We start from the raw sequence: 72089 nt of genomic DNA on the forward strand, positions 1-72089 counted from the left end.
TCTGCTGGGCTGTGCAAGCTCTACTTCATTTTGTTGCTCAGACCCCACTTGGAAAAACACCAATGACAAGCAGATTCCCCCAGGAACTCTCCTCAGCTGCTCCTTCTCCTGTCAGGGAACAGAGTGGTGATGGACAGGCTTTACCTTATGGATGGGTGTAAATGTGTGTGTGTGATACTATTACCTTTGGTACATCTGGAGCTTCATGTTTTCTCTGTTGTTAGTCTCCATTGTGGAATACACTCGACACGGAAGGGATTCTCCACATACCTTCATTTCCAGAAGTGTTCAGGGAGTGATGTGAGCACGTGTCCCCCATGTCTCACTTTCTACACCTTCCCAAGAACTTCCCTCCTACCCAAAACAAAGAGGTTTGGTGGCCTTTGGTGGCCAGTAGAGTAACCCAGGTCAGAGAGCCCTGGTTTCAATGGCAGGGAGGGACATTATTTTTTACCCTGTTTTGTGTGGGTGTATTTTTTTTCCTCCTACATGAAAAGTTAGGAAATAATGTTTTTCTTTTAAGGTGAAACCTGGCACAGTTTATAATGCACATTCTCCTGAAGACAAGCCTCCTCCCATCCTCCCTCATCCCCAGGCTAAGTGCTGACTCTCACTGGCAGCCTCACACCCTCCAAGGCTGAGTTGCTGAGTGTTTGTAGGGCACCTTCTGCTCTGTTTCAGGGTGGGTTCCCATGCCACTCAGGAGTTAGTACTCAGGGTTTCCAGTGACCAACTGCCAATGAACTGGGGTTGTTTCTCTCTGGCTGATGGAGATGGAAGCTGCCAGGTGAGCAGCTTGTGGCTGGGCAGGATGGTGGTGGGCCCATTGCAATTGGTCCAGATGGCCGATATGGAGACTTCCATCAGGTATTTTTGAGTGTGAAGGTTTCTTAAACATGCATGCAGTGTAAGTCAGGAACAAGTTCTTGCTGCAGGTTCAAGACTTTCAACGAATCTTTTCAACAGGACAAAAGCCAAAAAGCAGTTTGAACATGATTCCTAGCAAGGGGTTTTTACAAGTGGCTGGGACAGTGACAAATGAGCTGTTACTTCACTTACTCAGGTGGTTTGGTCCATTGCAAAGACAGAGCAGGGAAGAGGAATTTCTATAAACTGTGGATGTGTAGTATTTTATTCTGTTATAGCAGCAAAATTGTATTATATCTAGAGATAATGCCAGACATAATAATATGGAAAATAGTATTAAGGAATATATATTAGTTTAGCAATACACCAGCTGCCATAGAAAATGTTCATGTCATAACCATTAGTACTTGATTAGTAATGCTGGCAGAGGCAGGATATTTTACCTCCCTTATTTTCCCCCCTGTGACTTCAGCATTGGTAGTCCTGACGACTGGAGGGTTCACTCCATCCAGAAATAGTGCAAGCTTTTCCTTGTACCTCAGTCCTCGGGAGGACAGGACGTCTTTAAGTTACTTTTGTGCTCTTGGTTCTTTTCCAGTCTGTGAATAAAAGAGTCAAACATCAAGGGAAAAATGGATCAGTCACCACCAACTAGACTGATACCCTCAAATTATTTCAAATAGAGAAATAAATAATGGTGAATTCATATTTGTGATTGATAGTTCTATTTTTTTATTTGTACTAAACACAGGTTATCTATGATTCTAAGGTGGAGGAGCAGGGTATGTTCTGCCAGGTACCCTGCAGACACAAGGTTCTGCTTTAACTCTTTCAGTTGATATGGCCCTGCAGACTTGACATCTGCCTACAACTTGGGCTGGAGCTGAGTGACTGTGAGTTGTTTGGTTTCACAAAGAACATGCTTTTAATGGTACTGGAAATTTTTCCCACTGCGAATACAAATGCTAATGCTGCCTCGTGCTGTAACTCTGATCTTTCTGCTGTTCTGGTTTATCTGTTGAGTAGACTGACACACAAGTGTTAACTTTTTCTTTTAAATACTGTTTCTGCCTCTGATCTGACATAAACCCTCTGTGGGTGAATGAAGACCTTGGTGTAATTTTAATTAATTTTATTTCCAATGCTCATGTCCCAAGGCAGATCTTTTTATAATGTTTGAAATTTTAAAGTGTGTTACCTTCTGTGAGCACCCAGTGTTATGAATAATGGGGAAAATACTTAAAATTCTGAAGGACATAGTGTAAAAAGTGAAAAAAATGGCTAGGGGCCCTATTCTTTCTCTGCCCTTCCACTTTGGTAGACACCAAAGCTGTTTGTTACTGTTCAAGGCAGCAGATACCAAGAGGCAGAGAAGGAAGATCCAATGTGTAACCTGTGGAGGTTGTCAATACCTCTGCTGTGACCACGGTCGTGGATTCCTATTGTTTAACACCAGAAATGTCCACTAGATCTTTAAGCCAGACCACCAGTATTTCATAGCCTCTTTTAATTTGTCAGGCATTTATTCTTCTACTAAATCCAGTAGTTTCTGATTGCCTCAAGCCATCCCAGCAGCTGATCTACATGTCAGGAGATAGGGATCCCCCATTTCCTAGAGAGTGTCTTCCAAGGCTTGATCTCTATCTTCCTCCTTGTTAGGAACTAAAAATAAGACAAAGAAAAATAGGTACAAATTGAATGAAGGGAAATTTAGGTTAGATATTAGGGAGAAATTTTTCACTGTGAGGGTGGTGAGACACTGGAACAGGTTGCCCAGAGAAGCTGTGGATGCCCCAACCCTGGCAGGGTTCAAGGCCAGGCTGAATATGGCCTTGAGTGACCTGGTCTGGTGGGAGGTGTCCCTGCCCATGGCAGGCGCGTTGAGACTGGTGATCTTTAAGGTCCATTCCAACCCCTTAATATTCTATGATTCTATGATAATGCTCTGTCAAGGTCTAAGCCTTCCAGATCATGGTACGGACACCCAAAGGTGTGTCTCATTCTCCATGAGGACCACAGGATAGTTCAGGTTGGCAGCGACCCCAGCAGGTCTCTGGTCCAACCTCTGTCTCAAAGCAGGGTCAGACCAGGTTGCTCAGGGTTTTGAAAACCTCCAAGAGAGATTGTACAACCTCTCTGGCCAACCTGTGCCCTTACATGGCTGTCCTGATGGGGAAATAGTTTCTTCTTATATCCAGTCTCCTCCTCACTGTTTCCCTTGGGCCTGTAGTCTCTCAGCATGCACCACGAAGATCTTGTATCCGTTGTCTTGAAAACACCCCCACAAGCTTTGCTGGGTCCTTGTGAAGCCAGATCTTCTCCAGGCTGAATGAGCCAAACTCCTCCAAACTCCCCAGGCTGTTGTGCAACCTCTGACTTACCTGTAGGGGTGTGTGTTTATAAATAAACAAACCCCTCAACATCCAAATGCAGCACAAGATGATGGCAATTTGTTGAGCAGTCTGACCTCTGTTATCTTGATGACAATTTAGGTATTATAAAGCCTTTGTAGGTAAAAGGATGGATGTCTGTATGTTTTATATAAATGTCAGAGCTTCCAAACAGTTCCTATCTAGCCATTTCATCTGCTAAATTTGATTTTATATCGAAACTCATGCATCAAGGTTGAAATCCCTTCCTCCATGCAGGTCCAAGCTGAGTCTCTCTCAGCTGCCCTGCTGGCTTCCAAACTTTTTTTGTCTCACAGTGATCTGAAATACCATCTCCATACCTCACCAGCTACCCAGACCTCTCTTTCTCCTGATGGTGAACCAGACGAAAAGCTGAGCTATCAAAAAGTTTCCGCATTGCTTCCTGAATTCTTTTACAATGTTCACTGTAGACAAGATGAGCTCTCACATAACACAGGCACCAACTCATCACCCCACTTATTTCTGGAACACTGTATCCCAGCCATGATGCTGTGCACTCAAAAGCAACATCCTGCTCTTCCATTTACACATTTGCTCTGGTTTTACCATCAGTAACAAAGCCATAATCTCTCCTGGGCAGGATTTTGTTTCGAGTTCTGGTTCTCACAGTCAGATGCTACAGCACAGGGGCAATTATAGCGCTTGACAACTGCTGCCAGGTGGTTTTTAAATGGAGTTTTAAGGATTGCTTTTGACTCGGAAAGCTGCAAATGGCCTGTGACCTTTCTGCAGGAAATTGTACCTCTGCTGCAGTTGAACCAATGGATGCTCGTTGCAAAATACCTCTTGTGCTCCAGCTTCACCAGGAAAGAAAAGCATCTGGTAAAACCCTCTTGGAAGTGAGGCTTTTAGTAACTTTTAATGGGTCAAATAAACCTTAGGCCTCATAGGTTTTAACCTGATGCACTGCCCAGAAATTCTCAGTTGCTGTCTCTCCCGTTGTGTTTTCCCTGGCTCAGACTGGAGACATGTCTGCAGTGTGCAAGGGGAGGTGGTGCACAGTGGCCAAAGCTTCACAGAATCTGTGAAGTATCCCTATCTTTCCCTTACCCTATTACTGGAAGCCTTTCAAATTGCCAGCTCTTTTTTACACTGCTATTTGCTCCTTCAGCAGCAGAAGGCTGATGCCAGCCTGTTTTACACTCTAAGCCTGACAACAAGGCAATATTATGTTAAATTTTACAACTGCAATGTGGTGGTGCACTCTTCCAGATGATATGAGCTATTGGCAGGGGGAAATACAGGTGATGTGATGTGATGTAGCCTAGTTCAGGAGTGGAAATTGTTCAGAACTTTTAAGTAAGTGTTAAACTCACTGTAATAATTTGTTTTAGACATTAATCCCACAAATGCACAATGACAGAGAGCACTAGTCTTATCTGCCACATTCTCACAGCAAACACTTAGGGAAGCAAGAAGGAAGAGCAGCAGATATTTGTGTTTGCCACATGCTTGATATGACCTCTTTGTGCTCACGTTGCCATCTGTTGTGGAGCACTTTACATGTGTTTGTCAAGGCTTCTGTATCTTTCAAAACAAAATTGCTACTTTATCATAAATGGTCTGAACTATTCTATACATGGGCCCACCTCTCCACATATACTGACATCTTTACAGGTACTTAGCTGCTGCTTGGGATTTTTGCTGCTCATTTCCACCACGGGGGTTGGAGCCCTGCTGGCTTTTGTCTCAGAACAGCTTTCCAACAGGAAGCACTCTCCACAGTGATATAGTATCACGCAAGCTATTCACAGGGGAAACTTCACCTACGGCTGCAACACAGCTGCGACTGATGTTAAATATGGAATCCACTGATATTTTGACACAAGGGGAAGACCTGTGCTTGGGGAAGTCCTTTAATCATATGATTAAGCTGTCATCTAAATGGTGTAAAAAATAACTTCTAAGCAGAGGAAAAAGGAACAGTCTTTTTGCAAATGACTGCTGAAGGTGAGGAGATTGAAAGGGACACAGAGCAGCATTTTGTTCTGTTTTTAACTTGTCTTTAATGAAACACTGTATCATTTTGTGAAGCAGCGGAAATTATGGAGATTCTGCTGTTTAGATCTCTGGAGACAGACGTGTGTGATCAATGACTGCTCATTAAAAAAGCCTCTAATAGAATCACACAGAAGCAGAAAAACACTGAAGAGAATAAGGGAAACTACTGAGCTCTGATGAATGCTTTATCTCATCTCTGAAGAAGAATGCAACGTTCCTTGGCAAGGCAAATTAAGGGTAAATGCGATGGAAAGACATTGAATTGATACGAGCTGGAAGCTAACAAGCTGCTGTGGGTCTGCTACGTACACACTCCTACAGCACAGCCCTGCTGCATGTCCACACACCCAGATAGCCAGGTGAATCTTAGAGGGAAGATGCACCATGGATGGCTGAGCAGCAAACATATCCTGGACAGGTAAATGTCTGTTCCTACACCTGCTCGCAACCTGGGATCACAGGGGAAGGAAAATCAGCCTCCCTGACCAGTGCCTGTTGCTGTCTGTCCCTCACTCTCCCCAGGCCCCAGGGATGTGGTGACCACAGCAGCAGCAAACAGCACCCCAAGGAACAGTCTCTTGGCCTCCCCTTCTGCCAGCAGAAACATCCAATTTTAGCAAAGGCAGGTTGCTGCTGCCATCCGAGCAGGGCTGCCGCTGCTCCTGGGGAAGAGGCGGCTTCTGAGTGCGATTCCACAGCTGACACGCAGCTGCTGAATTGGAGCCAGCCTGAACGACCCTGTGATGGCAGACACGGGGGTTTGCAGATCTAACACCAGACACATCTATTGGCAAGGCTGACTGTGTTTTTGTGAAGGCTGTGCACAAGCTGTGGCTGGATGGAAGGCAAACAAACACTTTCCAGAAAAAGCATGATGAATGAAATGGACTGAACATCAAGAAACCACACCATTTTTCTGTGACATCTTCCTAGAAGAGGGTAAAAACCCAAACCAAAACCAACCTCAGCACAGAGAGCTCCAGGGACACTAATATAGGCTGTTTAATTAAACAACAAAAACCAGATCTGTTCTATTAGTTCCCACAAAAAGCTGTAAAGGGATTGGGAATCCAGCATTGACAATAAATCCTGGAGCCCATTTGAGCAAGAAACAAGGCTGCAGAAGGATCCAAAGCATCAAGGGAGAGATGAGCTGATGCTGTGTGGCCCTGGCTCAGAGTAACACATGCTATACCTTGCCAGGCAGTGAACTCAACCATACCTCCAGAGTAGTGGAGTAAGGGAGTGTCTGCAGGCTGTGCAGGGACCAGCCCCTCCACTCCAACAGTCCCCTGCCTTTAGGCCAGGGCCAGGGGAGCGGCAGCTTGCCCTTGCTTCCCTCTGAAAGCAGTGGGGCTATCTGATCTGCTTAGATGTCAGGGAGTGGTTCTTTGTTGGGCTAGACTGGCAAATAGCAAGTGCTTCCTTCTCCAGCCTGATGCCCTTGCAGATGTATGGTTTGCCATGTTGACAGTAATTTCCATGTACGTCCTTGCACTGTGTCACCAGTGGCACCACTGAGGAAAAAGCAGAAGGGGAGCTGGAGGCTGCAGCAACAGATGCCATGTGAGAGATAAGGGGGGAACAAGAACCAGCCCCCTCACGCAAAGGTGAAAGACTAGGAAGAGCCAGGGGAGTGAAGGAAATCCTGAAGTTAGTTTGAGATTCTGGAATCTTCTGGCCCCACTTAGACCTGTCTAATGCCTGAAATGGGAGTTGTGAGGGCTCTTTTCCACTTCAGTTTGCCATATCCTCTGTATTCCCCTTGTAAGCAGAATGATTTGGAATGTGTTGATCCTTGTTCTGGAAACTGTGTGTTTTTGAGCTTGACAGCTCAAAATGATGATGATGGCAAACTCAATGTATCTTAGAAAATGTGTTTATATAGGCTTTCTGTCAAGCACCGTTTAAATGCCATACATCATGATAAAAATGAAGGTGAAAGCAACTCTGCTAGGCCACTGCTGAGAAGACAGTGTCCTGGTTACATTAAAATATCTTTTGCTGTCAGATAAAGAATGCCTGCATTGAAAGGCCACCAGCTTTACAGTTAGTGCAAAATACGGGGATGAAAGGCTTTGGCAGATATGAAAGAAAATCCCAATAAAATTTGCAAGCAGAATATGCTCAAGTAAGAGCCGATCTGCATGTACTACCCAAGTGCTGGTTGTAACGTGCTGTACTGCAGTGGGGTTGCTCAGCTCACATCCACATTAGAGGAATGCAAAGCAGTAACAACCCCATGGAGCACTTTTGTTATGAGGATGACATTTCGATTAGAAAAAAACTAAAAAGAAAAATTAGATTTGAGCTGCTAATTTTAGAAGCAATATTAGAGAAATGAAATACTTGGATGTGCATGATTATAGATAATTTCAAAATAACTTTAAAATGAAGGATTTCTAAAATATCTGCAAATGGCGTTGTCTTTGTCATACATGCCACATTGATGGTCTCTCCTATAACATTTTCAGCAGTGAATGTAAAATCTCCATTAACTGCACAGGCCTCACACTTTCCATAGACATCAAAGATTCACGGTATAGGACAGTGGTGAGGTAGCAGACACTCTCTGACATTCTGCTATGCCTAAGAGGACTCATAAGAATTTAGTAAGAAGGTAAAATATGCTGCTCTGTGTCCAAAAGTCTGTCCAACTCAGCAGCTCATCTCTGATGTGACTTACAGATGCTTAAATGAACCTAAGAACAGGCAGGCACACCTGGAGCGATGCAGTCAAGCATCCTTGAACTAAAGAACACTGAAACTACACTTTTTAATTTCCACTTGTGGGCCTCATATAAAGAACCTTTGTTTTGTTTACTGTAGCATGGAAATTATTTCATCTCCTGGGCAGCTTTCAACTTTTTTATCCTTTTAAGCACCGTGACCATTTATTATCGGCCACATCAGTTTTCTGTTGCATACCCATTATTAACAATTCTGTTACCCTCTGCTTAGCTCCAGACTCAGCTGGCATACCTGATATCCAACCATAGTGCATAAAGCACTCTGCCATTGGCAGGAGGCACAAAGTAGTTTTCACTGCTTGGTCTAAGCATTGCCAATGCCTAAGGTTCCCAGTTAACTGTTTCCTGAGCTTCTGATACTGTGGATTGCTTCGTAAGCAGGATGTTACCTGCTCTAAACTAAAATGCAGCCAGGATATCTACCAGTTCTGTAACATCATTAATACTTCCACCATTTTAACAGGAACTCCTTTGCAATTCTGGCTGATTACCATTAAGTTTTGGCAGGTTTTTACTATTCTATTTATTGTTTTGGTCAGCCGTTTTGCCCTCTTAATGGTAATTCCTTCTGTTAGGCTGATGCTGACACTGGGATATATGGAAGAGGCACCAACACAGAAATGTCAAGATGCTTGAACCATCCAACTCTGCTGTTCCTGGCTCATTCCTGGTCCTCCTGACTGCAGTAGCAAGTTAAACATGCACTGTATGGTCAGAACAGGTTCAGTTCATTGTCCTACTTTAGGCTCCATCAATCAAGCCCTAACTGATCCCCAAACAGCCAGGGCCAGATGATTTCAATATTGGCTTCTCCATTAGGTGAAGCATTTATCTCCCCTCCCTCTCTATTGGTATTTTTCCAATTAATTCTTATTTCTTTTCCAGTCTAGTAAAGTGGATGGCTGAAAGTTCCTAAGGGTCTATATTGTGTAGTTGTAGTTAATGTTTGTTGTAAGCAAAAAACATTTATCAAATACATTCTGGTCACCACTGTGCTGCAGTCCTTTTGCCTACAGTTTAACTGCAGAGAAACCAACTGGGTCTCTACTCCTGCACCATGATATCAATTTCTTCTTTAGACAAAACAGGTGGTGCCTACTGTCTGATGTGAGAGGTGGAGAGGACAGCTGTGTCTGGTAGAAGGAAACATCCCTAAGATCTCCTTCAGGATCCATCTGACACGCAGGACTGCAGTCCTGCATAGTATAAAGGAAGTAGCCTCACTCTTAGTCATTTACCTGGATATCAGTCACTGGCCCATTTCTTTTAGAAGCCACACTTGAATGGCTATGGTACATGATAGCCAGTCCTATGGTTAGAGATGTAACTCATTCCATCAATTTGTATGCCTGGAAAATAAGCTGGGTGTTCAAGAAAACCATTCAGACAAATTAAGATAGACATTTTACAAAAAAATTTAATTTGGAAAATGAGACAGTCGACCATTTTCTTTTAGCCTGTCTGAAACAGTCAAACTGGAAATACAGAACTGTGATTGTGCATCTGATTTTTCAGTTACTTAATTCAAGGATTAGGACCAAGCTTCTAAAAAAAAATCTAGGTTAACATAGCTTCTTACTTTCATAGTAACTTTTACCTCTCCCAGTTAATGATTGCTAACTCAAATATTAAGTATTTACATCCATTTAGCAAGATGAAATGTAGAACCTCTTATAATCCATACTGCATTTTGTTCCCCAAAACTGAGTGTGTACTACGATAATAAAAGGCAGTGTGTCAGAAGAGAGTGCAGTATAGATAAATTAACTTGAAGGTCACTCTGGCTTTCACATTCAAGAATTCCTGTTAGCTCTTCTTTCAGAGTTTTTGTCTGTAGTGCCTGGTATTTCCTTCTGCAGTGTTAGTAGATGCAGAGGATCCACAGAAGTTCACCTTAAGTTTGCACAGGTTTAGTCAGTGTCATCTGTCATCTCTTTGCACTGGAACATACTGAAATCTTATATTTGTAGAAAGGATATAGCTTTGTTATTTGAAACAGAATGGGGAATTCAATGAAATGAAACAACCAACCATTCTTTTTTTAAAAAGGAAAATTTATTTATGGCTACATACACCACATATAAAATTAACATTTAACTGAAACATGTAATTGTTTCAATCATTTATGACTAAACACTTACAATGTTGACTACAAAACTGTACAGTTTATATTTAGTAACCAATTCTTACAGCATAGTGCAATTGTAACATTTTATAAAGAAAATAATTTGTGCCTTTTTTAAATAAAGTGCATTAAATTACTATCTTGTTTACAACAAGAAGCTCTGTAGTTGCAATTCAAAGCTTTAAGCTTAAGGGAAACTGAGGCAAAGATGTTTCACTTCCTTTTAAAATCACTTCATACACTGGCAAGCTATGGTTCAAACTTCAATCACAGTTAAATAAACAGAAACCAAACCAAAAACCTAAATTAGTATAAGAAATAACCACAGGCCCTTATGTATGAAACCAGTAATTGGTTCTCATGAAAAGCACAACATGCAGGATTTCAATCCACCTGGCTCCTAGTGGGACGTGTAGCATGAGAACTATCCTCCATGCAGATGCTTTTGCTAAAGCTTTTAGAATTCAGCACGGAACTACACTGCAGTCAGTAGTATCGAGTGTCTGCCTGAAATGTACAATGTTTCCTAGGAAAAGTTCCCTCTGAGGATTTCATGAGATGAACGTGATAAACTACAGGTTATCTTTAATTGCATTTGGCAACAAAAAATGTGGGGGTCTAGTTAGTAAGTCTAGAAAATGACAAGTGGTTCTACTAGCCCGGGGTATTCCAAATTTCATGGCCTGAAGCTAAAGACAGTTTACAGTGTTATTTCAGAGGCACACTTACAGCACTTATCCTATGAAATTCCATTTGTAAACGCATTTACAATCAACTTTTGTAGATTTTGGCTGTGACAGTAAAGCTCAGACCAAACAAAGGAGGACTTTAGCCCCAAAGAGGAAAAACCTATAGACATCAAAATGGATAGAGGTGTAATTTGTCTCTCTCTAGAAACAATGACAAAACCAAGAATGCCCATTTCCTTTGGTTGGCCCTGACTGAGGCCCAAGAGGAAAGTCTGTACTCTTCTCCTCTTCCATACATATATGAGACTGCTATCAGCTTCAACCATAAAATGTATTTGAGCACATGCAAATAACCCTAAAGACTGCCTATTTTGCTGTATGTGTATCACAGGCAATTTACCTGCCGCTTCAGCTGCAATCCTCATTCCACACTTTTGGCACAAATCACACACACTGCTCCTGCATTCTGGAAAAGTGCATTTTCTTCCTAGCGGGACCAGCCTGACTTCAGAAGCAGATTGCTGTACCTTCAGCTGCTCGGCTCTGGGATAGCTGCCGTGTAAAAAGCTGTGTGCTGGAGCGTGCTAACTCCCAGCAACCACTTACCCTCCTCCTCCTAGACTAAGGAAAGTCTCTCTGCTTACACTGAGAGGGTGATACAAAAGAAAAGAGCTCCAGTTTGCCTGGAATGTGGTTGAAGAAGGCTCCCTACTTTCTGTCACACCTTCAGAAAGCTCTGTGCTGAGAGCAGAGCTCCCTTCCAAACCCACCATGCTGTGACCTGTGACCAACACTGCAGAAACACCTCACCTCTCTGCTCTTTTCTCGTGAGCCCTCTGGGGCAGAGGCACCATGAGGTGGACTGAGTGTTGCTCATATATTGAGGGACTACACTGTCAGAGGGCAACCAAAGAGTGGCAACACAAAAACCTATGGATGTGGCACAACTGCTCACACTCCACGGGGACACAACCTTTTGTCGTTTTCTGGATGTATTTCAATTTTTGAAGGGCCAGGTCATGCTGCTTTCATTTGCGTACTATAAAATATCTCTTCCCTGAAAGCAGGGGAAGCCAAATTCCTGATTATTTTGATGGGTTTAATCTTAGTGAACACTGAAGTAAGAGGAAAATTCTATGGGACCATAAGTAATCAATGCATTAGAGCTCTATACCTTGGCCCTAGATCTTAGAGGTCCTAGACCTTTTTCCCAGAAAACCCCTGAAGCATATATGTATTTTGTGTGCCCTTTAAAAATGAATGCGTAAATTTTTTTAGAAACTCTAATATTCCCCAGGTGAGCATCAGGCAGTGAGAAATGTCCACCTGTGTCCCATGACTGTGTGGAATCATGATCTGGGCAGTCCTGTTAAAGGACTGTTTAAGTTAAAGACAGAGTTTACAGCGTTATTTCAGAGGCACATTTATAGCACCTATGCACCAAAGCACCTATGAAAGACAGAAAAAGAGTGAGAGACAAAAGGGAACAATGTGTGGATAAAGATGTAACTGCTCTGTAGGCCCATGCTTGTGACAAATATCTTTCCTGAGTTCTATACCACCTGCGGTCATAGAACACATTCCTGTAATCTCAAAGCTGGCAGTGGGATTTGTCCAAATTAAAGCCATGATAATTTGCTTCCCCTCCCAAACCTCTAGCCTGTCTTTGTTTGTTGAAATATCAATTACTGCTGGATCTTTCAGTGTTTGTAAGACTCATGCAAGTTGGGCAATATTTTTCTTTGATCATAAGAAACTGCCTCAGCAAAGAGGTTACACTTTAACCACATCCACAACGAAGGTACAGAGTATGATATATGGCGTGTCATACATATAAAAAGTAACTTAATTAATTGTAATAATTATGTATGTGTATATATATATATAATATTTAAGTATGTAATTATGCTATTTAAAAGTGATAGCTCATCATACTTAATCAAGTTAATGGCATACTAAAATATTCTAAGAAACTGTTTCTCTACTCAGCACGTAATAAAACTAGTATGTTAAACCTGGACATAGGTATTTCCTTTTAAGAATGAGTTTATACTTGAAAGAAAAAATAAAACCTCTATTTTGCTGGCTTCTATTTCTTCAAAGTGGAAGCCCCCTCCATATTCTAAGGTAAATCATTGCAGGATGCAGTCTTCAGCATGTGCAGTTAGTACTGGCTTGCTTTTTCCTACAGAAACCAGGAGTAGGCCTGTGGACATCGTGGTAGACCATATGGTTGGGATCAAATGGTTAGAGGAAAAAGAATACCACCAGCGTAAAAAAACCAGTAGCAGTACACTTGCTTTCCCTCCCCACAGGTGAATCAGGTATTTCCTGTACAAGGCAAATGCTCACTTAAGTTGTTCAATGAAAAAGGACTGCTGATATATTTGAAAGGGTTATAACAAACTATTAAAAACTTTGTATATCAGCTTTTTCCTAGGAATGCACCACTGTACTTACGAGGCTGGAAAAAACCTTTACGATCATTGAGTCTGCAAACCAATGCCTGCCTTGAAACAAAAAGGACTGCACCAGACATCTTACTGCCGGGGGCTGCAATGGTGGGGACGTGAAGGAGAAAAAAAAATAACCCAACCTCTAATCCTATGGCCACCAGTTAAAATAGTAATACTCCACACTTGTAATTCAAGGAAGCCCCCAAATGTGCAATGAATGTCCGTAAGTACTCCATGCTTTTTAGAAAGGTCTGGGCTACTTAGAGATATCAGATAACTAAATCAGTTCATCAGTTCTGGGACATAACACACTTTCCCCTACCTGGGAGGGGGAAACATGTAATACTATCTTGTCCAATTGAACATCTGTCATGTCAGCAAGTGTGTAAAAATTGCCTTGGCATATGTAAAGTGCAAAACAAAGGCTTGGGGAGGTGAGGACAATTTCTTTAAAAGCTAATTCAAGGAGTTTGTGACAGCAACTGTAACTGATCATTGTTTTAAAATGAGTTTTACTCTTGCAACCTATTTACAAAGAATCTCCACTGGAAAAGTCTCCCCCCGTCCTTTCCATGGGGCACTGAATTAGTTGGCATCACAGCAGTGACACACTAATTAATTGCAATATGGTTTCATCTAACCTACATTCAGGTTTGGTTTTTTCCCTTCTCTTTTGTAAGAAGTTAACAGTGAAATGTGCAACTCTTTCTTCTTGGGGGGCTTACAAGATCACAACAATTTTGTGAATAAACTGCAGCATGGACTTTTTTAGTGCAAAGGCATATTGTTTTCAAAGAAACATTTACTACAAAGGTACAGGCTTAGCTGCTCCCCAAAAGAAACAGAAATACATAATGACTTACTGTAAAACAATCTTCTGGTGGTCCCACTTTGAATTTTCAGTATTTTTCCACAAAAACCCTCTTCTGATTTCAAGTGGAGCCATGCAAGACTGTGCTAACAAGAAAAGTAATAATCTGAATAAAATATGGAAAATATTTTCAAGGAAGGTGGGCCTCACTTCTGATCATATCTCCTCTCTGCTCTCTGAACATCCCTCAAGAGGGGCAGCTGTACTGCCAGCCTCAAGGACACAGGACTGCTGCACCACACCCCAGAACAGGCACAGCCCCAGGGCCCTCCCGGGTGCTCTGTGTACCTCGGGTAAGGTTCCAAATGGACAGTTCAAAATAACCTTCTCACAGGGGATGCATTTATTCAAGCATCCTTCCTGGCCAAGCTCAAGCACCGAGTGACTGAACCTGGCTGCCATAAAGGCTTCCATCTCTCATCTTTCCTCATCCACTTAATATGAAAGCAGATATCCGTGCAGTTCATCCAGATTTCTGATCCATTAAAAGGAACTGCACATTCTTGATCTGAAGAAGAGAGAAGCACCCAGTTTTAAGGGGTAATTTCCTCTTGTACCAAAAAACTATTTCCAGAGAGGAGCCTTTTCAAGTTTATTGGGAGTACCATCATTCTTTTACTGACAGATGAGGGAGATACACATGCCTAATTTATCTTTCCTGACCTATTGCTTATTCATGAGATATAAATTATACCACTCCCTTTTAGTTCCCTATAAGCAGTGATTGAGGGATCTTACTTTTTCTCCATTGAACATCTCTGGACAACCGCTAAGCCAATCTAGAACTGTTCAGTATCTCCGATAAAATTACAGGATAGCTGGTGGGTTTTTAAATAGCAACTACTCTGTCCAATTCTTATTTTTATTTATTTATTGTACACAGAAAAACCAGACCAAATATATAGTTTCTCTTCATAAAAGTCAGGGTCAACATTCTGAAAACATTGTTCTGAATGTTACAGAACCGCCTTTTTTTTTAAAGTAATGAGTGTGTAGTTATGCTTCAGGGGCTTGATTTGTAGCAATGCTATTTTATCCCAACTTCCAGTCACACAGCAGGTTGCTTATCACCTTGGGGAAATGAAGTCACATGTATTTTATTTTTAAAAGCTAAAAAATCCCTAAGAAAATGAGGCAAGAGAATAATAGCTCTTTGGGGACAGCATGAGCCCTGGTATAAGCCAAAGTTCACTGCTGTCCATGGAGGAGTTTTAGTGACTCCAAGATGCCTCAAGGCTGGTCCCTGAACACTAAAGGATGGATGCAACTGCTGAGTGTCCATGGCAGGAAGATACAGCAGCAGTATCAGGCCTTTCAGCTTGCTTCCAAAGAGCCTGGGTATTGGTAGGGGTTTTCTCCACTGGTATCATAAACAAGCTGTCTTCAGAATGGGCTAGCACCATTTATCATAGCCATCTTGATGAGCATGACAAATTCGGGTATTCCTGGGATTAAGTTACAACTGGAAATCCTGAACACTATTAATTTATCCACAGAATGCTGTACAACTAAATGCCAAACAATGAAAAGAATAAAACTCCCCACTGCAGTATATAATTCTTTCAGCAAATAGCACAAATTCAGGATCCAAGAACTAAGGTAAAATGTTATTGCTGTGTAATTCTATTCAGGAATTCAATGATTACAAAACAAATCAACCAGAAATAATGTCCCACATCGGTCTGATAGCATCTGCTTAACAAAGGAAGACTTACGCTTACTGAAAGTTCTTATGCAAGTTACTTTTTTTTTGTCTAAAATATATATTGCTTCCTCTCTATTGCTCTGAGTTTATTCAGCAATTTATAGTATCCACATCATGGAGGATTTTATTGCTCTTGTGCTAAAAACATATTTCTCCTTATTGCTGAAATACTACTATTGGGGGAAACGGTTTAAAAAAAAAAAAAGAAAAAAAAAGAAGACAATTTTAAAAAATCCTCTCCCAAGCTTTGAGGATAAATGTATACCTAAATAAAGTTTTCCCATCAGGATACAACATGTTATTAACTTTGGGTCAAGTGTGTTAATAAATAAACACAAACTTCTATTCTTTAAACCAAATTACGTGTTAAAAAACCCCCAATCTTTTGTCATTACAAAGGAGATATGAAAGCGACTTCACTGTACACAGAATGGTGACTCTAATCCCCCTGGTTTTATGCACTGTTGTCCTTTGATGGGACAACAAAATATCAGAAACTGCAAATTGGCTGGATTTCTGCCAGTTTCAGGAGGGCCTTGGATGGATCTGGCATCTCACCACACAGAACGGGGGCCTCCCCTGTCATTCTGAGGGGACAGCAGAGAGTTGCTTAATTCTGCAGGGTCTGAAAGGTCGCTGGCTGTCAAGCACTTCTTCTGTGCAAGTGAGGTAGGCAGCTTTGTACCCACAGCTCTGCCCCTATTTCCCAGAGCTCAGTCAGAGGTGTGTTATGTAGCACCCATCCCAGTGCTGCAGACCATGGTAAAGTTTGGCCAGACTGCAAAGTTTTGAGCTGCAGGCAAACCTATGTCATTGACTTTCAGTAGGATTTTCTGGCCTATACTGCACAGTCTCAATTTAAGAACATATTTCTGGAAGAGGCAAAATCCTCACTGGAGGTCACAGCAGTAGCTTGGGAGGCAGAATCATGTTTCTCATCTGTTTGTGGTGGAAGGTAACCATGCACAACTCCTCAAACAAGGGCAAATCACATCCCTATGAGCTAGCTTTGTGGGATTGCTATAATTAATCCTTCTTTCCTCCGTTTGACTTGCTCTGCTCCTCAGGAGAGAAGCTTCCAATTACAAATCTCTCTGCTCTGGCACAAGGAAGAGGTCGGCTCCCCCGGCACACTGGAGAGCCTCTGCAGAATTGAGCAGCCTGTAGAGTGAGGAAGATGACAAGGACACGAGGTGAAACAGCATGAGAAGAGGAGACAACATTATCTCCCTCTGTGCTGTTTTTCTCTGGCTTCCCTACCACACAGGTGTTGCCTAGAGAAAAACACTAATGCCTGTGAGGTTATCCAAGAGGATGAGAACAGGTCTGCATAAGGAAAACAACAGTTGCCCTCAGGACTGAATTTTCGTCACAGTTGTAGCTGCTCATCTTCATCATACTTTTAGCAATTTGATACAGAAGAACAAACAAGGGAAAAAGCAGGGGGAGCAAAGTTTGCATGACTTTAACTTATTTTTTCTTTTAAAAGTACCATCCTACATTACTTAGCCTCTCTACATTATTCATCTCATGACTTTTACTGCCATTATTTCCCAATAGTTTGCATACTTGCAAAACTGCACACATTTGTAGCATGGATATTTATGAAGTATTTCTTATACAAAAAATTGAAACAAAATTCAATGACTAGAGTTTCAGTATCATTCATAAGTAGATGAAGAACACCAATACCCTACACTGAGCAGAGGTTATAGTCTAACTTTGCTGAGCATCTGTAAATCACAGGGAAGCCAGGGGAGCTTCAAATTCACAGCTCTACTGGGTCATGCCATGCAATTATTAAGCTAATCAGATAACCAAGTAAAAACCAAATATCATGAAGGTTGAACCAAATAAATAATGGAATTTAAACGCAGCATTGCAACTAAAATTAATTATTGCTCATAAAAATCTCTACAGAGCCTTGTTTACAGACAACTCACATTTGAGATTCAGCTTTGTGTATAGCATATGATTCTTAACGTCACAGAAACTTTGCCACAAAAAGCTACAGTCATCCAGATGTCCACATGAAAAGGACAGATTCCATTTGGAAAAATCCAGACCAGCAGCACAGTTGTCTCTACTATCTCTACTACACAGGTATATTTTTTCATTGAACTGTAAATATTGCTATTTTTACATTTGAGTTTTGGATTTTTTTTTTTTTTTAATGGAAGGTACTGAAGCAACAATACAATATGCAGACTTTGACATTCAAGGGAGTATAACCTCCTACTGATGCCAGGGCATGAACACACTGAGCTCCCATCAACACTAATGGAAGCGGTACTCTAAACTCCCATGCACTGACATGAGGGTACACCGTAAGTTTCACGAAGACAAGTGCCAGGAAGATTTTCTCTCTGACAATCAAGTCTTCAAGAAATCAGAAAACAATGCTTTATTTCTAGTGCATTCTAATGTGGCTTCAGTGGAAGGTTAGAAGCAGTTTGAAATTTAACCATTCACGAGAGGAAGCTCTGCTTTCTAGACCAGCACTATAATGAAGTCCTATAATTAAGTGAACTGACGTGTGTACAGTGCAAAGAATGAAACTTCCAGAAAAGGAGAAAACGCTGTTTCATCTTGCAGTTCTGGTTGCATATAACTTTGAACCAGATATGCTTTGAGAATTTATAAATGTTGGTATTTAAAATTACATAGGAGAACAGTGAAAACAAATGGTAATAGTTTTGACTTGATAACAAATGCAGGGGAACCATTTCATGTAGTGCTAAAAACGTGCTGCACACAATTTGTAGGTTGTTTTATGAAACATTTCTTATACTCTTCTGAAAAGATAAACTTGTCTGAGAAACCTAGTTTTCAATCTATTACAAATGCATAGCCGAAAGAGGCCATATTATTTCATCAATTTCAAAGATACCCCCGTCAGTTTTAAAATCAACAGCATAGCTCCAATGTCCAACATGCAAGTGAAAACATACGTCTGACTTTTGAAAAGGAAAGCAACGCATATCTCTTGCTTTAACACCCAGCCACATGAGAGAACAGGTAACTCTTGAAAACAATTGTCAACCTAATTCATGCTGAGATGTAAAATAAAAAGCTGCACAAATACTTTCTCACTTAAAGCAAATTTGTTGCACTGAGATTATTACAATAAATACCATATAAATCAGTACAATTGGCCATTATTTTGAAGAGTATTCTCATGATATACAGATGGGGTAACAGGACTTGGTTTGGGTTTTTTTCCATTTTAAAAAAAATTAAAGAGGAAAAAATATCCTAACAACAGATTGTAACATGCAGTATGACTAAACTCAATCACCTAAATGATTTTAAAGAAGTATGCTATTTCAATCTAATTTTAATTAGAAAACTTAATGTAAAATCATGGCAAACATGGCAAAGTCTGGGTAATATGACAAAAAGGACCCTGAGCAACATCATAAGTCTGTAAGAACACTGATTATTTTGATTTTGGAAATCTTCCTTAAACCACTTGATTGATTTCGGTCGCTGGGGTTTTCTGTTTACAAAAAGGTCCGTCCATCCTGTGGTTTTTATGTGAACCCATCACACACCATTTAATGAATGCATCTAAACCAAAGACAGAATGTCTGGAAAGTAACATGTTAAGGAGCGTCCTCCTGGCTGCCAATCAGACATCACTGGGTGATCTTGCCCTCTGAGACAGGTTAGAAGGAATACAACCACAACAGACGAGCCAAAGTGCTTTCTGTATCTCCTGGTTTCTAAAAGCATATATTACAGGATTGATGATGGAATTGTAGGTAGCTGGCAGGAGGGTGGCATAGGTGTATATAGAAGGATAGGTGTAATCTGCTATTAAAGAATAGAGCGTAAAAGGCATCCAGCAAGCAGCAAAAGTCCCCAAAATAATGGCCAAAGTAGACACTCCTTTTCGGGTGGTCACATAGTGGGAAGTGGCCAGGAAATGGTGTTGCAAGGCAATCTGATGGGCATGGCGCATCACAATTTTACAGATCTGAATGTAGAGCTGCAGCATGAGGGCAAACATAAGCAAGAAAGAGACCGAAAGGACAGCTGCATTATTTTTAGTGAGTGGTCTGATAACACTGCAGGTAGATTCATCTCTGAGGCAGTTCCAGCCCATTACAGGCAGCAGTCCAATACAGATAGATGCTCCCCAGAGCAATATAAGCATGACATAGGTAAAAGTGACAGTCCTCTCTGAATTGTAAGTCAGAGCATAATACAGGGAGAGGTAACGATCAACAGTGATAGCCAGCAAGCTGCCAACAGATGCTGAGAAAGAGGCAACAATCAGTCCAATCGTAACCAGTTTCATAGCTTCTGACTGCAGAAGGTAGGCAAAAACAAAATTGATGATCAATCCAATGCCTGCTAAGAGATCTGCCAGCGCCAGGCTGCCTATCAGGAGGAACATGGGGGCGCGAAGACTGGGATTATGGAAAATGATCAGAACCACAACGGCATTTTCGCAGGAGATAAGGGTCCCTGAAGTACACAAGACAATGTCCCAGGGGTTTACCAAAAGCTCTGGCTTAGGGTCTACGGCAGGAACGAGGGAGGAGCCTGCAGCTGAGGCATTCTCTGTAGAGCTGGCTTCTATATGATCCTGAGGCAGCCAGCTCAAATTAACCTTCAGATCTTCATTCATTTTAACCCCTGTCTTCTTCAACAGAAAGACATTATTTTTAATGTTCAGCCACAGCACTGGATACATCACCCCCCGGAGCATGCAACGCCCTAGACAGGAACACCAGCCTGATGTGCAGGCAGGCACTTGTTACATAAATGTGACAATAGAAAATAAAAACAAAAACGGGGGATGGGGGAGGATATTTTAAACTGCCCGAGATTATCCTCCAAGGGACCGATGCACGAAGGCTGAGTGATCCTTAGGGTAACCTGCACAGGGAAGGAGGCACGGGCACGGGAGGCAACCCATAAAGCAGCTAAAGCTCCCTTTAAGCGCCGCAATTTGGGGTGGGGGCCGGCTGCGGGGCGGCGTAAACCCCGCTCTCCTGCAGCCGCGATTTGAACGCGGGATTATTTCTGGTCACGGAGGGAGCGGACAGGATGAGGAAGGAGGAGGGGAAGGGGAATATCTTTCACCGACCCCCAGTGAGGAAACCCCGCCCGGGCTCGGGGGAGAGTGGGGCGATATCCTCTGAGAACTTACAAACTCGACGCGGACACCACACACACACACCCCCCCCCCCCACCCCGACCCCACGCACGCCCAGCGGCGGTTCACCTGGGCTGTCCGCCGGCGGGTCGGAGGAAGGATGGATGAAGGAAGGAGGAGGAGGAGGACGAGGCACGGAGGGGTCGCCGCGGTCCCTTCCAGGCGCCAGCGGGGCCGGCGCGGCGCGGGGGGGGGCGGGGGGGGGGCCCGAAGGCGCAGCGCAGGTGCGCGCCCCCCGCGCGCGCGCGCGCAGGGCGTGTGCGTGTCCCTGTGTGCGAGGGAGGGAGTGTGAGGGAGGGGGCGGGGGCGCGCCTCGTGCGCGCGCGCCTGCGCAGGTGCGCGCGGGGGAGGCGGTGAGGGGGGAAAAGGGGGCGGACGCCCCCGGCCCGGTCCCCCGCCCCCGAGGGACCGCCGAGCCCAGCCCTGCGGCCGGGGCGTCCCGCCGGCCACCGGAGAGCTGCCCCTCGCTGCTCTGCAGGGACCAGCCGGCTTCTCCCTTGCAGCAAGAGCCTCCCGGAATTATTTAAATGAAAATTGTACTGTGGGGGTAGCCAAGTGCTGGCGGCACGGGTTTGCCCAAAGAGGTTGTGGTGTCTCTGCCCCTGGAGGTAACTCAAAAGCTGATGACATCGCCGTCCCTGGTAGTGTTTGAGGCCAGGTTGAATCGGGTCCTGAGCGACCTGATCTAGTGGGTGGCATCTCTGCCCATGGCAGGGCATTTGAAACTAGATGGTCTTTAAAGTTCCTTCCATCCCCAACCATTCTACACTTCTATGATTCTGTGGTCCTGTTCTTATTGACCATGTTTTGGGAAGTGGGGCTGGACCAGATCATCACCAGAGGCACCTGAACATTCTGTGATCCTGTGGTCTACAACCATATGAAAATGAATCACAGAATCATAGAATGCCAGAATCAATTAGGTTGGAAAAGACCTCTGAAATCATTGAGTCCAACCCATGACTGAACACCATCACATCAGCTAGACCATGACACTGAGTGCCACATCCAGTCTTTCCTTAAACACCTCCGAGGGATGGTGACTCCACCGTCTCCCTGAGCAGCCCATTCCAGTGTATAATCACCCCGTCTGTGAAGAAATTTCTCCTTATGTCCAACCTAAACCCCTCCTGGAGTAGCTTAAGACTATGTCCTCTCATCCTGTCATCTGTTACTTGGGGAAGACATCATCCCCCACATGGCTACGAACTCCTTTCCCAGTAGGTCCTGAATGACCTCTTCTAACTGACCCTACTTTGAGAAGTGGGGCTGGACCAGACCCCCACCAGAGGCACCCTGGTGCCTCAACCATTCTGTGATTCTGTGGTCTGCAACCACGTGAAAATGAAAATACAGTATAAAAAATTTAAAGGAGTGATGCCCAGTGTCAGGTCTAGAGCAGGTAGCTCCTGGCTGTGCAGGGAACTTGCTGGGGTAGCGTGGGCATGGGGATGCCTGCCGTCTTTGGATGGTGACATTATGGACACATGGCCAAATTTACAAAGGTGTTACATATTGAGTAGTGCAGGCAGGCCAGTGGCACTTGGAGTGAGTTGGAACTAAACTTGGATATAGGCCACTGGGTCAGAGGAGCCACATAAAACATCTTTAGACACCAGATACAGGTGGTTTTTGAAAAGAGGATAGTCTCTCAAGATCCTCTGTAGAGTCAGTGGAGAGAAGCGTGTCCTCCAGAGCATGTCAAAACAGTGGGATGAGTTGGTCTGTAGAGGAGCCTGGGAAATTTTGGGAAAGCATGCTTCATCCTCGTTTACACCCATACAGCTAAAACTCTCTGGAAAATCAGGCCCTGCGGGATGACTGGAATCTGGAGGGAAGATTTCCTTCTCCCTTGTTGAGTTATGGATGCCGGAAACATGCATGGTGCCATCCTTCATTCGGCTCAACCTCAGTCACTGTGCTAAGCCTTGTGAAACTTTGCTAGGTGATTCAAGATGATTCATTCATATTTCAGGTGCCCCTCCTGCTTTATAACAAGGATTAAAAATGGATATCACCTTGCTGCTGATCATTGTCTTCCAGTTTTATCCAGTGATTTCTTATGTGACAGTGTGACAAATACTTTCCTGTGATCTGGACTGAATATGTTTGGTGTGTTTCATCATCTGTCACTCTTCCATTTAGAACAGTTGCAATAAAAATGCGAAAGCTTTTCTTCAAATGTTTTGCCGTTTTTTTCACAAATGGTGAAGACAGGCGTTTCAATTGAATATTTTAATTTAGGACTTTGGAGAGCTGTGTTTATTCACTTAGTTAATTTGTGAATGATTTCCATTCCAATTATAACACATTATAAACAAGCTAATGTTTGTATCCTATATTGCCAGCTTGTCACTTTTTACTGAGGTAGTGGACTATCATCATTAGTGCAAACAGCATTGGCATGGATTTCACCCAGTGAAACAGAACACTCGTAATTTAGAGGAAAATCTCTTTTTAGGCATTGTGAAGATTACCAGATGCAAAAATTAGTGATAGGTCATAGCTAAAGATCTTATGTACCACTGCCTTGCTATTTATTTCTGTTTCTCACAAACCTGCTGATAGAGATGTTTGCTGACCCTCAAGCGAGCACAGAACAGCCTAGTGCTGGAACAGGAAGCAGAGGTCAGGCTGTGCTGGCTTTGGACCCAGGATCTTAGGATCTCTGTCTGATGCTGTGACTGCCATGATGATGTACAAAGATACTCTGGCCCAGCTCAGGTAACACAACATGACTTTGCACAATAATGGCATATCCTGAGGAATAATATACTTGTGAAGTCTAGTGCTGTTATTTGTCTTGGTCATAGTCTGGAAGTTTCTCACTCTTCAGGCAGTCTGTAACCTGCTGTGTCCAGGAGGTTTGGGTGAATTCAGGGACGTGCACTTCTTTCCTTCAGGTATCTGCGACTGGAATATACAGCAATGTCCTCTCTGGGGTCATGCCCCAGCCGTGTCCTGAGGGCAAGTCTGCTTCCAAGACCCTGTGTGCCATGGATGGGGAGCCTCTTCATACAGATGAGGGATGAAAACCATCATCTGCTCCATTGCCTTCCTGTTCTGAACAGTAGGAGCATCAGGCTTTGGGATACATCCTGAGCTACGAGCCAGTAAATTATAGAGCTATCACAGAAACTAAATGGTCCCATTTAAACAGAAAAACAAATTATCCTGAAATAACACATAGACATATTTTTCATCTGGGTCCCTACCATCTAGCAGGCCTCCCTCCAGGAAATCCAATAGGGTCCCATGCCTCTCTTATTCCTTCCTAAGAACCCTCTCTCTATTCTTAATCTCTTTGTTTTGACTCCTAGCCATTAATCCATATAATCAAAACCACCCTGAAGAAGCACCTAATCAAGTGAGAGTCATCCTTACCTGAAGTAATTTTTCCTTTGGATTTTATTTTTCCCCATATGTAGTCTTATAGTAATTTAAATCAAATTAAGGAAGTTCATATTCTGGTAACAACTCTTACAGATAGTAATGGTTTGCTGTACAAAGGAAGTGTGAAAACCACAATTATATGACAGCACCTTGTGTGCATTTTAGAAATGGCTTTTGTTAGAATTTCCTTTCAGGAGATTTCATCTTCACATTGATTTAATCTTCAGTGTTACATGAATGTCATTTAGACACTCAGACCATGTAATGAACCAAATTCCTCCCATGCACAAAACTGCACAGTTATTACTGATCTTTCAGAATCTTTGAACCAGCATACCCTGGGCACTGCACAGCCCATTTAACCTTTGTTTTTTAATTTAACTTTCTCCTTTTTTCCTTCCCATTGGTGAATCAAGTATTGGAATCTTCACTTATTTTTTCTGAATTGCTAGGCAACCTGGAAACAATTAGGAGCATAACTAAAGTAGGGGTTATATAGAGAATATTTTGGGTTTATTCTAAATCAGTCTTTGTCCATTTCCAAAGGAAAGAAAGAGAATGGAGCATAAAAGAATACTTGCCAATTTATATCAATTTAATAGAAAATAAGTCTTGTCACACAGACATTATTACAATGGGAAGATATATTTTGTTCCTCCACAGATGCAACTGATTTTTGAAAGGCACTTGTCTTATCATATGCCATTATAACAGAAGTGCCAATTTTCATTAAAATACTTTTGAAGGGGATTAATACCTGTTTTCTTACAACCTCTTAAAACATTAGCTTCCAATAGAGCCTGTGGCAGACTTGCAGTTATTCCATAACCCACGGAACTGTTGGCAAAGAATGGACATGTTATAGAGACAGGTGGATGTAATGGTAAACAAAGAAGACAGAAGAGCATTTGGGGCGGGGGCTGGGCTTTTGTCACACAGCTTGTTCAGGCACTTTATTTTTTAATACATGCAGCTATAAACATAACTGTATTTCTAAGCAAAGGTGATTTAGTCATACCTGCATTATAGGGGACCAATAATGGGACAGCACTGACTGTGCACGGGAAGGAGCTGGTTGTATACGAGTTCCCTGTGCAGAGCTGTGACAGAGGGCTGCTGTGATAAAAGGAGAATCATGAACAGAAGCAGGGAAGGAATTATTACTTCTGGACAGGGAACTGATGAGATCAACATTTGAAAGCTTTATACAGTTTGGGCCAGTGTGTTTTCAAAAGTGCTGAGAAATGAGACAGAATGCAGGAAGGAATCACAAAAAATATTCTGAAGAACAGAGAAAATTTCTCCTGGTGAAGGATTTATAGAAGTCATTCTGTTCAGTTAGGCTAAAAGAAGATCAAGAAATGCATGGATTAAATCATACTTTCACCACTATTTTGGAATGGCTCTTGAATTTAACAGAAAATGGTGTAATGTCTAGAAGCTGAAGTTAGAGAAGTTCAGATTCAAAATTAAGCTCAAAAATTTAATAACAAGATAATTATGCTCTGGATCAACACACCCAGGGCAAGCAATGGTTCAATTTCCTCTTGATACTTTTTTTGGAAGACACCCTTATCAAAAAGAAGTTCTATACAGGCACATGCCACAATAAAAACCTTACCCAAAATGAGTAGTAATTTAATTTTTTCCTTTTTGTAGGCCATTAGAGCAAGGAGAAGTTTCTTATAACTCACTGTTTGTCCTTTTCAGGTGAAAGAACATGATACTCTGATGGGCTGAGATGTTGGAAAACAAACCCTTTTCCCTTGCGTTCTCAGTAGTCTGGGCTTCTCTGAGGAGTTGTCCTGTCCTGATGGGCTCCTTGCCCGTGTCTGACAAATGGCTGAGTATTCACAGTCTTCAAAGTTGTCTGTCTTGGGGGCATGTTTCCCTACAAATATATCTCATGTTTTTCTTGGTAGCTGCTGTGTCTCTTTCCTGCTCCCTTTAAGATGACATACTGTTTTTCTTTTACTTCTTCTCATAGGTACTTTAAATAACATTCTTTTCTTCCTTTTTTTTCTTGGAGGGTGATTTGTCATGGGTGGATTATTCTGAAACTGAAGGCAGCGTACTTTGCTTTGACTTTTATAAGCAACTTTTGGGTAGTTTTTTATTACATCGACAACAAGTGTTTTCATTACAGTCTTCATTTACTAATTGGGAATGAAGCATGAGGTGAATGAGTGAGAAGCACTTAGCTTCTTTATGGCCCCACAAAGTACTTGAAGTTCTTCAACAGACCACAGAGGACATCAGTGGTCTGCTCACGTCTCAAGGACCAGAGAACAAGGCAAGTGTATTAAAGATATTAAAAGGTGTATGTTGTCCTGGGAAAAGTTTGTGCTATAAACCCCTATATTGACTATACTTAAGTAGAAAGGCTGGCTTGCAGCTATATTTGAATGCTCTGCTGGCCAGCAAAGTAGTATCTCAAAGTGGAAAATGATTTGACGCATGTTGATTATTCTGCTTCTTTTATAAGGAGATAATGGGCATCATGGCTCTTAAAAGCATGGGGAATATTTCTCAGAGTATTCTGAAAAGCATGTTCAGTTGTAATAGATAGTTCTCTGAAGGGTAGGTGACCATATTGTTGAGACATATAAATGTTGCTTTAAATGTTCATGCTTTCACCTTGGTGGAAATTGTGGTAATAATGCTTAAAGATATGTTATCAAGCTCATCATAAAGATATGCTATCAAGCATTTAATGTCATTTAATTTCAATGTCATTAAAAAAATATTGAAGTCAGGTGTGTCACAGTGCATGACATGGGAAATGCTAGCTGTGTGAGGAGGCTGGAAGGAGGGGTTGTCCAGCAACATGCATTCCTCCTGCAGAAACCTTAGCTTTGTTGTCTCATGACTGCTTTGTATTACATGGGATGTTTAGTGAGAGGGGTTTAGCTGTGAGCTTGGTTGGTGGCAAAATCCACTGAATGGAAGAGTTTGACTTCCTCTTTTGTGTCAAAGAGGAAAATGTCAGAAATTCTTTGTGGGTCCAACATGTCTTTCACAGAATTATCACCTGCATAGAAGTGATGCTCCACTTCAATCCATGTAATCAAATGAAAGTTAGGGTTCTTTTTCCCAGAACAAGTCCACTGAAGGAAAAAACTTGCAATTCCACTCTGAAAGACAGCACCTTTCTGAATTGCTTATTTGTAAGCACCAGAGATCTGTGGAATCCAAGTGTGTAATAACACAAGTGCAATTTAGGACAGGTCAGATGGAAGCTTAATTATCTATGATCATAGTTAATGATGTGGAAATGTGGGGAGCTGGAAACCATCATTAGTTTTTACTTGAAAGGAATATTCTTTTAGTTACTATGAACTTCTTACCCAGACCTTTCAAATCTTGAATATTAACAATGGGTACCATATATGACCATGTTTATAGAGCAGCAGTAGCAGAACTGCTTTTAAGTTCTCTGTCAAGACAACAAAGACAAGTTAAAAATTGCTTTTTTTGCATCCAGTCATCTTCAAAAGAAGGAAATACATATGTGTGTGTGTATGTATTCCTTAGGGAAGGCATGAGTGAAAGAAAGAATTCTGGACAGGAGCAGGAGCTATCCACCCCACTTTATTAAAAGGGAACATTCAGTAATGTTATAAAACTTCCCTAGACTGGCATGGCTAGTCTCACCTCTTTACCTGACTTTCCCAGTTATTTCCTGCCTTGGTCAGTGGTCACCACCCTACTTATTTTTCAGAGATTTTTTCCAACTCAGCCCTGTCTCTTTGCATTCAGACTCTACCTGTGTCCTTTAGATTATGATACTGCCTTTCTTGACCCCCTGCACGGTGATAGGTCTTGCCCAGTTCCTCATCACTGAAGCACAATTCTATCCAAGCTCAACAAATGGAGCCTTCTCCAGCTGATACCCATCCAAAATGCTGCTTGAAGAGGTCACTTACCTAGAGCAGTGCTTTGAAAGATTTAATCCTCTCTTAACAACCTTCCATTGACTCTTGCGTCTCAAACTTCAGAAATGAGAGGCTCATTTTCTCTTCCAATACCCTTCAGGAAACATTACATTTAGTACTGAGATGTCTTCACCACCTGTAAAAGCCTCTGGAGCCATCCTCTGCTACCTGTTGATCACTTCCTTTGACACTTGGCATGTGTGTCCTGTAAAACATCTTTGCCACCACCTCATTATCCCCTTTTAAATGATTGTTCAAGCTGTTGACTGATTAATTCAAATGTAAGGATTAGTAGATGAAGTCTAACAGACTTGTTGATCCAAAGATACACTTTGGTCCTAAATGTTAGTAATCTCAATGATTTCTGAGTTTTGTTTGATCTTTGTGCATGTGATCACATGCTCTGTGCCATGTATGTAGCTGGGTATACTTGCTAGGTTTTACTGCTGTGTATCATGTTTCTAAAAGTGTTCTTATTATCTGTAAAACAGAGGTATTTACTGAGCCTTTTCTATATTTTTCAGTTAATTTATGTGATATCTAATGAAATAGCCTCTTCAGAATCCTTCTGCTCCTCATCACATCATCACATGAGCTTCTAACTTTTTGTTTGCTTCCAGAATTCCCTTTCAAAGGCAAAGGTGTGGTAACAATTAGAACCTGTGTTTCCTGTTGCCTCATCTTACAATCACTCCCACTCTTCTGTTAAACAAATAGTGATAGAATAAAGTTACTATTGTACTTTTTGGACAATACAACAATACTGAAATTTTAAGACATAGGTTTGTTTTCTTTTAGGATGCCCATCACAAGTACTACTAAAAATTTCTTTAAAAGTTTTGTAATTTATAGACATATATTAACAAAATCATTTGACTTGGTGTTTAAGCTCTATGAGCTGCAGAGGTCTCTAGAGCAATTTCTGTTTCAGGAGAAGAAAGGGGTTTTTATATCTGTAGGGCTAACTATAGCCTATCATGAATTATAAACTGGATCACAGGCTTCTAATATTTTACTATCTGGACAGTGACCCAGAACAACCTCTTTCTGTGGCCACAAAAGTGATTGATTTTCATGGCTCATTCATCTGTAGAAGTATTTTCATCTAAGATGACCAGTTTCTGTAATGAGAATGATTTTGAGTTACAGATTTCTGAAGTTCACAGAGAACATATCTATTCATAAATCAATTATTTGAAACCAGTATCAGTTCTTACTATGGCATTTATATGATGGCATGCTAATTATAACTCACTTGTATTTTTGGTTCAGTGATCATGCTTATAATTAAATTTTTTTTATACTAGCAATTGTTCTCACTTAAATTTTAAAATTGGACACTTAAAAATATGTATACTAGGGCTGAAATTAAATATTGAAAATTACATGTACTGTCTGAAAATTAGTGTATTGTCATATTTGTTATAATGCTGGTATTTCCCTAAATGTCAAATACTTCATACATCTGACATTTAGAAACTGTAAAGGAAACAAGAATGGTAAAATACGTGACCATAGAGCTGATAATTGAAATGTGACCTTATAAATCCAGGTCTATAGGGCTGCTACCCTGGTCAGAGATGCAGGAGGTGTGTGATTAAGTATCTGAACCTGTGAAGATTTATAAGAGCCATCATTATTCACAGCAGCCATATGAAATAAAAAATGGTACTTGAAAGACAGATTGAGGATGAGGAGGAAAAGTGTGATGAGCAGAGCTGGTGGTTCATCATGATTTCATTTACGTGTCTGTAAATCTGTAACTGCTTGACATCACCCGTACATATTCGGGTTCAGTGCCTGACTGGTATTTAATGATCCCACAGTCCTGGTAGAGAACCCAGGGCTGGTACAGCAATGGTGTAAGCAGTGCAACTGTGCAGCTGCTGTACACATGTAACTGGGAACACTGGGCTACCTTGGCTTACCCTACTGGAACAGCAAATACAGGCCCAGTAAATATAGCTGTATTTCTATTGCAATAAAGTGTAGAAGGAACTCCTGAGTACGGCATCTATTCAGAGACCTCTGTCCCCTTGCCTTTAAGAGGGATGAATATGCAAGGAATTCCTGAGATGAAACAGTTGCAAGAATGATGCCTGATTATTATGAAGATTCTATCCTTCAGTCTGATGCTTTGCAGTGTAATTTTATCTGCTCATTCTGCTAAAAATTGCTCACTGGGGAAATTACAACCACTAAAAGCATTTGGGGATTTCAAGCCTGGTAGAATGATTTTTCTCTCATTTTTCTCTCTCTGGCAGGGGTGGAAATACAGCACTTCTTCACAGGGTTGAGAGGAAAGGGGGGTGGGACAAAAACCATTGGAAGTGGTTCTCCTGGGAGCCTTCCCTGGGGAAAGCACCACTTCTGAATCTAAAGTAAAGCTGTTCCAGTGCCTTCATGTAAAATTAGTCCATACTCATAGCTTAACAGTGTAGCAAGCTCTTTCACAGAACTGAAGAATCTAGCCTTGCTTTTTGTATCTTTATCGTGTTGTTTAGGTCTGTTTTTAACCTTTGTGCCACAAAGGCTGCTATAATCCTCCAGGTTTCAGCTGTTTCTGGGAAAATGGTTTTCCAGGAAAATTGCCAATAACTACTGCAGAAATGGCCTGCCAGAAGCTATAACAATACTCTGTCCTCATTTGTGGGTGCAGTGAGTGGTACATTTCTTCTTTCCGTCTTTCTTCCTGAAGCCCTGTGGCACAGGGATGGTTTATAGCGCACGGAACAGGACAGCAGGTAGCTAAGTGGCAACATGAAGGAGTACAATGCTGACCAACTGTAACATGAGAAGTTTCTGAATTCCTGTGTGGTGGCTATTGTATGGAAAAGGTAAATATACCTGTGCTTGCATCCTTGCAACTGTAAAGTTCCTGTAGCAGAAACGCTCCAAGCCATGCACTGTAAGCATTCTAGCTTAAATATTTCTTCTTCTTAGATGCTTTTGGTTAATTCTATGGCTGTTCATTGTCAGCTTGAGATTAGCCTGTTTTTACATTATTACCTTGTGTGCTGAGCAGGACAAGCTGTGGGTACAAAAGCTGTGAAACTCTGAGCTGCAAATGTGTTAGATCGTGAGTGGTGAAGCCAGTGCAGAACCTTGAAGTTGTTATTGCCCTTCATTGTCACAGCACTCTTAGAATTCAGATAGGCAAATTACAGGAGATGACACCTTTTGGGGATTAGAATCTTTGTAATATTTTGTCTGAAGTCTTTTAATATCAGAGCAGCTCTTGGGGAAATTCAGTATGAAACATGCTGAGCAGAACTAACTTCTATTGATGTAGGTAGGCCAAGTCAGTTCTCAGTGACATACTGATGCAACATTGATTTACAACAGATTTCAAAAAAGTTGGGCTGTGGTTTTATCTGTTTGCTGTGTACACACAAGACAGGGAGATCTGGATCCACCATCTGGCAAACATGAGGGATGCATGCTGGTCTGAAAGTGCCCCAAATATGACTGTAATTAGCTGCTTGAAATGGGTGCTTGGAAATGTGACAAGTGTAGCAAGTGAGACAAGAAGATATAGCAAGTGCATTATTAAGCAAAGCAGTGAGTTAAAGAGCACATAGTCACCCCTGATAGTAGGTGGCTGATAAAGAATAGGAAAATGTGTAGTATGGTGTAAAGAAAAAAGAAATACATATACAATGGAAGCTGGAATGCGCAGTTCTTGGTCTCAGACTGCTGGAGGGTTTCACCTCTCTGTCTGCATTTTGATTCCTAATTTGCCATGCTTTTGTGTACCCTTCTATAAATGATTAATTTATGGTCTTAGTTTTAGTCTTTATTTCAGAATTCAGATCTGTGGGGAATGAAAGAGGAAAATTCTGGACTACTCAATAGCTAGACAAGAGTAGGAAGGAGCCCTATTTGTGAGAGAAAGAGATCTAGCAACAGTAACTGACCCAGTATATTTTCATTTATGCCTGGAATGTGTTTCCTTGACTTCTACTTTCCTGTTTGGGTTTTTTTTGTTGTTGTTGTTTTTGTTTGGTTTTTGGGGTTTTGTTTGTTTGTTTTTGTTTTGTTTTCTGGTTTTGGGGTTTTTTTTGTTTGGTTCGGGGTGTTTTTTGTTTTGTTTTTTTTTTTTGTTTTGCTTTGCTAAGTGCTCCCTTCTGGATATGGATATGAAAAAAAAAAAGGAGCATTATATAAATCATCAGTACTCTTGTGTTGTTGTTTAACCCCAGCTGGCAACTAAGCACCACACAGCTAGTCCCTCACTCCCCACCCTTGCCAGCACGATGGTGGGGAAGAGAATTGGAAGGGTGAAAATGAAAAAACTTGTGGACTGAGATAAGAATGATTTAATAATTGAAATAAAATAAAATAATAATATTAATATTGGAAACTTATTGGAAAAAAAGAGATGAATAAAACCCTGGAAAGACAAGTGATGCACATAAAAAACAAGGACCAGTGCCCAGCCAGTCCCTGAGCAGCAGCCTGCAGCCAACTTTCCCCCTTGTTTATATGCTGAGTATGACACCACATGGTTTGGGATATCCCTTTGGTCAGCTGGGGTCAGCTGTCCCAGCTCTGTCCCCTCCCAACTCCATGTGCATCCCCAGTCCACCACTGGCAGGGTGGGGTGAGAGGTGGAAAAGGCCTTGACCCTGTGTAAGCGCTGCTCAGCAGTAACCAAAACATCCCCATGTTGTTACTGTCTCCAGCACAAATCCAAAACACAGCCCCGCACCAGCTACTGTGAAGAAAATTAACTCTACCCCAGCCCAAACCAGCACATCTTGATACAAATGGTTAAAACACACTTGTCTCTAAGACACAAATATTTGTCCACTAAAGTGAAACCTCCAAGGTCACGCCCACTGGTTTGTACTATTTATGAGATATATATTATTTATTTGACCTAAATATTCATGTATGCCTTTCCATCACGTAAAAAAAGCACAAGAGATTGTACAGCCAGTGTATTGACAAGCTGCCTGGAACTACTCATCTAAACCATAGGAACAGTCTGCTGTGCTCTTTTTTTTTGGTTCTGTAGCTGCTGTGGTGTAGTTGTGTACTGATTCTACAGACTGACTTCTTTGGTCTTTTATTTCAGTGCTTTGACATTTCCTTGCCTGTGCAGTAGGTAAACTCTGGTTAGCAGAGTAACCAAAATTTGGAATACATTTATTTTAAAGCATTTTGGTTCCTCTTTAAAATAGTAGACTTAGGAGTGGGCTCATTAGAAGTGAGTCAATCTGAATTGATTTCAGAGTAAATACAAATGTTGAAAACCAGCCAGGTTTGGTAAAGAAAAAGAAGGAATACTCCTCATACGTTTCTCAGCTGTACCACAGCATGCAAAATCAAGCCCAGCAGAAATCAGAACTTTGCCTGAAATTCATAACTGATGACCTTGGTTATTGTCAAATCATTGTAAAAGTGAAATAAATAAAATCACTCACTATGTAAAACCCCAAACACTTTGGCTGTGACTCAGCTTCCAAAATGTGGAATGCATTTAATACTAGTTTGAATAGACCTATGGTTTGGCCATGCCTTTTCTGTCTGTTCTAAACACCTGTTTTCATTTAGCTGTACAAGATGGACCACAGGTCTGCACTTAGCTTTATACTCCAAACAGCTCTACTGAAATCAGCAATAGCAGTTGATTTTGAACACAATCTGAAGTATCACACTTCATTTCTTCTGGAAACGAAATAGTGGGGAAAAACTGCAGTGTAACTAGCCAAACTGATGGGAATTTTATAAGATGACTGTAGCACATTTAAAACTCAACTATGCTCTTGTGGCTTCATTCTCTCCTTTCTCTTTGGATGCTAGCTCATTTCTCCTGCCCTTGTGTTACTTGAAAGCTGACACATTTCATGCCAAAGCTCCAGGAAAGAATTGTGACAGGGGAGTATTTCAAGTAAATAGAAACAAAGTAAAAGAAAACAAAATTATATTCAACAAATGAACAAGATGGTTCCTTAAATCTGCATTATTAGTTGATTAGTTTAATCCAGAAATCCAGGCTGGTTTTTGACCTTCTTCACTTTCTGTTCTAGTGGATTCAAAAGAATAAACAACTGCATGATCCACCTATGTGTTTGATGACTTGCTGCATGCAATTTTCAGTTGTTTGTAGTATTCAACTGTGTCACTAGATTTACCATTCTCATATGTCAATTTTTTCATACATCATTGTACCTATCAAGCATTTTCAAACAAGCTACTTGGGTCTGCATCTGTAATAGCTGTGTTATAGAATTATTGATAGATTAAACTAATCCTGTAATTTCCTTATTGCATCAAATCCATCAAAGAATATTTTTAGCAAATGCTTATTTTACTGTCTTGCCCACTGTCTTATGTTACTCAACTGTTAAGATGTGGGCTTGAGTTTTGAGAAATATGAGGTCAAAATCATGTTTTTCTGCATACTTTCTTTGTAAACTAAATCCCTGTGCATGGGAACAAAGTTAGTGTCTTGCACCCTCTAGCCCTCCAGTTTCTCTATGTGTCTAGTTTAAGGTTAGATAATGTCTGAGTGTAATTTCAAGTGTCTTCATTTCGGAAGGACCAGTCACTCTGGAAGTGATGGCTTCTCTTTTGCTTCATGATGAAGGGAACCCAGGTTCATAATTCAGATTGAGAAACTAAAAGTTCAGTGAGGTGAACCTCAGTCTTTCAGTGTTTCAGCTTGTCCTCTCTGAAGCAGACATGGCAGCATTACCATGCCTCAGGAAGCTGCCACGAGGATGCTAAAAATTCTGAGATATTTATGAATCATAATAGAAGCTTATATGAATATTAATATTTATCTCATGCAAAAAGGAGAGCTTCTACCTCCATCTAGTTGAGACTTCCTTGTACTTTTGCATTTACCAAATATATTTTTGCCAGCATTTGGTATTAGAGAGATTTTGCATATAAAATGTGTGAAATCTGAATTTTTACATATTTTTACAGGCTTATTTAGAAGCAAAAATATAATGGTATGTATAGTACCAAGACTTCTAAAGAAAGGACAGACTCTTAAACTGTCTTACTGCACCTTAAAAAATAAGCAGCAATCCATCCTACAGCCATCCCTGGGAGAAGTTCCTGTATGAAGGGCCACAGCAAAGAGGGATTTGAGACTTTCTAAATATGGTGTGGAATTTTTTCCTTTGACTGTGGAATTTGAAGGGAATCTGTGTTCTGGAGTGCCATTTCCAGCAGTGAATGTAGTGAAACATGGACAGCCTGAATGAATCATGATGACCTCACGTCACCTCACAACAAAGATAGGAAGCTGCATAACCAAAAAGTGTCTTAAGCTGGAGAGAGAGGCACTTCAGAAAACTTTCCTAAGTTTATCTGACCTTTTTTTTTTTTAACAGGCTGCATGGAAGGTGACTCAATGAAATGTCCCAGTATGAGTCATTATAGCCAAAGAAAGAAAATAAGGCATGAAGTGGCAAATCTGATGGTGACCTCCCAAGTCTCTCTGATGGGCTTTGTTGCTGATACCCATGTAACTTTCTCTCTGTGTATGTAGGAGTGGACCTCTGGTGAAGCTGGGCTGTTTGAAGCTGGTTCCTCCTCCAAGTGGATAGTACAGGCTGTGTTTAGGGGGTGAATATTGGTGTGGTGTGCTTCATGGGTGAGTGCACTCCTGCATTTGCTGCAGCATTCCAGGTGCCGTGTCACTTAGCGTTATGTCACTCGTCGCTCTTTTTTTTTGGTCTTATTGCAGCTCAACAACTGGTAAGTTCAGAATTAATGTGCAGCAGTAACTCCCCATGGAGCAGATATTTAAGGCCAGTATTTCAATATCAGAATCCCCTAGTCATGATTTAAAACCAGTCTCTCCTTGCAAGACTTGCAGCTCTCTTTCTGATTAGCAAGAGCCGGAAATGTCAGTTTTGCTGCAGCTCAGTGATGGATGTGACACTGATTAAAGAAAGCAGAGGAGACAAAAGCATTGCTGTTGTAACTCTGGCAAAGCTGCAGGCAGATATGTATTTGACTCTAGCGTTGCATTTTGGATACTTGCACAGAGTAATACTTGTATCTGTGCCAGTAGTTTGTAGAGCAGGTTACTTCTCTTCTGCATATTCTCTTTTGTATTAGGTGCCTATTGGCAATGCAGAGGCATTTAGCTTCTTTCTCCGTGGAGCAGGCTGTGTGGTTCAGGGAAAGCACATTTTATTTCATGTGCATTTTATTACAGAGCAATCTGCTCTTCTGTCTGTACAATGAGAATGAAAGAAGTCTGAAGAACTTCAGTGAGAGCCATGCAAAAAGTAACGGAAATCTCTGATACAAATGGGATGGAATACATGAGAAAGAAAATATCACAAGGCTATATGTCCTCACTAATTAAAAGGAAATGGTCTGTGCTGCAGTACTTCACGAAGGCAGCATTGCATTTCTGTATAACTGGCTACAGACTTTTTGAAACAAGCAGAACTTTGAGAGAAGGCCCTGACCCTCTTAGCTTCTCTTGGTCTGCAGCACTGACCTGACAGCTGGAGCCGTCAAGATGTAAACTGAACTTCAAAAAGTGCCAGTAGCTCTGTATGAAAAATGTAAACAAAGATCACAAACTTGCTATAAGGGAGAATTCAGCCAGTTCTTGGAGTTTGGAGGTCCTTTTTTTATTCCCACTGTTTATATTATTTTGATCAGGCCTCTGATGAAGTGCTGCCTTAGACATCAAACCCAGAAATCAATAAGTATTTTTTAACTTTAAGGTTGCTGGGATTCAATGCCTTGGATGGGTATGTACAGAGTGCATGGATGGAGAGATTAAATGTAGCAGTTGGTTATTTTCCTGATTATGCATCTTTTGTAGGATACATTCTTGAGCTGGTAAGGGAGTAGGTAATTGGGATTTACTTGGCTGTGACAACAGCCAATGCTGAATGAAATGCTTGGATGGACAGAGGTTCTAGAAAGCTGCTGTGTTTTCCTCATTAGCCTTTTTCAACCCCTGTTCAAACAGTCAGATTGCTTTAGAATTAAGGTCAAATTTAAGAGAAATGGTTAGTTCCTCCATAAATCAAAGATTTCCAGACACAGTGAAGGAGAAATTCCTCCCTGCAAATGTAGTATGGAAGTATAAAAGAAAGAAAATATGTATATCTTAAGCTCTTTTAGGTAAAAAGGGAGGGTTACAAATACTCCACTTGTTTACTTGGCACCTTGGCTATGTGATGTACATGCACTGTACATCTCTTGACTGGGAGAAATGGAGAAAGGCAGGTGGTTCCCCAATTAGTTTATGCAGATATATTTTAATACCTATCTGTGCAAACACACATCATGTGTAGCATGCAAGGGACACTCTTCTGCTTTCTAGAGAAGGAACCTAAACCTCCAGTCTTTACACACAATTCTTTGCACACCGAAGTGGGCACTTTCCCGGCCCAGCCCTGTGTGGCTGCGCAGGGTCCTGCTTTCAGCAAGCAGCCGATGAATATTCAATGCCAGGTTCTCTGTAAAGAAATTGCAGAGTTAAATATTTTGTTCATTTCAACATTACTGCAGTGTTTTTCGGATTACCTTCTGGCTGGTGCCATTACTGGTTGTCACAGCGTGCTCATTACAGCATTGCAGGGAGCTGTCGCCACTACAGAGCAAAAGCAAGCCTGTCTGCTGTTACCTGCCAAGAGGTCAGGGCTTTACTGGTCAGTGCAGGAAAGACAGACTGCTGTTCAAATAAAACTGTCCAGCACTGTCTGTAATGGTAGATATGGTTAATTGTGCCATGAATAAAAATCCTGAATACATAAAATGCTGGAATAGCAGTCTTTGTTTCCTTTAGGTAAATGTGTTCAGCTGGTTCAGGTGAAAATTGTACTGAGCCATGGTCCTCTTATTATCCCACTACTGCTAACTTGATTAACAGCTCAGTGCTGACAGGTATAATTTTGTGCTACTTGCTATACAGCAATGTAACACAGAGCTTACCAGTGAAGACAGTGGAAAATGTAACAGATGAATGGGAGAAAAAACACCCCAAACCAGATGAGCTGGAGAACAGGTGGTATGTGTGAGAAGGGAGATGACAGGGCAGCAGGTTTTTATACACCTGATCAGTAGTTTGGCTCATGTATCTGTTTACTAGGTATGCTCAGCTACAGTACATAATAGAGCTCAGTCTGGAGGAATTTAAGGCCACAGTGGCTTGGTGAGGGAGGACCCAGTTCACATATGAAAGGCAGAATCTGAGAAAGTTCTGAAGGAGGGAGAATTACGCTTTTGGGCATGTATTAGGGTAGCAGTGAAAGTAATCTCTGGTTTAACTGATATGGGAAGTTGCCCTCACTCAGTGAGTTGGTGAGTTGGCCTATTGGATGTTTTTTTATTGTTTTATTGGTTTTTTATTGTTACTTGATGACCCAGCTGGCAGCTTTTAGTCTTCTCTTTTAATATTTAATTAATTACATATATGTCTCCTGTGGAGATTCATTACAGAGCTTGACTCTGAGTTGCTTTTTTTCAGTCCTTTCTTCCGCACAGTTAGTGTTTATGTGGCTTTTCCTCATAGTGATGTGTTCTGGAGCAAAGTACATCTATCTTCTCTTAACTAAACAGCAGCCCATAAGACACAGTGTTGCATAGCAAAGGGGAAAAGAGAAAGTGACGAAAAAAGGGGTTTATGAAGTATAAGATCCTTTTCCTATATGCAAGTCCTTAAATGAAGAATTGTTCATCCTTGTTTAACCAACCAAGTGAAACTTCCTGAGGGGTAAGAAACAAACAATTCCCACCATGAATGAACTGTGAATTATTTTTGCAAATAACTTTTTTACCTATACCATATCTGATCCTCCTGCTGCTGGGAGCAAAATGCAAGAGCCTGTAAACCAGAAACCAACCAGCTCCATGTTCATTGAGTGTTTATTGCCTGTTTTCTCAGATTACAGTGGTAGTTTGTTTAGCCGTTCTCTGACAGGAGAAGAAAAAGTTGAGAATTTTGCTGATTCATACTTTCAGACCAACAGATTTTAAGGATGCAGGTCTTGACATATTGCAGAATAACATAAAGAAGTGTGTCGATGAGACTGCTGCTCTACTCAGAGGCAGCAGTGAAGAATACAGGGGCAAAGCCTGCAACCTCAAATATTTGAAACCATGACTTGCACATCAAAAGTTTGTGATAATTGCCTTCATAATATGAGGTGCTTTTTTGTTTATTTAGTAATGAATTGTGGTTGTCTTATTTTCCCTCTGTCTTTCAGCCATTAGGATTCCCAGGAACATGCATCCCACATTTGTAGCTAATATGCTGTGTTTTCCACACACAACAGTGAAGCTAGAAGTGCTGAAATTATGTCTCTGTTGAAGTCTCTAAAAGTCTCTACCTAAAAAGTTTTACTATCACTTTTTTCCATGGTAGATACATGTCCAAGAATTCTGAGCACAAATACCATTCTTTTAAAGGTGATGAACTGAGGCAGAGAGATGGAGACCATCCTGCTCTTCCTTTTTCTTATTAGATACAGTTATGACTGTAAGCTGTGTGATGCAGAGGGCTGTCTTCATCTATATTGCACTGTGTATAATACAATGCCACTGGGATATAAATAGTAAACAATGATGATAAACAAATTCAGGTAACTAAGTAGCTGCCTCTACCTTTGTTGCTTTGAGAATTTGAGATCTTGTCTTTAGTAGGGGAATAAGGCAGACACATACAAATTGAAGCCTTTTTTTTTTTTTTTTAAGTGAAGGTTTGTACCTTATGTTTGAAAGATATTGTGACTATTAAGACCCCAAGAGAAATTAAATTGTGCATGGCTTAATTTGAAAAGTTGCTTCTTTATGCATCCAGAGTGCTAGTGCCAATTCCAGAAATTTTGTTGTTGTTTAGGGAGGGAAGGCAAACAAGCAGAAATATCCAACTTATATTTTAAGAAACCCGGGAGATAAAATGAAAAAAAAAAAAGGAAATAACACAAATCTCAGATATACAGAGGATCCATGAGCTGCTATAGAAACAGCCTATTTAAAGTCATCGTATTTTATAAATAATCCAGCAAATTCTGGAGTGTGTGTGTTTCCCTGTCTATTGTTCCCATGGGGCGTTGCTTGGTTTGATCGATGCTGTTTTATGTAGTCAACTTGAGTAAGAAGACAGTGCCAGTTTTTCTGTTGAAATACATGTGACCTGCCAGCCAGCAAAATCCAGCATTTTTAAGAAAAATGGACATTTTAATTTGTGAAAGGCATGTCCCAATCACTTAAAATATGACAGTGAAAAAACTCCAAAGCTTTAATCAAAAAAGCTAAATGATAAAGGCAAAGTGCTGGACCTTGAGCTGGATGTCATTTGGTGCAGATCTGTTGAACCCTCATGCTGGTTGCCAGGATAAAAATGTGATGCATGTTTCTGTTTATGTCTCTGGTTTTATTTGGATCTCTCTATTTTTTTCCCTCTGGGGGAGTTGTTCTTTGACCCAATCATTTTTACAAGGCAAGCAAATATCTGCAGTAGCTATTTTCTTGCTGAAACAATTTTCTTATTATTGCAAACTTTAAATAGATGTATACGATGATGCACCATGGGTACAGATGGGAACTGTAACCAGGTAATACTGTAAGCTTTGAAATAAGCTGACTTGAAACACTGAGTAGTTGTAGAAAGCCTTTGGTGTAAAAAGAGGTATAGCAGTAAAATATTTCTGAACTTCAGTCTTGAAGTTAATTCTCAGGTTGTTCTCAGAGAAGGCACTTAGCTGAAATTTCTTTTCAGTGCGCTTCTAAATTTGCTATTGTACTGTACCAGCCTTCAAAGAAGAAAACAAAAAGAGGACAAGAAGGTTTTGTTTCCCTCTTGCTCCCCAATATTTTTATGCTTTTATTGGGAGTGAGACAAGGGTCCTGTTTGACATGACAGCATTTTCCTTTGTTTTGAGTCAATGCCCTCAGAACTGCAATCACACTATCAGCTATTACCTTCCAGCCTCTGTGAACCCTCATTGTCCTCACTCCACTGAGAAGCATAATTTTTCTCACTATGCCCTCTTCTTTCCTACCCCTGCCCAACCACTAAATCATAGCCAATGTTTTCTTCCCACTCCATGGGTGCTTCCCTGGGCCCTCTGCCAACCAGTGCCTGCCAGACCCACGTCTGTGTATACACACTGTCAGGCTGTCCTTCAAACAGGAGCGAAGCAGGAAATTATAGAAACAAGCTTCCAGCCATCTGCAGCGTGTGTCTACACGGGGCCTGTCAAATCAGCCAGCAAAATACTACAGGCAGCACAGGCAGCATGGAAGTGGGAAAGAAATGACCTCCTATCAGCTGATGTGCTGTAACTGTGCACACAGTCTGTGGCAGAAGCAAATCACAGCCACCAGTCTTTCCTTGCAGACATTTAACAGCATCAGTGCAGTTAGCCATTGCAGGGTAGCTGACACACAGTGACGTCACTGTATGGTAACTTCTCTGTATGCCTGAGGCTTCTCGCTTTTGGCCACGTTGCTAAGGTACATTCAAGTTAGCCATGGTAGGAGCGTGATGTTTGTATCTGAAAACATGTCCTGAAAACACAGCGTCTCAGAGAACTGCAGCTGGAAACCCACTGCATAAATGTACTGGTCTGATCCAGCTTCACGGGGAGCATATGTGGGGTATTGGTCCCGGTACAGGAAACTGTACAGGACAAGGCAGAGAAAAGGGACTGATGTGATACTGCTTTGTGTGTAACTTGCTCTGTCTTTCTTATTCTATGTGCCACCTGTTTGGACATGGATTAGTCTCTGCAAAGCCAGGAAAATCTTTCTTAGAAGAAACCAAATGACAAAACTCAAAAACAGTTATAACCCTGTTTGTGTCTAGATTGTACCTGCACAAAACAATTGTTTGGGCAGTTGGCAGGCTTCAGTGCCAAAATAGAAACTTACAGCAGGAAACACATGTGGGCCAAGAAGATTGTAGGACCTACTGTTACTAGAGAAGTTTCTGTTCTGTACTGCTGATTTCTCTTTTGGGATTCAGAGTTCAAAGGAGGTCCCTCATGGTTTTTCCCACCTCCAGTCCTCACTGTGTTTCTATCCTTCAGCCAAAGATTTCAGTCCTCCAAGTTCTGCTGAATTTTATAGTGAGTAAGTGAGCCCTTGCAGTGGTTTCTTCAGTTTTCCTAATTTTTTTGTGTGCTTGTCCTTCAATCTCAAACTCTTGTCTCCATCCTAATTTTTTGAAATATGTCACCTCAGATCGTTTATGAATCTTTCAGTCTCTGTACAAAACTTGAAGGGGATTGATTTATTTTTCTAGTTTCATATGTGTTGCTGAAGTCTTCTGTGACTACCTTGGCACTCAGAACGCAACAGCAGCTCACTATAGTAAAACACCTGAAGGCCTGATCTTTCCCTCTGAGTATTGAGCTTACATTAGAAATCCCAAAGAGCCTTAGTAAACCTGTTTTCAAGTCCTGCCAGAAGCATTAACTTGCTGCTCAGCTTCTGAACCCAGCAGAGCAGGCTGGTGCCTGCAGGCAGTGTGCCAGTAATATTTTAGTGCAAGGTAGGAGTGCGCTTTAGCAGCAATTGCCCCCTTAGCATGCTTTGGTTCACAGCAAAAATTGGTCTTGGAGCACACAGATTGAATTCCCTTCAAACATAACTAAACCAAAGAGGCCCTTCAGGAGCACCCTGTGCACTGCTGCTGCTTGTGGGGTATAGGTGGCTTGTGTAGGTGGCAGGTGGCTGTTTCACTCAGTGAAGGCATTCCTTTTGCTCCTCAGTATGCCACAAGAAGGTATCACTCTATTGTCCTCACAGCCACTAACAAACCTTTCTAGAGGTTTGGAATTTAATTACTTTTCAAGTTACAACCGCAAAAAACAAAGGTTTAGGGAAGTACCTTACCTGACCAAGCCTTAACTGAGAAGTCTGTTCCATAATTTTTAGTACAAGTATCCCATTCACTTCCACCTTAGGAGAGGAGGAAAGAAAAATATCTCTACTCTGTTTTGGAGGAGCTTTGTCATTAGTACTGCTAAGGTACTATAGTTTTTTTTTCAGGCTGCGCTCTGAGTGGAAGATTAATCAGAATCTTATTGGTGCTCTTCAGAGGCTTAATTAATTGATTCAGACCTCATGATAAAAGAATCTTTAGCACTGGGGGGGGGGACAAACCTGTGGAACAAATCAAGGAAATAAAGGATGTTCTTTAAGATATAGACTGGATAATGATCTACCTGAAGAGATCCCAAAATCAGCTTACTGTTGTATAGATTCTATAAAGTTCACAGTTTCACCTTGAAGCCATATTATTCAGTCTTTTTAGTTAGGTTCTTAGCTCAAACCTTACTTGCTAGTGAGCTAATTTGTTCTTTTCTCAGCGTCCTAATTAATTTTCTCAGTCACCTGGATACTCTGCAGTTACTTCCAAAAGCTGGCAATAGTGTCTGTTGCATTTCATCTTTCACCTTCTTATTTGTCTATATTGATATTACTTTGACATTTTTCTTGTTGTGCAACTTAGTTTTCTTTGATGTGCTTTGACACAATTTTGTGTTTTTCTGAAAGTATCAGGTGCTTCCCATGGATTCCAATTAACGTTGTTTAGAGGTTGAGTTTATGGCATGACATAGCTATTGTGACAATGCTGTCTTCTCAAAAGGAAGGTAAATGAAGGTGGCTTCAGCTAAACAAATATCCACAGCTGCAGGAGTCACCACTTAAAAGTCAGTCTTTGCTCAGTATGTACCACAGACACCAACTATTTCTTGTCATATGCTGCAGAAATGAGCATCATTTTGTGAGTACTGATAGCAAAATCCAAGATTTTCAAGCCTTAGTGTCATGTACTAGGGTTGATTTTTTTAAATGGGACATCACCACCCTCACAGACAAGTTGAAATCAGCTGGCTGTGATATACAGACACCATAATGTTTCCAGACCTGCATTGAAGGCATTTTGCTGCAATGCAGCTATTAGAGTCTGGAGTTTCAGTTCACACTGAAGCTCATCTGGTGCTGTTTTATAGATGTATTCAGTCAGCTTTTGCAAGAGTTATTCTAGCAAGCTCTTACATGCAGGCTCTGTTGGAAGCCCAGGAGTGGTCCCACAGAAACCTACCAGCCAATTCATGAGTTTAAAGCTATTCACTCTTAAGTGCCTTTGTGGAGTGAAGCCTGAAAACACTTTGATAACATCTAACATCTATCATTTACTATAAATGTAATCTGCCTTTAACTATTGGTGACTTACATACTGAGGAAATATCCTTTTAGAAGTAATTTTTAAGGGCAAAAGATTATTTCATCCATAGTTTTCCCCTCAAAGATCTCCAACTGAAATAAGTTTGGAAGAATAATTTCTTCTTTGCTAGGAGTCACTGGATAAAATTGTACACCTAATACATGCAGTGGTTACACAAGAGTTAATACAGGCTAGATGATGCCAGAAGTCCCTTCAGGCTGTAAAATCTATTAACCTATAGGATAATTTACAAATGGAACAATTTATGGAGTGATAATCTGTCTACCGTGCTTGAGGAATGAAACTGCATCATTGTTCTGATAGAGCTCCTGTTTACACAGTGTCTGCATGCATATTACAAGGGAGCAAGAATAAATTAGTGAAGACTGATGAGTGTTAATGTAGTATTACAAAGGCTATCTGTAAGCAAAAGTCTTCTCTAAATTTCATCTTGTTTTTTAATTGATTCCTTCTGCAACAAATGCAGCATCGTGGAATATTCAAATCCAAAGGCAATGATAACAACATATCATGGGTTGGGCAGGATGGGGACATTGACAAATGAGAGTAATTTGCAACAGTGGTAAAGATTTAGGTAATTGCAGTAGCCTACAGCACTGTAGGTTGGGTTCTTCATAACAAGCCGTTCTTGCAGCTCCTCTCAAGGATCTGCTTACAGTGACAGACTTTGAAGTTTTTAGAAAAGGAGGGCAAGAGACATTATGAATAAGTATGATTTCATCCCATTAGTTTTAATTATATCTGAAAAAGCTGGAGTCCTTGAACATTTACAGCCAAGCTACTGCCAGGGTCCTTAGGGCACTAACAGGCTCTGTTGGCCTTGCTTGACCTCCTCTAGGACCTCCCCACATTGTGCCCATGGGCCAGGACCCCATTCCAGCCCCTTCCCTGGCCACGCAGCAGCAGTGCGGGTCTCCAGCTCTCCACAGCCCTGCCTGGCCATCCCAGGGCAGTTCTGGTCCTGACCTACAGGGCCTGCCCCATCATGGCAAACCTGCCTGATAACTTGAGTGCTTGGTTGACCCTGCTGCCCTCCAGAGTTTTCCCTGTTTGCCTGCAGGAGCAAGTGCCCACATCAACTATTTCCAATGCCACAGAACTAGATGATTAAAAGGAAAAATAATCCCAGTGGTTTCATCTTCTCAGTCTCATGTTACGTGAGCAGCCAGTCCATTTCACGAGCTCCTTTTCCAGGTCTCCTCTAAACTCAGGTCTGTATGAGGCAAAATTTGGCTTCCACAGTGAGGGAGGGAGGCAGGTAACTTGTGAGAGGGCTCAACCCAGTCCAGGATGCCTTTGGAGTTCTTTTTCCTTCTCCTTTGACTGTTGGTTTCCAGCCTCCTCCTTTAAGTGTCAACAGCTGGATCTGGTGAATACATCTGTGGCATTTGCCTCCATGTATTTCTACCAGCAGTTTCCATGCACTGATTTGCTGTAAAAGGCCTCACTGGCATTTTCTGCCTAGAGATTTGGTCACCTTCCTGAAAAAGGGCAGCTTCTAAATTATGTGCAAATGAACAGCGTTAAATACTTCCTTAAGAATAAGTTTTCGTGGTAAAAGTTGCTGCCATGGCTACAGAGACTACAGAGCTTTTGTTAGCCTGAAGAGGGAAAAGGATCCGCACAAATGTGGACTGGGAGAAAGTGAGAAAGTATTTTCTTTGAATTGTCTATGCTATGAAATGTGCTTGCTGCATGGATCTGAACTGTATTATTTGGAGGTAAAATAGGTGCCAATGTAAACTATGTGTGAATAAAAGAAATTTGCAAGGATGGGGTTAGAGAGAGGAAATCATGAGAAGTTATCTATGTATCATCCTGTAGGAGTTTTGTTTATTCTGCTTTACCACTGTTGACTGGTTGCTCCTTCTGCTAAAATTTTTCCCTCCTGCCACAATCTCTCCCTTCTGCTCATGAGTGTGTCGTTCATTGGCAATCATTTACTTGGAGTCTTCCACTTAGATTACCTCTGTAGTTGTCCCACTAGAGTGCTGATCCAGGCTCCATCCAGGTCGTGGGAGCCTTACCACTAACTTGTGGAGGTTTGGATCAGGACCACGTATCTCCCTGTCAGCATGTACCACAGGCTGGATGCTGTGCTGCCCTTGGAGCTGGTGCGGTGCTCCAGGTGTGGGCCAGAACTGTGCATTTATTCCCACCCTGAGCCTTACATACAGGCAAACATGGTGAGAAATTAGGTTCCTAGAAGGTGTTGCAAACCTTGCCTATATCTGGACAGCCCTTAAACAGGTGGTCAGTTGCAAAAGAAAAATAGGGAAAGGTTCTGGTGCAATGGCAAGGACTTGCAAAGCCTCAGTTGTTCCATGGTGGAAAACTATGAGAATGGGATAAAGGAAGATGTAAGGAGAGGTAAGGTAAACCATATGAAAAAGTTAGTTTGGTCCATTCAAAATTGTCTCATGCCATTTTAATTATGTTGAGAAAAATTTAGTGAATTCAGCTCTTTAAATGCTAAACTCAGTTTTTGTTTCTCTTCTTGCTTTCTTGCTGTTGCCCCTGGACTGTCACTGTATCTTCATCAGAGTAGATAGGTGGCATCTGAGACATGGGAAGTGGCAGAGTGGGGGACTTGCAAAATGCCAGAAGCCCTGTGCAATATGAACGCCAATCCACAGCTCAGGGTTCCCTGTGCATGGGCCCATATTGCACTCTAGAGAGCTTCCTAGACTATTTTCCCTTTAGTGAAATTAGTATCTTCCACTTTGACTTCCTTGGGTTGTGCTCAAAAGATTTTGGCGTCATTCAAACTGAAATTGGAAAGTAGACAGATCCTGCTTAGCACTCAGCCTAGAAGTAAATCCACGTGGGGAAATCTGACACAAGCGTTCCAGTGGCTTTCATTTGCTAATGCATTCACCCAGGGCCTACCATGCTAAGCTGCTTCCCCTCCATCTCCAACACTATCATAAATTAAGTGATACAGTCCTGATTTTGCTGTCAGATATTGCTACCACAAGTTTTTGAAGCCTGGTGGGCCTCTGGTGACTTCGGAAGTCTGCCAGTGCTGGATCCACCCAGTAACTGGAGCAATGAGCAGGCCTAAAAGCCTGTCCTGTAAAGTGAATGTGAATCAGTGATCCTCACTGAAGAAGCCTTTATCCCTCATGCCATGAGGCTTTGAACAACACTTAGGAGGTTGGCAGAGGGGTGAAAGGCAACCCCAAGGAGCCCACATTAAGCAAATGTAACTAGGGATCAGCTGGATGTAGCCATGGTGCTGATGAAAGTGGCTCCAGAAGGATGGGGACATTTCCCTGCCACTTGGATCCAGCTGCCACTTCCCTGATGTCCCTGCAACAGTGTTAGCGTTTCTTTGCCTGTTACAGGGGACAGTGATATAAAGTATTAGAGATAGCCGGCATCGCAATTGGGCTTTTATTAAGAACAAGCACTTTTGAAAACCTGTCTGCCCCTGAAATGGCTGCTGAGGGAAGAAAAGTGTTTGACACGAGAGCTTAAAGTTTTTGTGTGTGCCTCTCTCTTGTACCGTCAGGTTATTGGGAGAGACAGGGAGAGGAATCGTTCCCATGGGGACTGTTCAGATAACATGAAAAGGGAAACTCAAGAGCAGTTCTTTTCTTTCTGCTCTGTGACAGTCCTTGGTGAGGTGGTCTTGCCTTATACAAGTTCATAGAGCATTTGTGTGGATTTTCTGGTGCTGTGATTCTTTTACTGGGCAGGTAATTAATTATCTTCTGTCCCAGAGAAAGCTATTGAGGACGTACCTGCCATGAGAACAAGCTATTGCTACAGGAACCCAGCGGTCCCTGTGGGCTGGTGCCAGCATAGTAACAAAGCTGTGTGTTAAATTATACAGAGGTGGTTAATGAGTTTTCACCTTGTCAGGAGAGCAGTCCAAGGTTAACAAATGATGTGTCCCAAAAACAAGAGTGAGAAAAGCTGAGGTTTGAAAATATACGACCTGCAGGGTGAGCCAGTATTATAAAACAAAACTATGATAGTATCTTTCTTTTTATGGAAGCAAGGCTCAGCATAACAAAAACCAGGAGAGAGGCACTCTGATTCTCAGTGCAGTGTGGCAGCTAGAATAAGCTTAGCATGTTATTATGCTATCAGTAGAAGTGTTTAATGAGATTTACTAGATGTTCCCAAAGCTGCCTGTCATGTTTATGTATTCAGACAGGGACTCAATGAAGTGGCCTGTGATTTATTTGGCTGGCAAGCCAGGGCAATGGGGGATTTCAATATTTCATGCTACATCTCATCAAGCAAATCTGCTTTCATTTTTGCTGAGATTATAAATGCTACACATGATTAGTATCCAGCTAATTGGTGGAGGCAAAAAAGAATAATATTTATTCAAAAACAAGGAAGGGAGAAAGATTTGTAATTATTTATGAGAAAGAGCTTTTGCCTTTGAATATTTGGAGGTCCCATCCCTGTTGTGCCACATCCTCAAAGCAGTGCTTCCCACATCATCCATCCTTTAAACACTTGGATATGAAGCTCCATCCTCTTCTCTCACCCTTTGTCCACAGATCAGAACCCCAAATCAATCCCACCATGCTCATTGCCCTCTCGTCCTACTCCTGATAGTCTCAGGCTGGTACTCTCTTGTCTCCACAGCCTTGACTGCTTCTGGCTCACATTTGTAATGAGCAGAGCTTGTGGTGGGTGGCAGGGCTGGGAGTGCCTGCCTCACACTGGCACAAACTTCTGATGTTAATTGGCACTCACTGCATGTGTTAAAGCTCTCACTCCTACCCTGTTCACACTTCTGCTCGCTTTATTTTGATACATATCACACTCTGGTCCATTTTTGTTTTGTGACAGCCATACTTAAAGCCAGACTCTCCAGCACACATCTCTGGATTGCTCATAGAAAGCAAGATATGAGTAGCATATAAGATGTATTTTTAGAGCAATATTCCTAAAACCACCTTAAATTGTCTTGAATTTGCATAAGTCTAGAAGCTTGTCATAGGAAATCATCGCCAGATTAAAGTGTGTCTCATGAGAGTCTTCAAGGCTCCATACAAGTACCAGCACTATTCAATATTTTTGGTACTGAACTTGAAGCCAGAAGAAAACTTGCAACTCACACAAAGACTGTAGAAAGACCTGTAGACATAAGGGGGCAGATCTACTGAGAAGTCTGGAGTGCTGGATAAATTGGCCTTGTTACACAAAGTTGTATTTAAGTGTAATCAAACAGATGCTTTACATAGGAAAACAGTGATGCTGATAAAAGCTTAAGAATCCCAATGAGCATGTACTTGAATATTAAATTCTAGTTTGGTGCTACAGTAAAAAATGTTCATGAGATGTGCAGCTAAAGGACTGCTGAGTCAAAAGGGAGCTGAACTCTGTACTTAGCACCAGTAGGGTTGGTACTCAAAGGCTGCACCCAGTTTATACATTCAAAAAAAGAATGATAAAAGTTTGCAGAGGTTGCGAAAAAGTCACATACTTTTTCTGAAGGTAGTGCTTTACAATGAGAAATATAAAGGGCATTTTTAGTCCTGGATGCTCACTTGATATTGATCTTTATCACTTTGCTTGTTTATGCTTTGTCTGGTCCAGGAGGTCCCAGAGCCACAACCTGAGGGGGGCCAGGAAGCATAACCAGGGCAGGTGCTGATGGGTTCTTTCCCTGTTGTCATGCTTTGGCCTGGGCACCTGTGTTTGGGCCAGACAGAGAATGGGAACAAAACGGAGGACTGAATGGACCATTGCTCTGTACATGCATGGCTGTTCTAATGTCCCTGACAGTTTGTCCAGGTCCTAATAGTTCCTTAAAACAAAATTAAAGTTTTGGGCTGATTGCAGGGGTAATCATGCAAGAAACACCCAGAACTTGTGATGGACGAGGTAATGCACACCTGAGCATCTAACAGTTCCTTTTGTCCTAAAAGTGTGTTCCCATTTGAAATGTTTACCTCAAGTCTTGAGGTAAATTTTTAAGGACAATATCATGTTCAAAGGCATGGGTCTAGCTGCATGGTCAAGGGACAGCTTGTTTTGACTCCTTAAAGATCTCTTCTCCTCTTAAAATATGCCAATACCACCTTCAAATGACAGACAAGATGACATGCCTACACCATCCTTGCTTTGTAACCAGGTTGGTGGATCTGGCAAAACACTGCTCTCTACAAATCCCTGAAAGGCTACTCATGTATTCAGCTTACTATTAATGAGATCTCTTGCTGTATCTCTTCAGTGTATAACCATCATCACCTTCAGGGAAGCTTGGGGATGCCTCTCTGCCGCCATAGAAGGAGGGCAGGATTTGAACTAGGTTGCTATTCCTTGCCTTGTGCAGTTCCCTGCTGCCTAGGGTGCACCCCAGCATGAGGTATGCAAGTGATCAGACCATCCATATTCCATCAGGAGGACAAGGATGCTGAAAGCTGGGCATTGCAATGGCACATAATGGTAAATTGTTGTTAGTGCCCTCTTTCCAGGATCTAAGCATTAGCCTCTTGGTGCTATAGTTCCTCATATGTATAATATTCTGTGAAACAGTGGGGGTAATGTGAGGTTAAATATGTTCAAATTGTTAAAAGATGTTAATTCGTGAGCCATTTGAATAATTCCATTAAGTGATGGAGACCTTGCCAGTGCTTTGGACAAACAAGTCCTCAGATTTATGGGGTGCCTTCAGCTGTGAGTCAGTTTGGAGACATCAACCAAGTGGCAATGGAAAAAATCCTACTAGGATCGCACTGACAGCTTTGCATTTCTCTTTGGAAAATCTTCTAAAAGATTCCATGAATCCAGTAGAATCACAAAGATTTGTAGAAGTGCTTGGTAGTGCTGAAGCTTAGATGTAATGCTTCTGGTGGAGGGGTGTGGGTAGTTCTTTTGTCTCCTCCCTGAGAACGTAATTAGTGTACATGAATCACTGTCAACAAGATTCGTGGTCAGACACACAGGAGAAATTGTGTATGTCACTACTTCTTCCTTTAATTGTATCAGATGCAAGTTTACGGGCAGCGTCTTGACACTTGTGTCCTCCAGGACAGTATTTGGATCCAAATCAGAGGGAAAGAACACAGCTGCTAGAACACAGACTTTCCTCTCTTGATTCACCTCTGTATTCAGATTCTGTATTTTAGCATACATTCAGGTTTTCAAAAGTTGTTTTGCAATGTCTTTAATACATAGTGTTTTATGATGGTGCCTTAAGAAATAGTTACCAGTGACTGCAGAGTTGTTGCAACCATTATTTTTGTCAGTACTGTAATTGTTTAGTAAAGGCAATCAAGTATTGATTTTATAATGAATTTTTACTGCTCAGACCACATTTGCACAAGTTTATTTCATTACTATGTACCTTTTCCAGCTGGGCTTATGCAGTTTGCCAAGTTATGCTCATAGATATAATAATGAATGTTTACTTTAGTGTCTGAAAGGCAAGTGAGAGGCATGGTTTCTCCTTAATTTCCATTAATAACATAAGCATGTTGGATTTGCCAGGTAGTGCTTTTTTCTAATGAGGAGGTTCAGAAAGATTTTTCTTGTGTCTTCAGAGAAAACCCTGAGACGGGACTGCATGATTTGCCCAATGTCCGTAGGTGGAGGACCACAACTGGAGCATCAGAGATTCCTGGAGCCCTTTGGCACCTTGCTACAATTTTGGCTGGAGACATGACAGTGCATGCTGGACTACCACACATCAGAAAGCTGATGGTTCTTGAAAGTATATCCTGCAATCAGTACAACTTTTTCCATTTTTTTAACATTCCACTGAAATGAAGCAAGTACCAGCAAACTTCTTCCTACATTTTGTGTACCGTGTTCCTTCTGTCTTGCAGATGCTAGTATGTGATTGGTATAAAAAAGAAGTCTTTCTGTGTTGTCTATTTGGAGGATGAGAAGCAACCAAAGCCTCTAAACAGAACGGAGCTAAAAATAAGACATAAATATTCACAGCTGAACATTTTTATTTGAGTCTTATATTGTGTGCATATTAGTAGGAGTGAAACTGGAGGCTGAGTTTGTATTTTGCAGTATTTCATGTTGGGTTGGAATAATAATGTTAGAGCTTTGTGTTTGCCTTGCAGATGGTTCCCCAGCAAAAATCTTACATGTGTGGCAGCAGTTCGGTTTCCAAATCTCTGGAGTCAAAAGCAATTTGTCATCTGGCATTTATTTCAAATGAGAAAAACCTGGAGTCTCTCTGGTAGATAAATAGTCACAGGACTTGAGCTTGACTAGTAGGTACAAAGCAAATAACATGTCTAACACACCAAATTCCACGCTTATTTAGAGGTGAGGAAGGCTGTTTAATCATCTGTTATTTCTAAAGGGTATGCTTTCTATGGCAGTCAGCATAATTTAAACAGATGAAGGGAGATATGAAAGTGGTTTGCTTTTGAATTTGTAGGAAGATTTCTACATTACTTACTACAAAATATGGATTAATGAAACAGGAGTGAGTTTAAAATATGTTTTATGCTTACTAATTTGTAATACTAGTGCTTAGAATGCATCCAGGCCTTTCAGTGCTCCTATTTCAAATTATTCACATTAGGCATTGAAAACTAAAGCTTAAAGCTCAGTTGGGCTGGAAAACAAGGACTCTATCCCACAAAGAGATGCTGCAGTTCCAAAATCTGTTTTCATTTTGTGTCAAAATGAAGCTGCAAACTTTTCAAAATACATTCACTAAGGATGATGAGACGCGTAAAGACAAGGGTAGTCTGTTGGGATGCAACATGTAGAGGTGTCACTGCTTCCCTGATTTGGCAACAAGCAGGGCTGGAACCAGGCCTTTGCACCAACCACGATGGGTACTGGCTATTCTGGGCTGAAAACTGAGTTCTCTCTGACACAGCATCCACAGGCCATTTCAGTTTTAACATTCATGGTACACAAGCAGCATTCAGATTTTGCAGGTCAGATGAGGTCTTTCTCTCTCTGGCTTTTAGTAAAACAACCCTACTTGGACTTCGTCCAGGTTTCTTGAAATAAATACAGTTCTGAAAAACCCCTTGGTCTTGCCAAACTGGAGTTTGATTTTGTGCCATGAATCAATCCATGATAGCTTGGATAAATCACTCCTGCAAATAACTTTACTTTTTCTCCTCTGTCTTAAGAGAAGGTGTAAGAGAACTTGTGAGCTTACCTATGGAAGTTTACTTGCTGAATGTCTCCCTAAGTGTGTGGAGGAGCTCCAGATAAATAGTGGCAAAGTTCCCTCACTGCTTGCATTCTGATTTCCCAGTAAAATCTTCCCTGAGGGGACATTTAAAACAAATCAGTGCTGGTTGTACGCAGAGTGGCCCATGGACAATCCTAGCGCTGGCTTGTTCCACTCTGCTCTATCCTTCTGCCCAGCTATACCTGCCTCTTGTGTCTCACATGCACATCGCAGGGCAGGGGCTGTACCAATTTTAACAGGCTAGTCCTAGGACTTCTGCATGCTAGTAAGGACTCTCACAGTAAAATGAAACGTATTTGGGAGTCTCATCTTAGTCACACTGCCAAGTTTCCTTAGTTTAAACAAATAGAGAACAGCTTTCCTAGGGTAAGATAGAACTACATGCCTGATTTACATTATGAACAAAATACTTATGCCAAAAAATCCTATTGTGTGGCAGGGCTGAAATGGAGATAGACACATCCCCCTGGATCCAGTCAGTAGGTTTAAGATGAAGAAGGAGTTTATTTTCAGGTCAAACTAGCAAACACTATACATTTTTCTTTTTACAGCTTAGAGTCTTTTTTAGGGTCATCTCAGCTCTGTTATGTAATAGACTCTCTGTTCCTGCAGAAACATGAGGAAAATTATACTTTTCATTTCTTCTGGGTTTTTGGGTGGGGTTTTTTTTGTTGTTTTTTTGTTTGACTTTTTTTGTGTGCATGCACACTGTCATACCTGAGGCTTTTAGTCTTTTATATGAAAGATCTTAAATTACATGGAGCATGTTATAGCCCTTTTGGTTTTTTATGGCTAGCATTTGTCAGGTGCACCAGAGTGGATGTTATTTATAACTTATTGTTATGTTCCTGGAACTCTCCTTCCTAGATTCAAACAAAAAACCCAATCACTTCGTCTGGTCTTTGGTGTCTTGCAATAGCGACAGGCATATTGTATTTTAGTACACTGGGAAGGGATATTACAACAGCTCTAAACGTTTTGGGACAACAGCAAGTGATAGAAACTAAAGAGGGAATAATAAATTGGACCCTCCATCATTCTGGAGAGAGTGGTGTGATTTATATGATAACCTGAAAAACAATCATTAGGACATCATTATCTTGTAATGTATTTCAAATTAATCCAGCAAAAACATTACCAAAAGGTAGATTTGAGATCTTACTTATTGCCTCACTGGATATCTTGCTGAAATTCCATGAAAAAGAATGATGGATTTTGTGGGATCTCCTCCCCTACCACATCCCGTAAGAAATGTGGGAAAACATGAGGAATGTCAGCTAGATAAAAAGCCCCAAACCACTTTATTTCATGTGGCCATATTTATAACCAGCTGTGTATGAATGCAACAGATAAAGAGGCACTGGAGATGTGAGTAATACAGGGGCAAAGATGACTCCAGAGCTCCTGCCCCTGTTCTTGGTACACCAGCATGCTCTGGGGAGTGGGAATCAGGACCTCTAACTCCTCCCTATGTGGGTACCTTGACTCTTGGGCACAGGCTCATGCTCAGTCTTTATTAGTGGCTGACCTCCTTTCCAGCACCACTGAATATTTTGCTGCCCTTTGGAGCAGAAAAAACGATGGGAACATCAATAAGAGCAGCCCTTTTTGTGTGAGGTGAGAAAATCAGAAATAGAAGAGAAGTGGCCTGGGCAGCAGTAGGTCATACCAGTGCATGGTGAGTCCCTGATCCTCCACTGACACAGGGGTGCTTCCATGGCAATACCTGATCACCTCAGTGGTGTGGGGCCTCAGGAGAGAGGAGCAGAGGCTGGGCTGGGGCAGTGCCCTGCTCGCTGTCAGCCCTGTGCTGTGCAGCTGCTTTCAGGCTCGCTTGCTGCAGCTAGAGCGGAGCCAGGGATAAAAATGCTGCTATCTGTAGCTTGTAAATAAGAATTCACACATGGTGCTAAGCCAATTTGGTGGTGTTATTTCCTTGTTCCTGTTGTTGCTAAAACTGCACTCATAGCAAAAAGCTAAAGGGATTGAAAGTGTCAGAATTCTAAGAAAGCTTTAGACTTTGAAGTGGGCATTTGAAGGGCTTTCTTTTCATGCTTTGGTCATAAAACAGCTTTCATTTCTACACAAGCACTGATGGACTCAGGATTTAGTTTATGGCTGGTGAAATGAGTTGGAATTTGCCTGCTCAGTGGCTGCTTCTGCATCCTACGCATGCAGAGCAGTCCTATTGTCTTTGACAAGGATATTACCCGAGAAAGGTAATGGTCATTGACACAAGGTCTTGCTGCCTGCCAGCTACTTGCAGTGCCTTTTTCTTAACAGATTCCTGTATGCTTGAGATACAGCTTTTCTGGGTAAATTCATCATGTCAAGAAACTAAACATCAGCAGTCAAACTTTGCAAAGGCATTTTCATGCTTCTGTGTTCTGGGTCTTTTTGTTTTGTTTTGTTTCTCCTTGAAGGAACCAGCTGGGATTGGAAGTAGATGATCTGAGATTTGACAAGACAACATTAACTCTACTGGCCTGCTGCTGCTTTCACTGGCTGCCCAGTTATCAGAGAGGCAGGGAGGAGGTGAACAACCAGGGGTGATGCAAGGGGAAGTGCTGGGTGATGAGCAGGACAGTAAAGATATAGGTGAAACATTAGCAGAAGGGGTGATGTGTAAGGGAAAGGTTTTCTCTAGGGGGGGGATCTGCTCTGGAGCAATGACCCTGTGCATGTCCAAGAATTAGCTGAGAGGAACAGTGGGAGAGAGCAAGAAAGAAGGGGTGATGGACTGGAAATGGCAGGAGGCAGGACCCTGATGTGAGAGCTGCTTTGGTAACTGCTGTGATTGTAAACACCTGCCCAGGGCCCGATAGCTCCCACAGAGGGGGCTGCAGGTGGATAAGGCAGGCCATGAAGAAGGAGAGCTGGAGGAGCAACAAGAGGATTAGGAATACGATATTACAACCAATTTATCTTTGGAAAGATCAGTCACATCACAATTCTCTCTGTTGGCCCAGCTCCTGCCCCCAATGTCACTTTTCCACAGCACTGCATGAAGAATATGGAACTTTAAAAATACAACAATTTCTATTTATTTCCTCAGAAGCAATCAAGATTCCCAGTTCAATGTTCAGTAAATAGACTAAAAGTGAAGCAAACAAGTGTCTAGCCTCCACACATGATGACACAGGGACTCTCACTCCCTCAATGGCTCTGCTGATCCATCCCTCTCCCTTTCCTAAGTTGGCAGCAGCTTCAGGAGACCTGTGACATCTAAGGATTTGTTGAAGCTGTGGTAATTGGTGAAATGAAATAATTGACAAACTGACAACAACATTTTAACCTCCTTAAAATACTCATAGGCTTTCAAGGTACTCAAGGTTGGCATGCCACAGAAAGTGTGCTCAGTGATAGCTCTGGATATATAGCCAGGTTGTTTCCTTGCCAAGATGTGTGGTTTGAACTGCTGCCAACATTGAGTTATTCAGGTGGTTGGAGGGCATTCTAATAAGACAACATCTTATTGACATACTTGTGTTTGTAAAGTAGCTGAAAGTTATTTTCAAAAAACTTTCAAAACCAGAAATAGGTTAAAAACATTGTATTTTAGCTAAAGTAAGATATTATATGGTACTTCAAAATTTGTTAGAAAATAGATCTTATGCAGTAACAGACTTGAGCAAACAATAGGTTATTTTCTCTTTTCAAATTTGCAAGATTTTTTTTACTTCAATCTCATATAACTTGCTCTGGAAAGTTATATAAATTTATGGATTTGGGCTGCAAACCTTTTGGTTTTATTACAGTATGGGTAGGCAAAATGCAGCTTATTGCTTGGAGATGGATTTGCATATTCAAACCTGTAGATGTACTTTTTTTGCACTTCAGCTGGTTCTCCAGACCCCAATCAAAGCAAAGAAGGCAGCACTCTCAAGTTGTAGTGCACCTTGTCTTGAGGTAGATGAAACCCGTTAGGTAAAATGTACTCTGAAGTGATGCTGCTGCTCTTGGCTTTGAAGTTTTGAAAGAGCATCCCATTGCCTTGGACTGGCTCCAAAGGGTCTCCTCCTGCATAGCTTCACCCTTGGAGGCTCTCACCACCAGTCAGACCTTCATCCTTGGATGCCAGGTGATTTCAGACACCCTTGCAGTAGGTCACAGAGTGCTTTGATTATAAAAACCTGCTTTTTGACACTTTCTAGAGTGCAAAGTGCAATTTGGGCGCTCCTACCTTAGCACACAGTGGTACTGTGGGATGCTCTTGAGTTTTCCGTGAGGCTGGGGTGGTGAGCCCAGGCACAATTTAATGCTGACAAGCCTGCAGGAGGTGATGAGTTACATTTAGCTCAGACCATATTGCTGCCTGCTGGTGTGGGACACAGCCTCTTAACAACTCAGGCAGTGAAGGAGAGCAGTCTTATCAAACTTTGCTAAGTACTGAAATAGCTCTTCTGGAAATCAATGCTATTCATGCTCTGCTCTGCCCTTTGAATGGTATCATTTACTCAGAATATAACATTGCACCTAGTGCTGCATCTAGCTGTCATTGAAACATTCCCCCTTGTATTTCTCAGTGCAAAGATAATAGCTTCTACAGAAAAGGAATCCGAGACCTAAAAGCAGAAGGAAAAAAGAAAAAGGTGACAGTCTTAGAAAACCTGCTGGTTCAAAGGTATATTTAAAATATATCATAATAAAAGAGCGGTTGAACTGAAAAAGAGAGGCTTTGCTTTTTTCCTTTACATGGCCACGGCTATGGAAGTGAGAATACAGCAGGACATTTTGGCTTCATCTATGCACCAAAATTAAACAGGTTGAAGATGGTCCTCTGGAACGTAGGTCAGCTTGGAAATCATCCTGACAAGTTCTTTCAGCTTCTAAAACAGGGTGGTTACATGAAAACTGTCTATGGGGGTTGCTCCTGTCATGAAGAAAACCAGTTCTTTAAAGCCTGCCCTTTAGCTCTCTGAGCCAAGTCCCTGAAGTTATTGTTGAACAATGGTGGGCTGAAAACCTTTCGGTACCTGAATTCCAGTTACAGGCCAGTCACTGAGAGGTTTTCTTCCTGTACACAATTCTCAGTACTGGGACTGAGCTCCACATGTCTGTCAGGGATGTGTGGGTCAGGTGTGGCTGAGCTGGGGTTGTGTATTGGGGTGGAGTGAGTGTTGCCCAGTCTTGGCTAGACTGCTTCTTTCCCATCTTCTCCATACGATGTTGAATGGGCAATAGAAAACCCTCTTTGTCAAGTACTGACACCATCTGTGCACTCAGCAGCCACAACACTGATCTTTGGCAAGCTCATGAGAAGCTACTGCAGTGGCCATAGTGCTAAATAAGGTGAATGGACTTATACCCACTTATTCTGAAGGGACAATGAAACAATCTTCTAGGGACAGTCTTGTATCTAAGAGACTGTTGTGGTGGATGAACTCATTTTTGCCTCACTGCCATCCAATCTCTCAGAGTCATCCTTTCCTTCTGCCACTGGTAACAATTACTATTATTTCTATTGGCATAATATTTCTTCTTCAGAAACCCTTAAATGGAGCCCTGTTATAGGCACTGTGCAGAACCTAAGTAACTATTCATGATATGCAAAGCCTTCCTGAGATTATGAGTGTCTTTGATTATAAATGATATTACTATAAATGAATAGCCAGACATTTCAGCTGACTGGAAAAATTTACCTGCGCTGCACACCTGCTCTTCCTTGCAGTGTTCTCAACTGCTGAAAAATACATATACAGTGCACCTTTTCTCATCTATTTTTGAGGTCCTTCTCTGTCTAGCAAGGCTTGAGAGTAGGCAGTAGTTTCTTTTTACAGTAAGCACTATGTGACCAAAAGTAGATTAATTGCCAAATGATAAAATTAGAAATATTGAAATGGTCTAGCTTGGTGGATTCTAATTAATTTTGGACACCAGTGCTATAATCAGAGATTGTTCATTGCATAATGGAGACACTTGGTTTCAGATGGATAATCTTTTCCCCCTCCAGTTTCACCCATGCAATTTCAATAGGCTGGACTAGTGCAATGTAACTCAGAATCAGGAATAACTTTTTCCCTTTGCTTCCCAAGCTCCCCTTTATGTAATCACATGGTGAAAAGTGATTATTTTGTGCATGTAGCTTGTGTGATTCATCTATCTCCGTGACTCAATTACATATTAGCATGATCTTCAGTGGATTTAATTCTTACAGCGCTTCATCCTGAGAGGAGGTGGACGCTTGCATGAGTGTGCCATGTCCTATTAGATGGGATGCATATATCTGGGGCTTACTCACTAGTTGGTTGAAGGAACAAGATTTATATTCCACAGAGGAAGCACTGAAACAAAGGGCAGGCAAAACACTTCCCCAGGGATGGAAAGCAGGTTTCAAGTCCCAGAATATTTCCTGGGTTTTGGCTGCTCTATTTAGTGTGCACTCATTTAAGGGCAGAATTTAGTAAGTAGCACCAAACACACTTTCACAGCTTGAGCATCCAAGTGACATAGAGAAGCCAAGTTCCACTGAACACACTGGTGCAAGCTCAGGTCACCTTCCTCATGGCTTCCATGTGTGCTCTTCCACTGTCACAAAAGTTCTCTGATGCAATTTTGTATTACCTGAGCGTGTGTACGTTCCCAAATAGTGAAGTTTTATTATAATACAATTGAATTTTTTCTGAAATGTGACAAATATTTGAGTTAGATGCATTTTTACCCAAATCAAAGTCCTCTGCTCTCTTGTCTTAGTTCAGCCTCCCTCTGAATGTTCTGGCTTTGCTTGAGCCCGTGATTGCGGAGATTCAGATGATCTCCTTTTCTAAGAAAATTTTCAGTTCAGCTAAACCCAAGGGGTAGTAAAAATCTGTTCAAAAGCCAAGACTCGTGATGCTCTCAAGCCAAAAAAGGTTTTGGCAAGTTCATTTCCTGAGAGTATGGCTGTTCTGCAACCACCTAAAATCAGAGATAACAGTTTTTTGTGAGTGAGAGTGAAAGTGGCAGGAGATTCACTACCTTGTAACACTTAAATTTGGCCTGATCTTCAAGGTCATACTCAACTGAGTGGGTTTTGTTCTTATTCCTGTAAAAAGTCTCGGTGCTGTGAGGAATGGTAGAGAATTAAAAACCAGTATGTATTTTTCCCTTCAAGTAGCTGGGTAATAAAGATTAAAATAGTAATTCTTACTTAGTAATTAATCATGTGATACATCTGATGTTTATTTTTCCATATTAAATTATTTTCTATAAGCCCAAGAATTAAATAGTCTCTTTGCCATGGGATGGTGATGTGCACCCTTTTGACTCCATTGAACTTGGCCTTCCCTCGCCTTCAGTAGGAATATGTGAGTAACCTGACTTCCTAGCAGTATGTTGTCAAGGAATTCCTAGAATACTCAATACAGTACTGAAACACAATTTTACTCTGAGATATGTAGAAGCACATTCAATTTATATCGATTGGAGACCTGTGGCTATCTTCCAAAGTATGTATTTCTTTTTCATTTGTTATGGACAGGCAATTAACTTTACTGATTTAATATAAATTAAAGTTTTTAATAGCTGCTTAGGTTCCCTGCCTTGGAAGGTACAGTTAATTACATTATTGCAAAATCATTGCACAGCCTGATATTTGAGACATGTATCTCATATCAGACACAATTCCCAGGGAAGGTCATTACAAATACAGCATTTATAGTAAACCAAACCTTTCAAAAAAATCCTGAACACCTAATTTTATGCCAGGAGCCAGATTCTTAGGGGGAAATCCAGCCTTTGCAGATAAGGCATCGTCTTGGCTCAGCAGCTTTTACAGAGCTTGCCTGGGTGAGGCAAGATGGTCTGTGCTCATCTGTGCTGAACCTGTGTGTGACACAGGGATGTTCACAGCTATGGAACTGTCTTCACATGCAGAAATTTTTAATTGCATTTCACCATTTAGCAATGAAATTGAAATTGAGGGCAGGAAAGCAAATGATGCACCCTTCTCTCCGAGCCTCAGGCAATTAAAATACCCAGAGCTCCAGAAGGGAGAGCTTTAAAGCCATTTTAAAGCAAATTTCTTCTTTCAAAAATCAGATGAGTTAAACATAATGAATGGTATTTAGCTCCATTTTCTCTTCCAGGCATCTGAAACAGACAGCTCCATGCGGAGAAATTACCCAGTTCCCCCAAGAATGATCTTTATTTGAAATCTAACAGTGCCACTGCAGCCTTCTGCGCTCAGAGCTGGAGTGATTGACACGGTGTTACAGCAGCTATGCCACGAACTGTGGGGGCTGCCTCAAAAGTTTGCTTCATATTCACAGCACCAGTGCTCTCAAACCCATCCATTACATAATTAAGACAACCAAACCATAGAGATGTAGATTTAAACTGTGTCAGACTGAGTTTTCTGGTGTTCTGCAGGCTGTAGGGAGCTGGAAGTTGGGGGCATCTGTACCATGTGTGGAGGGCAAGCTGCAGGAACCGCAAAAAAATCGTGCTCCAGGTGTTGAGAGAACTGTGCAAATGTGCTATGCATACTCAAATGCATTTTTAGTCTGTCACCAAGAGCACACATTTCATGGGTGACAATTGAGTCAATAACTCACCTTGGGGTGTTATATTTCTCAATCAAAGCCATAGCAGGCGGTTCAATAAAAGGGGTTTTTTGCTTTTTTCCCAGCTCTGGTTTTGAGTAACAAAACCGGCAGATGTGTTCTTGGGCATCAAGGATCTAGAAAGCAGTGTGGAAAATGCAGCAGTGCAGACCAGAAAAGAGTAAGGATTTGTAATGCAAGCAAGGGGCTGTTCCTCATCACACATCCCTTGGCAGCAGGACAGTTAGGGGGCTCCTGCACCTGAAGGAATTTAATCTCTCCAGAGTGGGCAGGTTGCCTTGTTTTTTGCTTCTGTGCCTTGGAAAGATCCATGAAATTATGCATTTTTAAGAAAACTGCTTGTATCTTTAGACAAAAAGGAATTTTGACTTTACATGTGTTTTGTTCAGCCAGGTGACTTCACAGATCTGATTTGACCGGGACAGCTGAGTCTGTGGTTCAAGGATATAGTAAATCCTGCTTGAGTGCTCCTAGCTCAGACTGAAAATAGATCATCATGGTGTCAGGTGCTCCCTGGGCCCTCTGCTTCTTCAGAAATCTGGAATGGGTTAATTTGCACCCACCGGTTTTGTGCCAGCCTGCCGCTTTGCTTATCTGTCAGAGGGCTGATAGGGTGGAACCAGATGCTGGGCTCTACATGTCATCTTCTCTGACACCTCTTCTCTCCTTCAGAACCTACAGCTCTGAGGCAGTGCCATGACCATGTAATTTTGTAGCATTCACGGGCCAAACCACAGGTGTGGTGAAGTGGATAGCAGGAAGACAGACGTGTGTTGACTTCTTGAGCCAGGAGTGATGCCTTTGCATTTACTGCTCCTTGAAAAATGTCTCTTTGGCTTTGGTCTTCCGCGGAGCTATGAAAAATCTCACTGCCTGCAGGGTCCTGCAGCAAGTAGCTCCACAGCTTATCATGCATTGCATGAAGGAACCTCTCCCCATTGTTTTGAATCTGCCACTTGGTGTTTTGTAATTTCTGTATCAGTGAGGCAGTGAACATAATTTCCTGTCAGTTCCCACACATTTCATGATTTTGAGAAGGGCTCTCATCTGCTTTCTCAGAAATGTCTTCTCCAGACTGAAAGGTCCTGGTCTGCTCAGTCTCTCTTTTCACAGAAGCCTTTGGCCATCCTTCTCCCTTATTTTTGTCTCTTTCTCAGTTCCCCTTCATTTCTGAAATGAAGAGAGCTGTACCGTGCCTGGTGTGCTGACAGCCAGCATGAAGTCCTTTGCTGTGCCTTTCCCAGCTACATTTCTAACCTCCTATTTGACCTCTCCTGAGCACTGAGCTGTCATTTTCACAATCTATCTCGCTCCAAGACCTTTCTTGAACAGCTAGTTCAGAGTTTTTCACTCTGTCTGCAACAGAAGTGCTTTTTTCCCATGTGCGTTACTTTCTGCTTATCTACATCAATTTGCATTTTCCATTTTATTATCCTTCACCATGTACTACACCAAAGATCACTGGGAAATTTCAGCCCCTTTTCTGAATAGTTTAGGAAACATCCTCCCTGTAAAGTTTCTAGGAATGCCTGAGCACCAGGAACCATTGGCTTTGCCTAAGTCAGACAGCAGGGGAAATGCTGAGGACTGACACATATATTAAACCTCACCCCTCTAGGGTTTAGGTTATGAGAGACTTCTCTCTCCTCTCAGGATGGAAAGTCAGAAAACTGATGAAGTATTTGAGTCCGTGCTTAAGTAGGGATGGATCAGAGGACCTCCACAAGCCCCATCAACCTAAATTATTCCACAGTTTAGAAAATTGTAATGTGTGTGTTTGGAGGGGGTGGCATTTTTCATTTATGCATTACCTGTCAAGTTAAACAGATTTACTGCATTCATTACTACACTGTTGAGCAATAGCCCAGAAAAGCCTAGCTGGGGAAAAAGGAGCAGAGTGAATTGACAGTCCCTGTGTTTTCCAATTTTATCTGTCACATTACTGAAAAAAATATACTTTACAGTAAATATCAAGAGGTACCTGCACAGATGATCTAATTTAAATCACTGATAAATATGGGAGTTTCCATTATGGCAGTTTCAGTACCGTCTTTTTAACGACACCTGGTTTTCTTGGCATGTTATGAGATGTGACCCTGGAAAGATCATTTTTTGGTCGCTTTATTTATACTAGTCACGGGAGTAGCCAGTGACCATGTTCACTCAGCAGCTACCCTGAAACATTTGGCAGCAAGCTGAAGCACAACCTCCCCCCAGCACTGATTGCTGTCATCTAAGCTGTGTCCACCAGCCCTATCTCAGAAGCACCTGACCTTCAACTTCACACCAAGGTTCTAATTTGGGATTATTTATGGGGATTTCTTTGTAACATCATTTGCATTTCCTTTTAATGTCATGGTGGTTTCAGATATACTATGGATTTATACCTTCTCAGGGAATACCGCAGAGGACGAACTTCTCAGCTTCTCCTGCTAGTATTGGTCTAGCATCTGCCTCAATAATAAGTCTTGTAGGGTCACTATACACAGAATTCCTTGTGATGAATGGTTTATGATATCCTGGTGTGGTGTGCAACTGCAGCCACCTCCACCCAGGGCTGCAGAGCCCTCTGCCACCTCCATTCCTCTGCTCCCTGACACATTTGTCCCAGACTGGTGCCACTCTGCAAAGCACTCCTTGGCACATCCTCAGTCCTGGGCCCTTCTCCATCTTTCCTGGTTGTTTCTGATGCACTCACTCAGTGCACATTAGTTTTCAGTGCCAAGTTGGCTCTGCTATAGGATCACATCTCCCAGCTCTCCACCAGGGATTTCCTTGGCTCCTGCCCACTATGTTGCCTGTCCCTGCCTACAGGCAAGAGATTTCTCACTTCTGCTCCACCTTTGGCTTTTGTCTCTGCCAATACTCATGATTATTGATAGACTCACGGTATTTTTTCTGTTGGGGCAGCCTGGAATAAGGGAAAATCAGATTATTTTTGCAGCTTGGGTGTTGCCCATGTACTTAACATGATCTTACTTAAATCTAAAGTGAATTTTTCACATGTGATTTTCTGCACAGCAAGTTGATGTGGTGGGTGGAAACAGCATTTTTATATTCCTGGTTTGGAAACTTGCAGCTTAAATTATGTGTGAGTGGCAGGTCTGAAGCAAAGAAGACCTGCCTTGTTCAGCTCTTGCTCATGAGGTGATCTTGTTACTAGTACTGAAAAAGAGAAGGAAAAAGAAATCATTTCCACAGGAGAGGGTGTAGAATTTAAAAACACTTTATTTTCTTGCCACAAAAAATTACACACATATACAACTCTACATATACATATATATTTAAAAGGACCTTGGCAGGAGAGAGGGGTGGGTTGCTAATGTGTGTGCTTTTCAGGATTGCTAGTTTTTAACACTATTTGAGGCTGTCTGGCTGCTGTTGCCCCAGTTCATGCTATGCTGTCCCCCTCTGTGCTGTGCCACACGATGGAGGAGCACAACCAGGAGGGTTTGTATGTGTGGAGTCAGCCCCGTTGGCAGCAGCTGAACAAGCTGGATTATAACAGTCCCCACTCCCATGCTTGCTTATAAAATTATGGCTACAAAGAGAGAGTTTTCTGAAATGCTTAAAGCAACCCTGTTCTTGCTGGAGGGAGCATAAGGGATTTTTCAGGTGGATTCAGTGCAAATACGACTCAGTACTGACACTTGCAAGGGGCCATCTCTTCCTGCACAAGAGGTCTGCTCAGAGAGAGCTGCAATGAACATTGTGAAAAGCAGCTCCTGGAAGGGGAGGGAAGCAGCCAGAGCATCTCCTTCCTGAGCTGCTGAAGGCAAGGAGACAGAGCATGTGGGAAAGCCCCATCATGGAGGGATAAGGCAAATGGTGGCAGGAAGAGCAGGTGGCTCTTAAAGCACTTCCTAGGACAAGGATTGGGGGGATTCTGCTGTTCGACATAAACCCTCTTTTAAATTAGTATTATTGTTATTATTAATAATAATAACAACAACAACAGTATGAGGAGTTTCACATTCCATCATGCTAGTTCTGTTGGCAGATTGGATAGAACGGAAAAGGTGCTACACATGGGTCACCAAAGGCATAGAAAAAATGTATTTAACTTCTTCAGGAGACCCAGATTTAGCATTAGGGCTGTCTTTCCATCACTTCTCCCATGACTTGCCTCCCTTCCTAATGGGTCCCTTTCAACTCAGCTTTTCCTGTGATTCTGTGATGGAGAACATGGGAGGACTCCATGTCAGCAGCAAGACCAGGAAAGGAAAAGTGCTGGCAGCCCCTTGCTCCCCTCTCCATCTGACTGTGCTGATGTTGCCGTATGACCCACAGACTACCTGCAGACAAAGAGGCAGCAGAATTCCTCTGACTGTGCACATTGAAGGGAGTAACTTCCTCTTGTGTCTCCTTGGTATTTGCTTGATAATAACACCTTCCCTATGAGGTTGCACTGCCTTTTCATGGTTTTTTTAGTATTTTCTGTTAGTGCAAACAGCTGAAGCACGGGGATGTTGTGGCATTGGCACTTAATTGCATTCAGGCTCCAATCCCTCATACAGCAGTGTCAGGATCCCCATCTTTTTGCAAGACTAACAGATGGCTTTGCAGAAGACCCAGGCACTGGGGTAAGGAATTATCTGCAGAGGTTGCTGCTGGAGGGAAAATAATGTTTTATACATGTCAGGCTGGGGCTCTGGACAAGGCAGACTTGATTTTTATCCTGGAGTTTTAGCAGGCACAGTGGATGCTGAATGCCAAATTACAGTGCCTGAGAGAAACAGCAAAGAAGTCCCACAAAAAGCAGATGGGAGGAGGTTTGCATTATATTTGCTGCTTCCTACTAAAAAAGTAGTATGGGTTCTAGGAATGGTTTCAAAAATGCAGAAGTTTGGAGCAAGAGGTAATATCTTTTACTAGAGAAACAGATATCACTGGAAAAAATAGCCAAGCTTTTCTGACAGCTACTTTGCTGCTGTATGATTCAGTCATTAATAAATATATTCTTACAATTTGAAGGAGATCTGTTCAAGGACCTCTGGAAATTGATTTGAATTGTGCCATTGCTTGTCATGGTGGTTGCTGTCTTATAAATACACTCAGGGATGACATTGGCCCTGCTCTTTAATTCTGGACTGACTTCTTCCAGTAGGAAGGTGTTTCATGGCTGATTATACATGTTCCTCTGCACCAAATGACACCTGCTGTCATAATAGCTTCCATTTTTATTGCAATATAATACAAATGATCTCAAAAGGCTTCATAAATTACTGAAAGATTTACAGGAGGAACAAGGTGTTTTAAAAATCTTATGTAGGAAGCCTGTTTTTCTGACTTATTTTAGAAAGTACTTTTTAATTATTTAATTTGTGTTCTTGAAATTATGGGGAATATCAAAGCTTTTTGTTTCTTTGTTTGTTGCAAGGAACCAATGAATAGTGAACTAATTAATATTGGATGTCATCTTACCTTCCCAGCAATGGGAAAGATGCAATCCTAATACTTAGGAGACAAGAGAGAGCCCACCTTCCCTCACTCTACAAGTACACATTTCAAAGAAGTTAAAAAAGAAATTAGTTTGGTAAAAAACACCTTTTCACCCAGCCTGACCACCTTTCACTTTCCTGGTGCCTTCATTTTCTCACTAGTTCATGGAGCTTTCCAGATTTTACAAGACTTTGATGTCCCTAGAAAAAGTGAGCAAAAGCACTTTGCCTCCCATATGACTTCAATGATAAATCTGTCATATTCTGCCTGATACATCATAAAGAAATGACCAAAAAAAATTACAAGCAGTTCAGCAGATATTGGCAGTATAGGCATGAATCCAATTTCCCCATGTCTGGACAACTGAGTAACATAAAAGTAGAATTTATATATGCTCCTGACAATAGCTGAAGGCTCTCCTGGCACAGCCTGAAGGTTCATGACCCATAAATATTTCTCTCCTGGAAATTGCAAACTTGGCCTCCTGCTGCAGTAGAACTTGTAAAAGCTGTAGAGAGTCTGTGGCTCTCTTGGGACCTACAGACTCTCCTTGCAGATTTTATGAGTATCAATCACAGGCATTATCTCATAAGACTCACAGGTTACCAGCTGGTCTGTGTGTAAAAGTGTTGCTTGCAGTGCTGGAGACTGTAAATGCTATGAATTTAATGATTTCTGTTTACGAGATATGCAAGAAAATTACATTTTCATCCTTTAGATCTCAAAGCTTCTGTTAATATGGCAAAGATCTAATCTAAATGTCACCAGGCACATGATTTTTTGAAAAACCAGATTTCACCTGCACGACAGCTGTTTTCACAATGCTTCGTACCTTTTTTATAGGCTTCTAGTAGAGCTGACAGTGTTCTCATGACTCAGGGAGGTGATCAAACGTGCTCCTGGCAAGACATGGCTTCCCTTAGTAGTACAGGCACTAACACCCTGGTTTAATGGCAAAAGAGAATGTACAGAAAATGTGGCTTTCTTTATAGATCAATTGGTTTATTTCAGATTGGTTGGTAGAGCTTTTAAAACACCCATCTATCAGAAAGGGAACAAACTCTTCAATATGTGGAGCTTGCTATTCCACGTTTCTTGGTGTCTTTGGGGTCTGTTCCTTGCATTTGGTCTTGGCAGATTGAGACTGCAGAGACATCTGTGACTTCAGTGTATTTATACATAGGAAATAAAAATCTTAGAGCTCAATTTCTCCATATGCCTCTTACAGCTTTCTATTATTAGAAGGCAAACATCTTGGATGTGTTGCCAGCTATCTATATGCAGGGCTGCCAATTGTCCCCATTTCATATTCTAGGTTGCTGATATTTTCATGCTTGGCTTTGGGTATCTTTAGAATCTGCTTCATGAAAAAGAAAATACATTATTTCACTATTGGCTTATAAGAATGAGTCATTAAATTTAATAAAAAGATGGAGATTGTTTCTCAGTAGGTCTCAGATTCATGTCTTGTCCTAGATCCTTTCTGGGGAAGACTAAGAACATAATGTGGCTCTTTCCTCTCTTTGACAGGAAAAGAAGTGAGATGCTGATGTATCCCCTACCCTGAACCCACAAAAGTAATGTTCTGCACCTGTATGTGCAGAAAAGGAAAATGAAAGTTAAGGCAGGGGAATCTGCTGCCTGGGGAGACTTTCACACTTCATACCTTCCATTCATATCCAAACCCAGCCTGCTCCTCTCACTCCCTCTCAGAAGAGAAGGCACCTTGCAGCCGTAGGACCAACGCACCTCAAAAGGAAAAGCAATCAAATACCAATAATTTAACTGTACTTGAAAACTGCATGGAAAATAATAAAGTCTGTGGCATTTAAGTAAAACCTTATAAAATGAAGGCCTTGTTGCCTCTGTAAAATTATGGCTCAGGCCTGTTAACTTTGGCTAGAGAAGGACTGTGTGAAAAGTCTGTGTGAAGAAAAACAATTAGTTTTTACCCATGAGAATGTAGTATCAGCAGAAGCATGAAAGTTAAACAGTGGAAGGAGAAAACAGCAACATATCTGCAGCTGTTATTTTTCTGAATGCTTGAATGCTTATGCCATAGGTAGCCAATGGTAGTATGCTGCAGTTAGTAATAGCCAATGAGTCTATTGTAGTTGTTTAGCAGCCAATGAATCTGTAACACGAATGATAACATACAAAAAGTGCATAAAAGAGGCGGCTTTGTTCAATAAATGGCTTTTTAGCCTGTGAAAGAGGCACTGTCTGTGTGTGTTGTGACTGCCCCAACAGTGACAAAAGTCAAGTACGTCTGCTACCTCATCAGCAAGACCATAGGGATTTACTGGGAGAGTGAGGACACTGTCCCAGCCCTTGCCTTGGTCTCTGCACTCTCGAAAAACTGAATCCACCCAGGCAAGCATGATGAAGCATATATCACTTGAATATTCCTCAGGTCAAGGACCATCAGTCTTGTGACACAAGCAGTGGTCAGAATAAGTGTATCAGTATCAGTAAGGTCACCCAGCTTGTGCTGTGCTCACAAGTGGTGAGACCCTTTTGTTGAAATGATCCTTTTGAAAGCAGGCAGTGTTTCAAAGCTCCTCTGCATTTGGCTTAGATTCAGCTCACATGCAGGAGGCTGAGCTCTCAGGATGCCCTGGGATGGCACTCCCTGTGCTGCAGCAGAGCACAGCCAGGCACCGCACAACCCCCAGGGGTCAGGATGCTGCAGACCACCACTCTCTTCCTCATGCTGACTAGAGGCATCTGGCAGGGCTTGGAGGAGGGTTAAATGAGCTTCTCCCGCAGGGAAAGCACCTCCTCACTGAGGTAGTAAATCACTGTCTTGCAGTGACACTAATGCACAGAAAATGAGCTGCTCGCGGATCTAGTTGGTAAATACTGATTCTGTGAAAACTGTGCTACATGAATGCTTAAAGGAGCAATTTCAGATGAGGCATGTCTCTGTGGCAGCTGCTGTGGCACCTCATCATACCCACAGGGCTCATGGCGCAAAAGGGGCAGCAAAGGGGGAACAATATCATTTCCATTCTAGCAGTTATTCTAGTGCGCTGCCTTGCCCAGAGTCACCTGAGCAATCAGAGCATTGACAGATTAGAAAAAGGTAACGAGCCGATTTTGTGATGAAAATGTTTGCTCTGTGGAGCCAGATGCCGCTGAGACCTTCCAACCTTCAGTGCTGATGTGTGCTCCAGGTTTGCCTTTATTTTCTCCAGATTGGAGTCTGCATTCCCTCTCTCATTTTAAAATATTGGTTGATTCACTCCTGGATAAATCTGATGGGAAATTATGCATCGAGCTCATTAGAAGCATTCTGCTTTCCCCCAGGAGACCCGGGAGGTGCCCCACCAGGACCAGGAAGTTTTCTGCAGGGATGAATGGGAGGGAGAGTAATTGCCAGGAAAGAGCATCCATACAATAAACAGAAGGCTAAACCAGGTGCTGCGCTGGATGTGGCTCATCAGAGGAGGAAGTTGTGAAACGGGTGGATGTGGCTCAGGCAGTCTGGACCCGCTTGCTGGGGTGCCGAAAGCAGCTCCCATTCAGCGCTATTGCTTGTCCCCAGGGCTACCCGCAGTGTGAAGTGCAGAGCTAGGGGGCACTGGCCCCAGGCTGCTTCTGAAACACAAGATACGGGGCGCTGCCTAAGGCAGGTTACCGACTTCTCCTGAAAATCTCTAAAGAAATGGCTGGTTAAAAGAGAAAAAACCAGCAGCTCCTGAAATCTTTGGATTTTGAATCTGAACCCCTGCAAATATTGCCAATGGCTCCTGACCTTTTGAGAGTGTTTATGCACTGCCTTGTGCCCAGGACCACTGTTTGGATGTGGTGTTTCCTTTCCTTTGCAGTGCCGTGTCCATAGCCTTTTGCATTTCTGAATGTAAATAGGATGGCATCACCGAGTTGCACGAAGCCTTGTTTCAGCTGTTTCTCTTCAGCCTTGACATGGAAGCAAGCAATTATTCTGTTTGCTAAGACTGAGCTGATATAGCAGGAGCTCTTTCACAGTGTTGCTACATCTGCTCAGCCTGATGTGATGAAAAGGGTGGTGGACTTGGTGGTCTGCAGAAGAGCAGATGTCCCTGGTTTTTTGTGTGAGGGCTCTGTCATCAGTGAAGTGATGTTAAGCTTCCCCTGAATGTCCTTCAGATCTAGGGTTGAGTCAGGGATGTTCTGCTTCTCTCAGTCCTTCTGCATGTGCTTTGGGCTGTTAACCTTTGTATGGAACTGAGGATGTTGTGATGGCATGAGTGCTGGATGCACTGAGGGAGAGCCAGTCTGGGAAGCTGTAGGTGACAGAACAGATATCCAAGAGACAACTGGCTTTTTGGGTTCTGCTGTGTGGGGAAGAGCTGAAAAGTCCAATACACCTGCAAAGCCTGCACAGA

General features: G+C 41.8%; 1 protein-coding gene across 3 annotated transcripts; it reads right to left on the bottom strand.

Moving 5' to 3' along the window:
• Positions 1–934: 934 nt before the first annotated feature.
• On the bottom strand, positions 935–21252 carry GPR12 (G protein-coupled receptor 12). Of its 3 annotated transcripts, XR_007201651.1 has the most exons (3): positions 21133–21252; positions 2280–2529; positions 935–1466 (listed from the first exon to the last, which is right to left on the bottom strand). XR_007201651.1 is itself a non-coding variant. In XM_048294943.1 (2 exons), exon 2 carries the CDS (start codon positions 20530–20532, stop codon positions 19528–19530), a length of 1005 nt encoding a protein of 334 aa, XP_048150900.1. In that variant the 5' UTR covers positions 20533–20544; positions 21133–21252; the 3' UTR covers positions 10084–19527. The 3 variants fall into 3 exon arrangements, 2 of the variants coding, with proteins under 2 accessions (XP_048150900.1, XP_048150901.1); XM_048294943.1 differs by lacking the exons at positions 935–1466; positions 2280–2529 and adding an exon at positions 10084–20544; XM_048294944.1 differs by lacking the exons at positions 935–1466; positions 2280–2529 and adding an exon at positions 10084–20547.
• Positions 21253–72089: the final 50837 nt, after the last annotated feature.

This window comes from Corvus hawaiiensis, chromosome 2 (genome assembly GCF_020740725.1).
Source record: "Corvus hawaiiensis isolate bCorHaw1 chromosome 2, bCorHaw1.pri.cur, whole genome shotgun sequence".
Taxonomy (NCBI): domain Eukaryota; kingdom Metazoa; phylum Chordata; class Aves; order Passeriformes; family Corvidae; genus Corvus; species Corvus hawaiiensis.

Excerpts from the sequence above, each read along its gene's own strand:
- GPR12 (XM_048294943.1), bottom strand. The coding sequence starts at position 20,532 with ATGAATGAAGATCTGAAGGTTAATTTGAGCTGGCTGCCTCAGGATCAT.